Here is a 72,089-nt window from a genome sequence, read left to right as displayed (position 1 = left end):
GGACAAGCCTGGCCTCGGCACGGGTGGACACTTTCAAAGGCTGTCCAGGCCGTGGAAGGCTAACAGTAGTTCCATAAGCCTTCCACTTCCGGATGATGCTCCCAACAGTGGAGACAGGTAGGCCCAACTCCTTGGAAAGGGTTTTGTACCCCTTGCCAGCCTTGTGACCCTCCACGATCTTGTCTCTGATGGCCTTGGAATGCTCCTTTGTCTTTCCCATGTTGACCAAGTATGAGTGCTGTTCACAAGATTGGGGAGGGTCTTAATAAGTCAGAAAAGGCTGGAAAAAGAGATAATTAATCCAAACATGTGAAGCTCATTGTTCTTTGTGCCTGAAATACTTCTTAATACTTTAGGGGAACCACACAGAATTCTTGTGGTTTGAGGGGTTGAATAATAAATGACCCTCTGAATAAACTTTTCACAATTTAAAAAAAAAAATAAAAAAAGAAATAACATTCTTTTTTGCTGCAGTGCATTTCACACTTCCAGGCTGATCTACAGTCCAAATGTCACAATGCCAAGTTAATTCCGAATGTGTAAACCTGCTAAATCTGCAGGGGGTTGAATACTACTTGTAGGCACTGTATGTATATATTTAGCTGAAAGTGTTTGCATCCTTGAAATTGTTCTCTAAAATGAAGTATTTCTCCCAGAAAATGTGTTTTGTCAAACACACATTTATTTACTTTGTGAGTATTGGAACAGCACAAAAAAACAGAGAAGGATTTCAAATTGGACATATTTTCACACAAAACACCAAAAAATAGGTTTGGCAAAATTGTCAGCATGTTTCCAAAATTGTGGGTAAACAACTATATTTAAAGCATTTGATGCTTCTTCAAACTCACTTATGGCAAGCAACAGGTGTGAGTAATATGAAAATCACATCTGAAACCAGATATGAAAGGAAATGTTGACTTAATGTTTGCATTGTGTGTCACACTAAGCAAGGAGAAAAGAAACAGGAGAGAACATCCCTTTGAGGACTTGAGAAGAAAAGTGTTTGAAATATACCCACAATCAAGGTTAAATGTCCATTACAAGAGAAATTTTTGTCCTTCGTCCATGGTGCACAACTCATTCAAGAAGTTTACAACCCATGACACTGTAGGTACTCTACCTGGATGTGGATAGCAGAGAAAAAATGATGAAAGGTTGCAATGCAGGATAACCTGGATTGTGGATAAGAAGCCCCAATGAAGTTCCAAAGAAATTCACATTGTCTTAAAGGCTTAGGGTGGATTTTTATCAGCCGCAAACTATCTGTCAACATTTGAATGAAATGAAATGCTATGGAAAAATATCCAGAAGATCCTCACTGCTGACATAGAGAGATAAAAAACTAGGCTGCATTTTTCCAAAATCTATATGAGTAAACCAAAATCCTTTTGTGAAACCATTTTGAGACAGAGGAGACCAAGATAGAGATTTTTGGTCAAGCACATGATTCTACTGATTACCAAAAATGGAATGGGGCCTACAAATAAAAGAACACAGTACATGCAGTCAAATATGGTGTAGGTATGAAGATGTTTTGGAGTTGTTTTGCTGCCTCTGGCACTTAGTGCCTTGACTCTGTGTAAGGTATTGTGAACTGTGAAGATTAGAAAATAATTTTGGGTTGAAATTTGTTGCCCAGTATCAGAAAGCTGGGTTTGAGTCATAAGTCATGGAACTTCAAGCAGGACAATGAACCCAAACACAGATTTGGACAGAAACAAAGGGTTGGAGATTTCTGAAGTGGCCAGCAATGAGCCCGGATCCAAATTCCAGAGAACACCTGTGGAAAGATCATAAAATTGCTGTTAGGAGAAGGCAGCCTTCAAATATGAGAGACCTGGAGCAGTTTGCAAAAGAAAAGTGATCCAAAATTTGAATTGAGAGGTTAAGAAGTTGATGATAGTAATAGAAAGCAATTGATTGCAGCTATTTATTAAAAAGGATGATCAACCAAACATTAAGTTTAGGGGGTTAATTTTGGCTGGGCTTTTGTTGGGCTCAAGTCTTTGTGGGAAATTATGTCCATTTTGGCTTTATTTATTCATTTTTTGTTGTTGCTGTTGTGTTGTTCCAATACACACACAGGAAAAAAATATGTGTATAATAAACCATGTGTGATTGCAATAATTTTCTGGGAGAAATATGTATTTCCTGGAACAATTTCATGGATGCCAACATAGTTGGTCATGAGTATATATATATACAGTATATATAAGCTGTCATGTCCGAAAGAGTTGGCATCTCGTAACATTATTTCAGAAAATGACGTATTTCACCCAGAAAATTATTGCAATTACACATTGTTTGTTATGCACGTGTATAAATCTAAGACATTTAGAAGCTTCACTGTCACATTCTAGGGATGGAAATCAAATTTAGACCTCAGCCATGTCAACAATAGAAAGAATCGCAAAATAGCAGCATTCCATCAATATGTGAAAAATATATGATGCCAAAGTTAGTGCTTATCCAATAGCAATGTTTCACAGTTTTTAAATTCATTTTTCTAAATTCACAGACATACACCTTTCAACATAACAAAGATTCAACACACATGTTGCATTTCTGCAGAACAGCAGGATGAAAGAATATCAGTGGCAAAATATGTTTTTTGAGCTGAACCCAACCAAATCGCCAATAGAAATTCGGAATAGACTAGTTGATCACCCCTATCAATCCAGCATCCAGGCTCTAGAATAGGTCGCTCTTGATAAATTAAAGAAAATTGATGTTGTAATATGTCACCAACTTGTTCATTTCATGCCTGGAAGAATTGGTGCTGTCCTTAAAAATCATGGAGGTCAACAAAATACTAGATGTAATAAGGACAGATTGCTTTGCCAGGTCACTGCAAGGAGAAAAGTTTTCCCCTTAGACCCCACTATAGCTTTTCATACAGCCAGATCAGACCTCATACTTTGCCCCTCGTCAGTGCAATCACCCCGTGAAAAACACTGTGAGGCAAATCCTGGGATATGAAGAGGAATTATGACTTCCAGTCATAATCGCTCTCATCACTCCATGGCCGTGCCCCCTCCCTTCTTGTTCTCAATGTCCAACATCTTGGAAGGTGTCACATCCTAGCAACACATCCCATGGCCATCTCCTGTGATATGGAGATTAGATGATGTGGGAACAATGGACACAGGATGACTCCCTGCCGTGACCCTGTGGTAGGGGCTGCTATCTAATTAGCAAGCTTGGAAGTATCCAGACAGAACGACTCCAGTAAAATATGGTTCATATCTCACAAGCCATATTTCCGATAAATATGGCAACCATAAAAATGGTGTCTCTGCATGCGGACGATGCTGGCACACCTTTTTTATGGGAGTAGGACATTGGGAAGTACCCCAGGCGTGATATCAGCCAATGGGGAACTAGTAGACAAGTCATGAGTCCTCTCGTTCTGTAGCTAAATTCATAACTGTCACAATGAGAGCGTTGGCGTCCGCCTACGACGCTCCCAGGCAAAGTTATGGCCCATATTCCATGTTGTGGATATTGTCCATAACTCCAGCCAGGGGTGGAGCAGTGCTCCCTCTGAGGTCACTAAGGTAGGAGGGGACCTGGATTTGCCCAGGTTGATAACCCTACTTCGGCCATTTTCCAGTGTTCTTTCGCTGGGGGTCACGTGTAGGAAACATCTGTGGGAAGGATCCTAGAAACCTGGTCTACAGCGCCCCCCTGTGGCCAGACGCACAAGGTAACTGCTGGAACTGTGTATGCCTGTTTGTAAACCATGCTTTATCTGTAACTGTACTCTGACATAACTGTATATTCTGTAGATCCCCTATTGTATATATTGTAGTTTCTACTGTGCTTTAGGCTGATTAAATTATATAATTAATCTTGGGCTGCTCTGTTATCTCGATCTTGAATCCCACGTCTGTGTGTTCGGCTAATAGTTACCGTGAAGCGGTTGGTGGCAGCGAGTTTGTGCCAAGGATTATTGTGGGGAGGCCAGTGAGATTCGGGGAGATTTTATATATTCCGCCCGCGGAGGTCGGGGGAATATATACCCTACTCTCACCGGGGACCCTTCAATAATCGGCATAAGTAGTATAGCGGCCTCCTTGCTTATTGTCGGGCAATTCCATAATTGGCCTGACTATAAGAGGGGCGCTAGAGAGCGCGTCACGTGCTCTGTCTGTCGGTCGGGAGGTATAAAGGAGGGGTGACCCCCACTTGTTACCCCCCGATTGTGACGTACTGGTAGCCAGCGCGGGGGATTTCTGAGTGACCCCCCCGGTGGTTCGTGACATATTGGTGGCATAGCGGTGGGATCGAGATAATAGTGTGTGTGAGTGTGAGACCCATACTCCCAGACACTAAAGACTGCCTGCAGCAGCTGTGGCTGCTGGGGTCTTCAGACCAGACCAACACTAGAGTGTCAGAGTGCAGATACTGTAAGGTGTGTGGGTGCATCAGGTGTCAGTTCTGTGTCAGTGACCAAAAGTCTGCAAGAATGGCTGATGGCACCAGGAGCAAAGCCAAAGGAATGGCCGATGCTCAGGCCAGAGACGATGAGGAGGTTGTCCACGAGCCCTCCAAGAGGAGGAGGAGCTCGCCCAAGGGTCCTCAACGAGCCAGATGCCAGTCCTCCGCTCTGAAATGGACAGTGAATCACCTGGCTCTGCAGCGTGCCGCAGATCACCACTTGCCAATCCCTCCGGCCTGAGAGGTGCAGAAGCCCTCCTTCAAGCTGCCTTGGCCAGGCTTATGGCTGGAGACCGGGATACCTACGAGATACTCATGGCCGAGCGTGAGCGACAGGCAGCGCGTGACGCTGAGGCTGCGGAGCGGCAAGCAGCACGTGAAGAGCGACAGCAACGGGCAGAGCGTGACCACCAGCTGCAGCTAGCTCAGCTCCGGCCCTCATCAGCCACACGTGACCTTCAAGACACCAAACTTCCAAAGGTCCGTGTTGAGGACTTCCCAGTGCTGGAGAAGGATGGGGACTTGGACTCTTTCCTGACTGCTTTTGAACGGACTTGCCTGCAGCACCATCTGGACAAGGATCAGTGGGCCAAATACCTGACCCCCCGTCTAAGGGGTAAGGCCCTAGATATCCTTGGGGACTTGCCTGCTGAGGCAGATCAGGGCTACGACACCATCAAGCGGGCCCTGATCCAACAGTACAACCTCACTCCGGAGTCCTACCGCAAGAAGTTCCGGACCCTGCAAAAGGGACCAAAGGACTCCTGGGCTGACCACCGGCGGGCACTTGCCCGAGCTGCCGACCACTGGACCCAAGGCCTGCAGCTTTCCACCGGACCGGAGATCCTGGACTTGTTCATCACGGAGCAACTCTTGTGGAACTGCCCTGAGGATCTCCGCCAGTTCATCCGAGACCAGAAGCCAAAGGGGTCCACGGCTACAGCTGCCCTGGCCGATGACTACACCAACAATCGGGCTCCTGAGGCCAGGAGAGCAGCCACCAGCAGCACCTGGAGAGGGGGTAAGATGAATTCTACGACTGCCCCACCTGCCCCTAGACTGCAGGGGGTGTCCCCCTCAACTCCCCTCTCCAGGCCCGTGGCAGAGCCAAGACGGTGCCACCAGTGCAACCTACCTGGACACTTCAAGGCCATGTGCCCTCAGCGTCCCAAGGCCCCGGCTCCGTCCCCGTCCCAAGGGCCGCCCAAGGTGTATTGTGTGGGTGGGGGTGGTGGTAGGTCCCTGGACAGCTTCCAACCTGTCACCGTCGGCCGGTCTGTGACCATAGGACTGCGAGACAGCGCCTCGGAGGTGACTCTGGTGCGGCCTGAGATGGTGTCCCCCCAAGACTTGATACCTGGAAAAACCCTCGCTGTCTCCGGGATTGGAGGCATTGACCCGGCGCTGCCTGTTGCTGGCATTTATGTGGACTGGGGCACAGGGCGAGGGGTGAGAGAGGTGGGGGTAACTGATCGGATCCCCGCAAACGTGTTACTTGGGACAGATTTGGGGCAGATAACCTCCCAGTTTGGGCCCCCCCCAAGGGCTGACCCTTCAGCCAGTACTGACATGCCTCCGGACAATGTTAATGTGTTATCTATGAATGATGTGAGAGAGGGGGGAGTGAACTCTGATATTTCTGCTTGCATAGACACCATAGACACACACACAGCTGCAGCTGTGACAGGGGAGGGGGTCAGAGAAAGGTGTGACAATGCCTCTACAAGTAATCAGCCTGTGAGCTGGGATCTGTTGCCCTCTGCAGGGATAAGCAGAGAGCAGGGTGCTGCAGGGGGAGGACCAGTGTGTGGGGTGGGGGCTACCACAGCAAATGTGGGGTCCCCAGAGATTTCACAGCGGGGTTCTGTTGCTGCAGGGGGGGAACAGGCAGGTGAGATTGGGGCCGGTCCCGGAGCGGAAGTGCTCCCAGGTAAGATCTCGGTGCAGGGTTCCCCCACAACCGGGGTGTCAGGAAGCCAGGTAGGTCTGCCTGAACCGGCGACTGGGTCAGGAACGGAGGAGGAGCAGGCACGACCCACGGTCGCAGCGGCTGTGGCCGCTGTCACCCGCAGTGGGAGTGCTGGAAGCCAAGGGGCCTCCCGGAGGTCCGATAGCTCTTCCCCTTCTGACCAAGTGGCAGCCGAGTCAGGTGGAGGCCAGGACACAGGTCCCGGGGTACTGACCGAAGATGTGACAGTCTCGTCGATTCTGGCCACATCTAGTCAGGGGTTTCAGGCAGCGTTAGAAGCTGACGACAGCCTGAAAGCTCTAAAGGTGCAGGCGGCACAGCCTCCCTCGGACTCGGACCCGGAGCGAGTGGTCTGGGACCAAGGACGGCTGTACCGGGTCACGGTCCAGCAGGGTTCACCGGAGGCGTGGCCCAGGGACCGACAGTTAGTGGTACCCTATCCGTTCCGGACGGAGTTGTTGCGGATCGCACATGAGATTCCGATGGCCGGACACCTAGGGATCGCTAAGACCAAGGTCAGGTTAAACCAGCATTTCTACTGGCCAAAAATGGGGGCCGATGTGGTTGCCTACTGCCGTTCGTGTGAAACCTGTCAGAGAGTGGGGAAGGCGGGGCCACACCCCAAAGCCCCACTGGTATCTCTGCCAATCATCGATGAGCCTTTCAGGAGGGTGGCTGTGGATCTGGTCGGCCCGCTGGCCATCCCCAGTAGCTCCGGGAAATGCTTCATACTGACGGTAGTGGACTATGCCACCTGGTACCCAGAAGCAGTGGCCTTGTCGTCCATTCGGGCTGACAAGGTGGCCACCGCCTTGCTGGAGATTTTCTCCCGAGTGGGTTTTCCCCAGGAAATGCTCACTGACCGGGGGACCCAATTCATGTCCCAGCTGATGGAGGCCCTCTGTAAGCAAGTCCAGGTGCGACATCTGGTGGCCAGCCCGTACCATCCACAGACTAATGGCCTGTGCGAGCGGTTCAATGGCACCTTAAAGCAGATGCTGAAGATGTTGGTCGACTCCCATGGGCGTGACTGGGAGCGGTATCTCCCACACCTGTTATTTGCTTACCGGGAGGTTCCACAGGCCTCAACAGGATTCTCACCGTTTGAGCTCCTGTACGGGCGACGTGTGCGGGGCCCCCTGGCTCTGGTGAAAGAGGCTTGGGAAGGGGATTTGGCCACCCCTGGAGTGTCGGTTATCGAGTATGTCATGCGCTTCCGGGACAAAATGCAGGCCTTGACGCAACTGGTGCACGACAATATGGCTCAAGCCCAGGCCGATCAGAAGCGTTGGTACGACCAGAACGCTTGTGAGAGGACCTACCAAGTGGGTCAAAAGGTGTGGGTACTGGTCCCCGTACCACAGGACAAGCTTCAGGCAGCCTGGGAAGGCCCATACCTCGTGTACCAGCAGCTCAACCCTGTAACGTACCTGGTCACCCTGGACCCTGCTCGTGGAAGGCGGAAGCCCTTCCATGTGAACATGATGAAGGCACATCATGAGCGGGAGGCATGTGCGCTCCCCGTGTGCAACCTGCCCGAGGAGGGAGAAGCGGAAACCCTCTTGGATATGCTAGCCCAGGTTAGGGCAGGCGGATCCATTGAGGATGTGGAGGTTGGCCACCAGCTCTTGGAGGACCAACGGTCCCAGCTGTGGGCCACCCTACACCCCTTCCGGGGGTTGTTTACCAACCAGCCCGGAAGGACTGACTTGGCTGTCCATCACGTGGACACTGGGGATCATCCCCCGATCCGGCGTTCAGCATATCGGGTTTCCCTGGAGGTGCAGCAACACATGCGCCAGGAGATTGACGAGATGCTGAAGCTGGGGGTGATCCAGGCATCCAACAGCGCTTGGGCCTCGCCTGTAGTCCTCGTCCCTAAGAAGGACCGAACCACTCGGTTCTGCATGGACTACAGGGGTCTCAATGCTGTCACAGTCGCCGATGCGTACCCAATGCCACGCATCGATGACCTGCTCGATCAGTTGGCCGGGGCTCAGTACCTGACCATCATGGATCTGAGCCGGGGATATTGGCAGATCCCCCTGACTCGCAAGGCCAGGGAACGCTCTGCCTTTATTACCCCATTTGGACTGTACGAGTCCACGGTGATGCCATTCGGGATGAGGAATGCCCCTGCCACCTTCCAGCGGATGGTCAACACCCTGCTCAAGGGACTTGAAGGGTACGCGGCCGCGTACCTGGATGACATTGCCGTCTTCAGTCCCACCTGGGAAGATCACCTAGAGCATCTAGCACAGGTGCTCAGGCGGATCCACCAGGCAGGTTTGACCATCAAGCCGGGAAAGTGTCAGCTGGCCATGAGCGAGGTCCAGTACCTCGGTCACCGGGTAGGCGGGAGAACACTGAAGCCCGAGCCTGAGAAAGTGGAGGCCATCGTGTCCTGGCCCACCCCCAGGACCAAGAAGCAGGTGATGTCCTTCTTGGGGACCGCTGGGTACTATAGGAGGTTTGTTCCATGCTATAGTAGCCTGGCAAAGCCCTTGAAAGACCTCACCAAGAAGAAGCTGCCCTCTGCAGTCGATTGGACAATGGACTGCGAGACAGCCTTCCGGGCCCTAAAGGACGCCCTGTCCAGCCCGCCCGTGCTACAGGCAGCCGACTTCACGCGGCCGTTTGTAGTACAGACCGACGCCAGTGACTTCGGCCTCGGTGCGGTGCTCAGCCAGGTGGACTCTGCGAGCCAAGAGCACCCAGTCTTGTACCTGAGCAGGAAGCTGTTACCAAGGGAAGTGGCCTATTCCACGATGGAAAAGGAGTGCCTGGCCATAGTGTGGGCCCTGCAGCGTCTGCAACCCTATCTATACGGGCGCCACTTCATCGTGGAGACGGACCACAATCCCCTCAGCTGGTTGCACACCGTCTCTGGGACGAATGGGCGATTGTTGCGATGGAGCCTTGCGCTCCAGCAATACAACTTCACCATTCGCCACAAAAGGGGCCGGGACCACGGTAACGCAGACGGGCTGTCCCGACAAGGAGAGGTCGCGGACGGGCGCACGGGGGAACACCGGAGTGTGCTGCCCCCTAGCGCCCTCAAAAGGGGGGAGGTGTGAGGCAAATCCTGGGATATGAAGAGGAATTATGACTTCCAGTCATAATCGCTCTCATCACTCCATGGCCGTGCCCCCTCCCTTCTTGTTCTCAATGTCCAACATCTTGGAAGGTGTCACATCCTAGCAACACATCCCATGGCCATCTCCTGTGATATGGAGATTAGATGATGTGGGAACAATGGACACAGGATGACTCCCTGCCGTGACCCTGTGGTAGGGGCTGCTATCTAATTAGCAAGCTTGGAAGTATCCAGACAGAACGACTCCAGTAAAATATGGTTCATATCTCGCAAGCCATATTTCCGATAAATATGGCAACCATAAAAATGGTGTCTCTGCATGCGGACGATGCTGGCACACCTTTTTTATGGGAGTAGGACATTGGGAAGTACCCCAGGCGTGATATCAGCCAATGGGGAACTAGTAGACAAGTCATGAGTCCTCTCGTTCTGTAGCTAAATTCATAACTGTCACAATGAGAGCGTTGGCGTCCGCCTACGACGCTCCCAGGCAAAGTTATGGCCCATATTCCATGTTGTGGATATTGTCCATAACTCCAGCCAGGGGTGGAGCAGTGCTCCCTCTGAGGTCACTAAGGTAGGAGGGGACCTGGATTTGCCCAGGTTGATAACCCTACTTCGGCCATTTTCCAGTGTTCTTTCGCTGGGGGTCACGTGTAGGAAACATCTGTGGGAAGGATCCTAGAAACCTGGTCTACAGCGCCCCCCTGTGGCCAGACGCACAAGGTAACTGCTGGAACTGTGTATGCCTGTTTGTAAACCATGCTTTATCTGTAACTGTACTCTGACATAACTGTATATTCTGTAGATCCCCTATTGTATATATTGTAGTTTCTAGTGTGCTTTAGGCTGATTAAATTATATAATTAATCTTGGGCTGCTCTGTTATCTCGATCTTGAATCCCACGTCTGTGTGTTCGGCTAATAGTTACCGTGAAGCGGTTGGTGGCAGCGAGTTTGTGCCAAGGATTATTGTGGGGAGGCCAGTGAGATTCGGGGAGATTTTATATATTCCGCCCGCGGAGGTCGGGGGAATATATACCCTACTCTCACCGGGGACCCTTCAATAATCGGCATAAGTAGTATAGCGGCCTCCTTGCTTATTGTCGGGCAATTCCATAATTGGCCTGACTATAAGAGGGGCGCTAGAGAGCGCGTCACGTGCTCTGTCTGTCGGTCGGGAGGTATAAAGGAGGGGTGACCCCCACTTGTTACCCCCCGATTGTGACGTACTGGTAGCCAGCGCGGGGGATTTCTGAGTGACCCCCCCGGTGGTTCGTGACAAACACCGTGTCTGCAAACTGAGGTTCTTTAATCTGGCATAAATCCTCAGTCGTATCAAAAGGCTCATTAAAGGGCCACTCTTGACTTTTAGGATTGCTACTTCCAGTAGGTGGCACTAGAGTTCATCTCCTTCCTCCCTGAAGAGACGATTTAGATGTAATAGTGTTTGATTTGATGTGTATTCACTTATGAATTAATTAATTTGACTAAAACTGAAGATTTTGTAATGAAAGCTATATTATTAAACTTACCTTCATGTTACAGGTTAAAAAAATATGTTCTATGAAACTCCGTCTTGTCAAAATTTTGGAAATTATTCCTTTATTCGGGGAGATATGTATTAAAATCTTACTTTTCAAAGGGGGTTTACAAGTGTACTTATTTATGGTGAATACTTTTTTACCCGGACAATTTTGTCTTTTCCATGGAAAATCATACTTTTATTTATCATATGAGCTGCATAATGAATAGAAAATATAATCCAGTCATTGACTAGGTTAGAAATAATGATTTTTACTTGAAATAGTGATTTTCTCCTTCAAACTTTGCATTTACAGCTTTGCAGACCTTTGGTATTCTAGCTATTAATTTGATGAGCAACTGTGGAAAGAAAAGCGCAATAGGGTCTTACCCCAAAAAGGGAGGAAGATATGTAATAAAAACACACTCACCTATAATGGTTGTGCCAGTCACAACCACTATACAGGCATATATAAGATCCAGGTCCAGGCAGCAGTCCCAAAGTTGGCTGATAACAGAGAGTGATAGAAGAAGGGTCTTAATTCCGCGCCAAGGACTCAATGGATCCAGGAAGAGATTAATGCTTCTTTAATAACATGCACAAGTCTACGCGTTTCTGGAGACACAGCTCCCTTCATCAGGACATTGGCAAGAGAACATCAAATCTGGTTTCAAGTGAGATGGTGGAGTATAAAAGCATGCAATGATGTCATAGGAAACACCCATCCTGAAAAAAAACCTTGAAAGCGGGCGGGATCCTGATCATTCTAGAAATCTGTATGTTCCAACAGTTCCCTGAATATTGAATTATGATCAAAAAAAATTGTATACACTTCTACTAACATACAGTAAATATGTACAATAATCCTGACAAAAGAAAAAATAAAATAGATATATAATATATAATAGATATACTGAACGACAAACACGGGGTTAGAACCTGGTGTAAAAGAAAGAAAAACAGCACGATGTCATGGAGGAGCAGAGACATCAACCACAGGACTACCGCCCCGAGTCGTAACTTATTATAGTCCTAAGGTGGTTTCCTATTAGGCAGGCAGCCTAAGGGTATAATGATGGAGCTCAAATTGCTGTCAAGGAATTGCTAGAAGAGAGCGGATGGCCGAGGGCTATGTGTGGAGTATATTGTGGAACCTTCAATGAAATGCAGTACGGAGCTAGTGTCAAAGAGGTGAACAAAGTTCAGAGGCGTGGGGAAAAAAACACAACCAAAGTACGCCTGTGCAGACTGGTGCTCAGAAAAAACAAGCAAAAATCAGAGAGACACAGTGTCTAACATATAGAAACTCGGGGGATATATATTCACTGGGGGAAAAACTTTATATTGGATGGACCACGGTCAAAAAACAGCTCATCTATAATAAAAAATGGAGCAAGTTTTTTTATATATATATATATATTTTTATATTTATTTGGAAGTGTGCTTCCGATGTAATAGTATATAGGAATACATCACAAATATAGATCTTATTACTATTTAAATTATGTGGTTGGGGGGGTGAAAAAATGACAAGGGGCAAACTAAGTTTGAACCTCGTTCAAACTATAATAAGTTTAATTACTGGAGGAAGGGGATGATCAAAATGTAAAAGACTGGATAAGGGAGGAAAAAAAAAAATCCTCATAGTGTAAGAAGGAAAAGTGGTTAAAAAAATATATATATTAATTTTTATTACGACATTAAAAAACTAGGAAGCATCTCTGTATTTAAAAGCAATTTACCCTAAAAAATTATTTGAAAAAAATATATATATATAAATATATAAAGAAACTGGTTTGAGACATATATAAAAAACTGGTTTAAGACATATATAAAAATATGTTGTGGAATCATTGTTAAATAATTATTATTACGGGTATATATACCTAAAATCAATAGAACAGATCAGTGACCTCATTGAGACCCGACGGTTTAAGTGTACGTAGCCTATAGATCCAATAGGTCTCCTTTTTGTTGAGCATTTCCATACGGTTAGGGATAAAAGGTGGGATCTGTTCAATAGGGGTGACCCTAAGCTTAGATTTCCTATTGTGTGCTATAGTGACATGCCTAGACAATCCGTGTAGGAGAAAGCCTTTTTTAATGTTGTGACGATGTGAATTCAATCTATTGTGTAGTGGTTGTATCGTTCTGCCCACATACTGCTTATTCTGAACCAGAATTGTGTCCTCTTATGTTGTATCGAGTAACAACAAAGGCAGTTCCTCATAAGGCATTTATAAGCACCACAGGGTTTGACAGAAGACTGGGAGATGGGAACCTCCCTAAGTCTACTGGGGGCTAGCATATTCTTTAAGCTAGAGGCTCTCCTGAAGGTCACCCCGGGTTGTGCCGGTAGGCAACCCCCTAGGACCGGGTCATTTAGGAGAACCTCCCAATGTTTGGAAAGAATCTTCCTGATCCTCTCACCATCATTACTGAAAGTGGTGAGGAAGTTTGAGGAAAAGTCACAGGGCTTTGTGCGTCCCTTTTTTAGCCATGGCCAAGAACACGGCCCTGAAAACGACGCAGGTGCAGATGACGGATTTTCTCACCCCCAGATCAGGGAAGAGAAAAGATTACGGAGAGGGCGACGGGCTGGCCGCAGGGTCCAGCAAGAAAGACAAAAAAAGTCTAAAGTAATTAATCAAAAATCCAGTATTTTTAATTTATCCAGCCATATTCTGACTAAAGGGGAAGACCAAGTACTGAGCAAAGGTCTCTCCTTTTGCCCCTCTGCTCATGCCAATGATTTTGACATCTATCTGGATTTCCAGAAGTTCATCAGGAAGTTGACGTTGACCAGACACTTCCAGTTGAATAAATATAACCCCATGGAATCCTCGGGAGATCCTGAGGGATTTTTACATACAGACCTAAGACCAAAGTCTAGGTTTTACCCCTTGCAGAGCAAAGGTCACCATCTGAAAACCTTCAGCGATCTCGTGCTGGAGGATTTCAAGAGATTGGCCTGTTCCAGTTACCCCCATAAACCCAATCTGAGTTCAGAAGAGAAAATAATAAGTAATAAGCAGTATGTGGGCAGAACGATACAACCACTACACAATAGATTGAATTCACATCGTCACAACATTAAAAAAGGCTTTCTCCTACACGGATTGTCTAGGCATGTCACTATAGCACACAATAGGAAATCTAAGCTTAGGGTCACCCCTATTGAACAGATCCCACCTTTTATCCCTAACCGTATGGAAATGCTCAACAAAAAGGAGACCTATTGGATCTATAGGCTACGTACACTTAAACCGTCGGGTCTCCATGAGGTCACTGATCTGTTCTATTGATTTTAGGTATATATACCCGTAATAATAATTATTTATCAATGATTCCACAACATATTTTTATATATGTCTTAAACCAGTTTTTTATATATGTCTTAAACCAGTTTCTTTATATATTTATATATATATATATTTTTTTCAAATAATTTTTTAGGGTAAATTGCTTTTAAATACAGAGATGCTTCCTAGTTTTTTAATATCGTAATAAAAATTAATATATATATATATTTTTTTAACCACTTTTCCTTCTTACACTATGAGGATTTTTTTTTTTTTTTTCCTCCCTTATCCAGTCTTTTACATTTTGATCATCCCCCTCCTGCAGTAATTAAACTTATTATAGTTTGAACGAGGTTCAAACTTAGTTTGCCCCTTGTCATTTTTTCACCCCCCCCTAACCACATAATTTAAATAGTAATAAGATCTATATTTGTGATGTATTCCTATATACCATTACATCGGAAGCACACTTCCAAATAAATATAAAAATATATATATATATATATATATATAAAAAAAACTTGCTCCATTTTTTATTATAGATGAGCTGTTTTTTGACCGTGGTCCATCCAATATAAAGTTTTTCCCCCAGTGAATATATATCCCCCGAGTTTCTATATGTTAGACACTGTGTCTCTCTGATTTTTGCCTGTTTTTTCTGAGCACCAGTCTGCACAGGCGTACTTTGGTTGTGTTTTTTCCCCACGCCTCTGAACTTTGTTCACCTCTTTGACACTAGCTCCGTACTGCATTTCATTGAAGGTTCCACAATATACTCCACACATAGCCCTCGGCCATCCGCTCTCTTCTAGCAATTCCTTGACAGCAATTTGAGCTCCATCATTATACCCTTAGGCTGCCTGCCTAATAGGAAACCACCTTAGGACTATAATAAGTTACGACTCGGGGCGGTAGTCCTGTGGTTGATGTCTCTGCTCCTCCATGACATCGTGCTGTTTTTCTTTCTTTTACACCAGGTTCTAACCCCGTGTTTGTCGTTCAGTATATCTATTATATATTATATATCTATTTTATTTTTTCTTTTGTCAGGATTATTGTACATATTTACTGTATGTTAGTAGAAGTGTATACAACTTTTTTTGATCATAATTCAATATTCAGGGAACTGTTGGAACATACAGATTTCTAGAATGATCAGGATCCCGCCCGCTTTCAAGGTTTTTTTTCAGGATGGGTGTTTCCTATGACATCATTGCATGCTTTTATACTCCACCATCTCACTTGAAACCAGATTTGATGTTCTCTTGCCAATGTCCTGATGAAGGGAGCTGTGTCTCCAGAAACGCGTAGACTTGTGCATGTTATTAAAGAAGCATTAATCTCTTCCTGGATCCATTGAGTCCTTGGCGCGGAATTAAGACCCTTCTTCTATCACTCTCTGTTATCAGCTATTAATTTGAGGAAGTAATCTGGAGATATTTCACCCCATGCTTCCAGAAGCCCCTCCTACAAGTTGGATTGGCTTAATGGGCACTTTTTGGAGTGATAGCCTTCCTTATTCAAAATCTCTTTTACATTGTACAAATCTCCCACTTTACCAGCCCCAAAGCAACCCCAGACCATCACATTACCTCCACCATGCTTGACTGATAGCATCAGGCACTCTTCCAGCATCTTTACAGTAGTTCTGCGTCTCACAAATGTTCTTCTGTGTGATCCAAACACCTCAAACTTTGATTCGTCTGTCCATAACACTTTTTTCCATTCTTCCTCTGTCTAATGTCTGTGTTCTTTTGCCCACATTAATCTTTTCCTTTTATTAACCAGTCTCAGATATGGCTTTTTCTTTGCCACTTTGCCCTGAAGGCCAGCATCCTGGAGTCGCCTCTTCACTGTAGATATTGACACTGGTGTTTTGCGGGTTCTATTTAAAGAAGCTGCCAGTTGAGGACCTGCGAGGTGTCGATTTCTCAAACTAGAGACTCTAATGTAGTTGTCTTGTTGCTCAGTTGTGCAGTGGGGCCTCCCACTTCTCTTTATACTTTAGTTAGAGCCTGTTTATGCTCTTCTCTGAAGGGAGTAGTACACAAAGTTGTAGGAAATCTTCAGTTTCTTGGCAATTTCTCGCATGTAATATCTTTCATTTCTAAGAACAAAAATAGAATGTCGAGTTTCGCATGAAAGTTCACTTTTTCTGGCCATTTTGAGAGTTTAATGGAATCAACAAATTTAATGCTCCAGATTCTGAACTAGCTCAAAGTAAGGTCAGTTTAATAACTTCCCTAATCAGCAAAGTTGTTTTCAGTTGTGCTAACATACTAGCACAATGGTTTTCAAGGGATTTCTAAACATCCATTAGGCTTCTAACACAGCAAACACAATGTACCATTAGAACACTGGAGTGGTGTTTGTTGGAAATTGGCCACTGTACACCTATGTAGATATTGCATTAAAATCCAGACATTTGCAGCTAGAATAGTCATTTGCCACATTAACAATGTATTTCTGTTTAATTTAATGTTAGCTTCATTGAAAAAAAAGTGCTTTTCTTTCAAAAATAAGGAAATATCTAAGTGACCCTAAACTTTTGAAGTGTAGTGTATATATATATATATATATATATATATATATGCCGTATATATGTACAGTATACAGTATATAAATACTTATACTAAATGCAGAGGGTTTTCTATGCCAAATGTTATAATTTATAAATGTACAGCTTTGAGCATATGTTTCAATACGAGAAAATGATATGCAAGGGAATGTGCAGCTTGCATTATATACATGATCACAAATTCATGCAGACATACTTGTAATTTATGACCAGTGTCTGTTGATTGTGAGATAATTAAATTTCACTGTACATTTAGCCCATCTATGTCTATTTGCTTTAATAGTCTCTGTCAAGAGATCTCATTATTCCCTGTTTGCATGCTGAGACCAATCAGTAGGATGTCAGAAGAAAAAAAAAAGATATAGTAAAGAAATATATGAACTGATTGGAACAGCTGTGGAAAGTCTGAGATGACAATACATGATGCTCCCTTTAAATTGTATTTAAATTTAATTTAGCAATTAGCAATACTCATTCCAGTGGTAAATGTTAAAATATATTTGTATATTATGAAAAAGTTCAAATTAACAAATCTCAGTTTGATTAATATACTGTAGTATAATAAAAACATAAGATAGCATACTTTTCAGGTTCAATACAATAATATTTAAATAAATCTATGAAAATGGGACAGTATATTTATGCAAAGTGTATTGTAAAGGCAACATAAACTAAAGAAGCAGCTATAAGAACAATCTGTCAAACAAAACACCCCCTAAAAAAAGGTATTTTCAGAGATAGCACTCTGTATGCATGAAGAATTTACATACGTATGGATTCAGCTCAATCTGGTGAACCTAAATGATCAGTGTTCAAATTGCAAAAAATGTAAAGCAATTGAGAATGACAATTTATATGGACACAAACAGAATAAATACCATGACATGAACATAACCCTAAAGACCCTTTCTAGATATACACCTTTCACATTGAATCCAATGAAGTCCAAATTCTAGCTAATTTTAAATAAGCAGTCCAGATAAAATATACACTGTGGTATCAAGTGGTGCATGATAATATAATTATTATAAAATTAGATCAATAGTTACGGATATGCGCCTGACAGTAAATGGTCATATGAACAAAGGGCCTAGGAAAGAGGGGTGTGTTTTTTATTTTTTGTTCTCCCCTCTCTCTCCTAAAAAGGGCACGGTTGTTAGTTTTATAGTTAAGGAAAAGTCTTGGAGTAGTAAATCTATGAAAGATTATAATTGATTACGCTTGAATTCCGGACTAAGAGTGGTCCAATGATAGTAGATTCTTTCTTTCCCCTTCCATTTCAAACTGCTTTTCATAATCATCCCTTCACCGTATATATGTAAGTTGATATGCAACATCCAAACAAAAATGATCTCATCATAAGACAAACTAAGGGGTCCGAGAATAGAATACAGATTTAATTTATCTGAAACGCATCCGAAAGTAAAATAACTTGGGACTAGAAGTATTATAGAATTAGCTATATAGGGAGCATTGTTAATGTAGAGTAAATGATAAGATTCTGATTTGAATTTAAGCCAATGTATGTAATTGCGTATATCTGATCGTTGGACCCGGAGAGGGACCATACTTGAGATCTTTCCCTCTAATCTTTTCTCATTCCCCACTACTACTTTCTTACTCTCCTTTATATTGTTGTTTATGTTTGATTTGTGAAAACTCAATAAAAACGGATTAATCATAATATTAGATCAATAACAACATAATAATCCCTCAGTCTTTGCATGGTGTGTTAGTTTTTACATTATGATGGAATTAAAACACTCATCTTTGAAAAAAGTATGTACACAGTCTCTTTACGATGTGTGAATAGAGATATTAGTTGACTTACCAAAAGTTGTTTACAAAAATTGTCCCCCATCCCTAATCTAGCTCTTCTTTGTAGAAAATAAGCATAATATCAACTATAACATTGAACTCAGTAGTAGCATAAAACAAAGCAACAATTAGTTGAATTTCGTTATTGTCTGTTAAGCAATGGTAATACATTGTATTGATATATACACTTGGTACAAATAAAAATGAATTATACAAAACATATTTGTATGTAATGTAGAAATAGAAATGTGACATGTTTTACAAAATTACAGCTAAGGCACAACCGACATTTCATGAAGTTTTCTGTGATTTGGCAATTGATGCTCTTGGTTAAAGTCTGAAAAAAAGAATATCAGGATATTTCCTTCTGAGATTTTAGAAAGCTTAAATAGTTCATGGCTTTTTAGGCTGTTGGGAGGAATACTTTTCATTTCACCACAATAATATCTTTTTAGGACATAATACTATACAAACACAAAACAAATAGTAGACATTACTAACTATTTTGAAAACTTTTTCATCAGTATCCCAAGATACTCGTGTACTCGGCCCGAGCACCGAGCCCAATGTTATCCTATGGGAGACCCGAGTATTTTTATGAAATGACCCCCCGGCAGAATGTAGAAACCCTAAAAATGTCACAAAAGTCTCAGAAGAGTGCTCAAATGACATGGCAACAGCATGGGGAAGACCCCTTGAAGCATTTATCACTCAAAAGTCACAGCTGTGAACAATTTTGTCTGAGTTTTACGCCATTTTTACGGACTCACCAGAAAACCTTCCAAAATGACACCAAAATGAATTTTCATGGTGGAAATGTTAAGGGCACATACACAATAGTGAGATAGAGCTGGTGTATGTTACTTTTTGAGATTACATGAAAGATTTTACGTGAAAACATTGTGTGGCACTCCGATGTCCCTGAGAAGAGACGTACATAAAGGCATCTTGAGTCTAACGTGCCCATTTTGAGGAAGTGAGTCTTTGTAGTATTTTCCTTTGCCAGGGCAGTCCAAAATTGTGAGGTTCACCAATGCCCCTGCATACAGACATGATGCATGATGTGATGATGCACAGAGTGCATGATGGCCTGTAAACCTGAAGTGCCCATTGTAAGGAAGTGGGTCTATTGTAGTATAGCCCTTTGGCAGGGCAGCCAAAAATTGGGAGGCTCCACATTGTCCCTGGATAGAGACGTGCATGAGGGCCTGTAAACCTGAAGTGCCCATTGTAAGGAAGAGGGTCCATTGTAGTATAGCCCTTTGGCAGGTAGCCAAAAATTGGGAGGCTCCACATTGTCCCTGGATAGAGACGTGCATGAGGGCCTGTAAACCTGAAGTGCCCATTGTAAGGAAGTGGGTCTATTGTAGTATAGCCCTTTAGCAGGGCAGCCAAAAATTGGAAGGCTCCACATTGTCCCTGGATAGAGACGTGCATGAGGGCCTCAAAACATTGTTCCCATTGCAAAGGAGCGGGTCTCCTGTCATTGTAATGCCCATTCTGAAAGAATGGGCGAAAAAATTTACCACTGGGGGTATACCTGAAACAACGGCCTAACTATTGTAACGGTCATCATGGTGGCACATGAGGAGAAGGAGGAGCAGTCCAGCGATTAGCCAAAGTCCAGAAGTGTGTACCCATGGGTAAGTGGAGGTACATGGCAAATTCCCGTTACAAAATTTAAATTCCGCTCTCATTTGCTGGTGGTGTGGTGAAGTCTGGCCCAATCCAACCCTTGTTCATCTTGATCAGAGTCAGCCTGTCAGCATTTTCAGTTGACAGGCGGGTGCGTTTATCTGTAATGATTCCACCTGTGGCACTAAAAACACGCTCTGACAAAACGCTAGCGGCAGGGCAGGCAAGGACTTCCAAGGCGTAGAGAGCCAATTCATGCCACGTGTCCAGCTTGAATAACCAATAATTGTAAGGCACAGAGGAATGTCGGAGTACAGTTGTTCGATCTGCAAGGTACTCCTTGAGCATCTGGGCAAACTTAGCATTTCTTGTGGCACTACCTCGCATCTCAGGGGCTGTGGTACGTGAGGGGCTGAGAAAACTGTCCCACATCTTAAAGACTGTTTAAAGACCCTACCTCTGGCGGATTGGACTTGTGCCCCTCTCGGCTGTACGCCTTGGTTGTCCACTGATTCCTGACCTATGCCGCTAGCGTTTTTTGAGGGGAATGCTTTGCCTACTTCCGTGACTATGGTCTTCTGAAACTGCTGCATTTTGGCTGACCTCTCCAACTCGGGAATAAGAGACATAAAGTTCTCCTTGTAGCGTGGGTCTAACAGTGTTACCAACCAGTAATGATTGTCGGCCAAGATGTTCTTAACGCGAGGGTCACGAGACAGGCAGCTTACTATAAAGTCAGCCATGTGAGCCAGACTCTTAACAGCCATCACTTCAGTATCCTGACCAACACGATGACTGAACATGCTGTCCTCCTCCTCCTCTTCCTCCTCCTCATCTAACCTGTCCTCTGGCCAGCCACGCTGAACCGAGGATATGACTGGTGTGCATGTCATATCCTCAATTTGGCCGGAGAGTTGCTCCATGTCTTCATCCTCCTCCTCGTCATAGTCCTCCACTGCACGTTGTGATGAGACGAGGCTGGGCTGTGTGTTATTACCCACACCCACTACTGTTTCTTGCTCCAACTCATCACGCTCCGCCTGCAATGCATCATGTTTCTTTTTGAGCAGAGACCATTTTAGAAGGCAGAGAAGCGGTATGATGATGCTAATAATGGCGTCATCGCCGCTCACCATCTTGGTGGAGTCCTCAAAGTTTTGGAGGATGGTACATAGGTCGGACATCCATCTCCACTCCTCAGGTGTTATGTGTGGAGTTTGACCCATTTCCCGACGGCTTAGGTGATGCCGGTACTCAACAACTGCCCTCTTCTGCTCACATATCCTGACCAACATGTGCAGAGTTGAATTCCAACGCGTGGGGACATCACACACCAGTCTGTGAGCCGGAAGATTCAAACGGCGCTGAAAGCCGGTAAAGGCCGGCTGAAGCAGTAGGTGACTTTCGAAAATGTGCAGACAGGCAGCGAACTTTTACCAGCAGATCAGACAGCTCTGGGTATGACTTTAGAAACCGCTGAACCACGAGGTTGAGCACATGGGCCACGCATGGAACATGTGTCAGCTGGCCTCGCCTCAAAGCCGCCACCAGGTTCCGGCCATTGTCACACACGACCTTTCCTGGCTTTAGGTTCAGAGGTGTAAGCAAGTGATCTGCCTGCTGTTTCAGAGCTGTCCACACCTCTTCTGCATTGTGGGGTTTGTCACCTATGCAGATTAGCTTCAGCACAGCCTGTTGCCGCTTCGCCGAGGCAGTGCTGCAGTGCTTCCAGCTTGGGACTGGTGTGGAGGGTAAAGTGGATGAGGATGCCCAGGAGGAGGAGGAGGCTGAGGAGCATGACATTCCGGAGCTGTAGAGTGTGGGTGAAACCCTGACTGAGGTAGGGCCTGCAATCCTTGGTGTGAGAAGGACGTGTTCCGTCCCTCGCTCAGACTGGGTCCCAGCTTCCACAATATTAACCCAGTGTGCCGTCAACGAGATGTAGCGGCCTTGCCCACAAGCACTTGTCCACGTGTGTGTGGTTAGGTGGACTTTGGCTGAAACAGCGTTGTTCAGGGCACATGTGATGTTTTGTGACACTTGGTTATGCAATGCGGGGACGGCACACCGGGAGAAATAGTGGTGGTTGGGGACCAAGTAACGTGGGACAGCTGCCGCCATTAGGTCGCGGAATTCTTCTGTCTCCAAAAAGGCAACATTTCCAGCGCAAGCAGTCGCGAAATGTTAGCATTTAGAACTGTGGCATGTAAGGCGTTGGCAGTGTATTTGCTCCTGCGTTCAAAGGTTTGCTGAATGGATAACTGAACGCTGCGCTGGGACAAGGACGTGCTTGATGATGGTGTTAATTCTGCGTGGGCAACTGCAGGTGCAGGGCCGGAGGAGGCTTGTTTGTGGGCAGCATGGACAGGGGATTGGCTCGCATGCACAACAAGCGAAGACGTAGCAGTGACATCAGCAAGCACTGCTCCTCGACTCTGTTGTACATCCCACAAAGTCGGGTGCTTGACTGACATGTGCCTGATCATGCTGGTGGTGGTCAGGCTGCTAATTTTGCTACCCCTGCTGATGCTGGTATGGCAGGTGTTGCAATTGGCCTTTTAAGAATCATCTGGAGCCAACTTAAAAAACTGCCAGACTCGGGAAGACCTAACATTTGTACAGGCACCTTGTGTCGTGTTGTTGTTCGGGGGAACGGTTGCCTAACTTCTGCCTGGGGCCACCACCCTGCTTTTTACTGCCTGTTGGGATGCTACGCCTCCCTCCCCCTGTGCACTGCTGTCCTCGCTCTGCATATCCTCCTGCCAGGTTGGGTCAGTTACTGGATCATCCACCACGTCGTCTTCCTCTTCCGCACCCTGCTACTCCTCCTGACTTCCTGACAATTGTGTATCATCATCGTCCACCCCTTGTTGAGACACGTTGCCAACTTCGTAAGAACGTGGCTGCTCAAATATTTGGGCATCTGTACATACAATCTCGTCATGACCCACTTCAACAGGAGCTGGCGAGAGGCCAGAATGTGCAAATGGAAACGTGAACAGCTCTTCCGAGTGTCCAAGTGTGGGATCAGTAATGTCCGTGGACGTGCACTCGGCCTGGTGGTAGGAAGGAGGATCAGGTTCTGAAATGTGTGGTGCAGTATCACGGCTACTGACACTTGACCGTGTGGAAGACAGAGTGTTTGTGGTGGTGCCAATCTGACTGGAAGCATTATCCGCTATCCAACTAACAACCTGTTGACACTGGTCTTGGTTCAAGAGCGGTGTACTGCTGCGGTCCCCAAGTATTTGGGACAGGACGTGTGAGCGAGTAGATGTGGCCCTTTGTTGTGGCGAAGTTAGAGCTTGCACACGGCCTCTGCCTGCACCACCATCACGTCCACTTCCTTGTTCGTTGCCAACCCCCTTGCGCATTTTGCAATGCTGTGCAGATGTGTATTCACTAGACTTGTGCGTTATATCCTAGTTAGTGCAAAGCGCACACAAGTGCACCTGTACGCTGCCACCGACAGGCACACACGTGCAGTTTTTAAATGCACGCATGGACGCACTAAGAACCTAACAGCTTTTTAGGAGCGACAATTACTGAGAAGTTTGACACTATCAGACACTGCTGACGTGTATTATTCACTAGACTTGTGCGTTATATCCAAGTTTGTGCAAAACGCACACAAATGCACCTGTACGCTGCCACCGACAGGCACACACGTGTGGTTTTTAAATGCACGCACGGACACACTAAGAACCTAACAGCTTTTTAATTTTAAGTAATTTTTAATTACTGAGAAGTCTGACACTATCAGGACTGTTTTAGACTGTACACCAGCCCCAGATATGATGAAGGTTGGTATACGGTCACCACTAGGAATGGCTATATACCCTGCCTGCCTGCCTGTATACAGCAACAATAGTCCTGAGAAGGACTCTTCTCCTGTACTCCGACCTGGCTATTCCCTGCCTGCCTGCATACAGCTACAATAGTCCTGAGAAGGACTTCTGGTCACACTGTTTGCAGCCCTGCTCCGGAACTAACTATAAAGGGCCGCAAACCTTTCCCTGAAGCAGCAACACTCTCCCTGCACTGACTGTCTGGATGGCTGTGTGCAGAGCACAGCGCGCCCGCCGGTATAAAGGCTCGGTCACGCTGTGCGGGCCGGCCAATCACTGCAATTCCACAACTAACATGGCTGTGGCATTGCAGTGGTCTGCCAGCCAATCCCTGCATGAGGGCTGGCTCTCAAAAGAGCGCCAACATGCAGGGATGAAGACCACGAGTACAGCACGAGTATCGTGAGATTACTTGGTACCCGCCGAGTAGCCTGAGTACAGTGATACTCGTGCGAGTACCGAGCAGTGACAAGCGTACTCGCTCATCACTACTCAAGATCACTTATGAGATAATTAGGGCTTTTCTTCTGATGAAAAGGGTCAGAGGATATTCATTATGTGAAGAGGAAAGGCGATTCTAGAAGCTAAATAGAAAATATTAAATGGTTAATTATAGTGATGAGTGAATATACTCGGCACTACTCATTACTCACACAAATATTAAGGTATTCTAAATATCTGTTACTTGCCGAACATTCTGGTATTTGCCTAGCAAGTTTTGAGTCCCCTCCCCCACATCTTTGGCGCCTGATTTTCATAGACTAAATGGGATTGCTTGCCAATCACAGTAATGTTGTAGCCATCTTTGCTACTGACATTACTGTGATTGGGAAGGACAGTGAAAAAAACATGACTTGAGGTCATTAAAGCAGGAGAATACTTCATGAGTTTCCCGACAGCTGTCACATGGTAAGATAAAGCGGACAGCTGGGGGCTTGTATTCTCATAATGGGGAGGTCTATGGTTATTGGGCCCTGCCAGCCTAAAAATAGCAGCCTGCAACACCCCCAAAATTGTTGCATCTAATAGATGTGCCAATTACAAAACTTAACCTGACTCCTACTGCTTGTTCTGGTGTGCTAGCAATCAGGGTAATTTAAGGAGGTAATGACAGCTGTGAATTGTCAAAAAATCAGAGCTGTTATCAAGCCTGATGTTAGTAATCTGGAGGGGGTCTATGAGACCTCCCATTACTAACCCTGTAAGTCAAAAGAAATAAATAGAAAACACAGAGAAAAATCCTTTATTTAAAAAATACCCTCTTTCTCCAATTTATTAACCCCCAAAACATCCCTGACAGTCGGACGTAATCCACAGAGACAACATCATACAATTATCCCAGACCTTCTATATCTGAGGTCAGAGTGCATGGTCACATTAGAAAATGCAACCGAGCACTACAATGACAGGGACACACTGACAGAGAAGCACCTGTGAGCGGTGACGTCAGTGAATTTACCTGACCTATGCTGAACTTATTGAACTCGGTTACCTCACCTCATGGTAAGTCATTGAACTCAATGCCAGATTACCGGGTTATGCGATATGCGCACATTGAGAATTTAGTTGCAGACATTTCTGCACCAATCTGCAGCTCCTGGCAAAAAAAAAACAAACATCAAAACTGCACTAAAACGCATGCAGTATTGGTGCATTTTTTTGCCAAGAGATGCATATTTGGTCCAGAAATGCCTGCAACCAAATGCTGAATGTGTACACATAGCCAAATCTGGTAATCCAGCATTAAGATCAATGACTTCATGTGAGGTCACAGCAGGGGTTCCCATGGCACCCCAGCTGTAGCTTCTTGTTTACTGAACTGAGGTGAACTTATTGGACTCAATGACTTCACATTAGATGAAGCTATTGAACACAATGACGAATTGCCAGATTAGGCATTGTGCACACTTTGGGTATTTGATTACAGACAATCATGCATCAAACCTGTAGGTTCTGGCAAAAAATGCACCGAAAATACATCAAAATGCATGGTTCCTTTTTTTGCCAGGAGATGCAGATTTAGTGCAAAACTACCTGCAACCAAATAATAATTGTGTGCACATAGCCTAATCCGGTAATATGGTTGGAATTCAATGACTTCACTTAAGGTCAAAGCTGAGGTTTCCATGGTACCCCAGCTGTGACCTCACATGAACTGTGACCTGAGGTGAACTCATTGAACTTGGTGATCTCACACCAGGTGAAGTCATTGAGGTCAATGCCAGGTTAAATGATTAGGTAATGTGCACACATTGATTATGTGGTTGCAAACATTTCTGCACCATATCTGAAGCTTCTGCAAAAAATGCACCAAAACTACATAAAAATGCATGTGGTATCAGTGCATTCTTTACCAACAGATGCAGATTGTGTTTTCCTGACTAGAGATGAGCGAGCCTCTGAAGGCTCGAGTTTGGCTCGGTTCGTCGAACGGAGCCCCCGTTCAAGAACCGTTCAACGAACCTCTCAAACCCCATTGAAAACAATGGGAGGCAAACACATAAAAACACATTATTCATATACACAAACAGTTAATAATCATTGCCATAACACGTCCAGGTCCCCGCGACGCGTCCTGCACTCTGTCTCCCGCCGCTTTTCCTTCCGATAATCGCTGCATCCTCCCGGTAACCAGCACTGATGATAGGACCTATTGCGATGTCAAAATAGCATTTGACCAGTCATGTGTCTATTATCTCATTGGCTACAGACTGGTCACATGGCTAGACGTCATTGCTAGGTCCTGTCAGAGCATTTCTCTGGTATGCGGTGATCGTTCCTGCATGTCCGTGTACCGGCGAAATGCTCTGGCACATGGTCGACTCCCCGTTCCTGCATGTGTGCACTCTTTACAGAGTCAGCTTACATACAGGGACTAGCTGTCACAGCCGGTAAATAGCAGCACCGGGAATCACGTGATCGGAGCACCATTGCTATGGTAACCCGTCTGTCAGCGGTGACATCACCGCTTACAGCACGCAGCTGCTGCTCACTCACTGAGTGAATAGACTGCACGGGAAGCAGCAGCGTCTTCCTCCCATGCAGTGCTGTGTGATGTAGCAGAGCTGCATGGGTTGAAGGAGAAAGAATACAGAAGAGCAGCATCGTGGATGGCTGACAGGGAGTAATAAACATGGAGCCTCTAAGTGTGTCTGTCTATTTATTTCTATTAAAGTATTTTTTCTCTCTCTGGTGTCTTTTTTTTAACCCTTTATTCTTAATGGCCGGGTCAAACTTGCCTGACATTAAGAATCTCTGGTTTAATACTAGCTAGTAAAACAAAGCTAGTATTAACTCATTATTACCCAGCAAACCACCCAGCTTCAGGGCTGTTGGAAGAGTTGGATACAGCGCCAGATAATGGCGCTTCTTTGAGGTGCCATTTTCTGGGGTGGCTACGGACTGCAATTCACAGCAGAGGCGCCCAGAAAGCTCGGGCCAACCTGTGCTGAGGATTCCAATCCACAGCTGCCTAGTTGTACCTGGCTGGACACAAAAATTGGGCGAAGCCTATGTCGATTTTTTTTTAATTATTTCATGAAATTCATGAAATAATTAAAAAAAGGGCTTTCCTATTTTTTTTAAGTTCCCAAACAGGTACAAATAGGCAGCTGGGGGTTGGGGGCAGCTGTACCTGCCTGCTGTATCTGGCTAGCATACAAAAATATGGCGAAGCCAACGTCATTTTTTGGGGGGGGGCAAAAAACTCTTGCATACAGTATGCTGAGCCTTGTAGTTCTGCAGCTGTTGTCTGCTCTCCTCCATACAGACAGCAGCTGCAGAACTACAAGGCTCAGCATACTCCATCCAGGACTGTATGCAAAAAAATTATGTGAGCTTCGCCATATTTCTGTATGCTAGCCAGGTACAGCAGGCAGGTACAGCTGCCTATTTGTACCCGGCTGGGAACTAAAAATATAGGGAAGCCCTTTTTTTAATTATTTCATGAATTTCATGAAATAATTAAAAAAAAAAATGTCGTGGGCTTCGCCTAATTATTGTGTCCAGCTAGGTACAACTAGGCAGCTGGGGATTGGAATCCGCAGCTCAGGGTGCCCAAGCTTTCTTGGCACCCCTGCTGCAAATGCAGTCTGCAGCCGCCCCAGAAAATGGTGCTTTCATAGAAGTGCCATCTTCTGGCGCTTAATCTAACTCTTCCAGCTGCCCTGGTGATGGGGTGGCTCGCTGGATAATAATGGGGTTAGGGCTAGCTGTATATTATCAACTCTCCCTAAGCCCGAAATTCATGGTGTCACCCCAATATTACACATGGCCACCATGAATTTCTAGTACAGATAAAAAAAAACACAAGACACAGAAAAATATTTTTATTAGAAATAAAACACAACACAATTAGTGATTCCATATTTATTGAAATAAAGAACCCCCTAATCGCAGTAATCCTGGGTCAAGGATCCCGCACCGTCCAATCCAGATCCAATATCATCTGATCGGTTTGCTGGAAGGCAAAGCGATCAGATGATGTGTCAGGTTCAAGGGCCTGAATCACATGACACAGCAGCTGATTGTATAAACGGCTTTTATACAATCAGCTGATGCATCAGTGCAAAAAAAAAACCAAAAAGCTACACACTTCTGTGCAGACTCCTGTCTAACAGCATCAGCTGATAGCTTAGCTGGCTGGGCGGTAAAAAGCCGGCCTCACCGCTCGACTTATAGTGTCAGCTGATTCCGTCAGGTGACCGCATCAGCTGATCATCGCCAGGTCTGAGAGAGAGAGAGAGAGAGAGAAAAAAGAGAGAGAGAAGAGAGAAAAGAGAGAGAAAAGAGAGAGCAGAGAGAGAAGAGAGAGAAAGAAGAGAGAGAAAGAAAGAGAGAGAAAATGCAGCCTCATCGTGAAGCGGCTCATAGATGATGTCCGGCTAATCCCCTCTGTGCATAATTAAAATAATATTTTATAATAATTATAAATACAGAATAATAATTAATTAATTTAAAATTTAGAATAAAAAAAAGAGAGAGATAAATAATATAGAGAGAAGATAGAGAAAAGAGAGATAAAAGAGAGAGCAGAGAGAAAAGAGAGAGAAGAGAGAAAAGAGAGAGAGAAGAGAGAAAAGAGAGAGAGAAGAGAGAAAAGAGAGAGTAAAGTGAGAGAAAGAGAAAGAGAGAGAGAGAGAAAATACAGCCTCATCGTGAAGCAGCTCATAGATGATGTCCGGCTACTCCCCTCTGTGCCTAATTAAAATAATAATATTTTATAATTAATTATAATTATAATTCTATAATTCTATAATTATCCTTATAATTAATTTTAATTTAACATAAAAGAACTCTTTACCGACAAAGCCAGGACTTGAACTCGTGAAGTTATGCTTCTTAGGCGAGCGCTCTAGCCATTCAGCCACTGGCTCCAATGAGGAACATAGGCAGATTTCATTATCTTGAGGTCTGCAAAGCAGACTGAATTCTGAGGTGACAGCGTGATTCTCTTCATGTGCTACGTGGAGAGGACACATAGCACTCGTGTTCTGTAGCGGAGCTGACAGTGTTGTGTGGATTACTTCGAACCTGGAGGGGTATTTGGGGATTTTAATAAAATGTTGAAAAAGGATTTTTTTTTTTTCCAAATAAAGGATTTTTCGCTGTGTGTGTTTCTTTACTTTCACTTACAGTTTAGGAGACGCCTGGCATGATTAACCACGTTATTACCTTGATTGCCACGGCACCAGGGCAATTCGGGATGAGCTGGGTGGAGTCCCGGGACTGTCGCATCTAATGGATGCCGCAATTCCGGGCGGCTGCTGGGTGATATTGTTAGGGTGGTGGGCTCCCGATAACGTGGTGCTCTCCATCCTGACAATACCAGCCTCCAGCTTTGTGGCTTTATCCTAGCTGGTATCAAATATGGGGGGAGCTGCATTTTTGTTTTTTATTATTATTTATTTATTTATTTTACTGCACGATATAGACCCGCCTGCCGGCGGCTGTGATTGGTTGCAGTGAAACAGCTGTCACTCATCGTGGGGGCGTGTCTGACTGCAACCAATAATGGGCGCCGGTGTGCGGGAAAAGCACGGAATAACTGATTGAATAATGAAGCAGCAGCCATTTTCAAAAGAGGAAAAGACGCCGCAGATTTGTGATAGGGTGCAGCGAGGCGCCCGTGATCGGTGAGTAGGAAGGAGAGAGGGATTGTGCTGGGGACACAGGACGCATGCAGACAGCAATGTGTGTACATAGCCTTACTGTGAAAAGCCACGTTTTTGGTGCTCGAACCGTTCTTGAACGTAACTCGAACTGTCGAGCTTTTAGCAAAAAGCACGAGTTTGTCGTATGTCTCGAACACCCCCCAAAATCACTCAAACATGAAATTGGCGAATCTCGCTCATCTCTATTCTTGACGCCATAGTGATCGGTCACTTTTTTTAATGCACTGCGACTTCAGGATGTAGCAAATCCGGAATTGTCGTGAGACATCCTTTACATTACATTGGACCTGAACTGGTGTTTTGGGGGTTTATACATTGGAGAAAGAGATTGTGCTTTTTTGTTTTTTAAATAAAGGATTTAAAGATTTTTCTGTGTGATTTGTATTTCTTATTTCTTACACTTGATTACAGCTGTCATTTAATGACAAATCACAGCTATCCTTAACCCCTTATATTACCCAATTTTCACCACATCAAGGCCATCAGGTTGAGCTGGGTAAGCATCGGAATTGGCACATCTAATAGATGTTAGTGCAAAGAAACAAATATCCAGCTCACCCCAAGATGTCCGCACTCCTGGCAGTGTTGAAGCACGAGATCCTGCTGCTGTTCAGCGTCTGAGGCAAAGGTGAACAAAGGAATGATCTAGCTTCACATTTCCATAAAAACACAGCTTTAATGAATAACTTTTTTAAAATCCAAAGAATTTTTTTCTTGTAATGAAGATAAGCCACAAAAGTATACCATCTCTGAGTCAGTAAAAATGCAAAGGTTCTTTAAACCACACACCAGACGCATTTCGAGCACATGGCTCTTAGACCTTGGTGAAAGACACATGTGCTCGAAACGCGTCTGGTGTGTGGTTTACAGAACCATTGGATTTTTCCTGACTAAGACATGGTATACTTTTGTGGCTTATCTATATTACAAGAAAAATATTCTTTCTATTTTAAAAAAGTTTTTCATTAAAGCTGTGTTTTTATGGAAATGTGAAGCTCGATCATTCCTTTGTTCGCCTACATCTAATAAATCTGTCAATTCTGGGCAGGCTGCTATTTTTAGGCTGCAAAAGGCCTGATAACCATGGGCCTCACATCCTGAGAATACCAGCCCCCAGCTGTTTTCTTTATCTTGGCTGGGTATCAATAATAGCGGGAACACATATTGTTTTTTGAATTATTTCTTTAAATTTTTAATGTTATGCCCTCCCTCGTATTTTGATACACAGCTTACAACTGGGAGCTGTAGCCTGTAGCTGTTTTGCTTTATCTGAATATCAAAATGTTAGGGACCCTATGCCATTTCATCTAATTATTTTTTTATTTTTGCACTCCACTTCTTGACCCAGACAGCTAGCGTGAGGACAACCAGTCACAGACACTGGCACTGTGGGTGGCTAGAGGAAGCAGTGAAAATTCATAAGGGTTAATGATAATAATTGTAGGTTGAAAAGGAAAACCAGCTCACATGTATAGGAACAGCTCCCCACTCAGAAGCACGGATAGCAATGTTGCTAATGCAGGAACTAGGAAAAGAAATCTCCAGCTTCCACGTGCATAAAATTTTCCTTTTTATTCCAAAACTTTAAAATCCAAGTATACAGGACATAGATCCAGAGGATAAGAGCATTTAATTGAAATGCAACGCGTTTCAGATGAGGTGTCCTTTGTCAGAGCATATAGCTTATGTTTCACCAAAAGCTCATTTTTAACCATTAAGGACTGACCGGCACAGGTGGTATGATCGTATGTTCCCGAATAAAAGGGAAATTGAGGCTAAACTGTGTCAATACAGTACCCATAATGGTCAAAAGTATGTACATAGAATTTGTAATATAACATATTAAACAAAATAAAGTACATATTTATCACACTTGCAGAGTGCAGGTTGACCTATCATGAACATTGATAAAGTGTTATTGAAGATAAATTAGTAGAAGGGGTTAAAGAAACAATGTTTTTGACATGTTCAGAAAACCGCCTCTTAAGACGACATATACTGCAACTCACATATTTCAAATTGCATTGTGTGCATTTCAAAAGATAGAATATATTTTTGGTATTACAATTGATATATTGTTTAATATTATGGGTCATACTCAAATCATAATTAGAGAACATTTTTAGAGGGTGGTTTGAGACTAGAATCAAATTTAGTAATCAACATCTCTTCCCTTGTTTTTGTTGAAACAATTCGGTTAGCCCTTTCAAGAGTCCATTGAGGGTAATCACTAACTAAGAGTTTATTTTTAGAGCTGTTTATTTCCTGACTTAAACTCTGAGGTTTGCCACAATTTCTTTTAATACGTGTGTATTCACCTACAGAAATGGATTTCATAGTGTGTTTCGGGTGACTGCTAGCTGCGTAAATATGGTATTACCAGCGCAGGGTTTGGTATATGTAGATGTAATAATCACTTCTCCCGGTACATCTGCAAGAGACAGGTCAAGAAAGGAAATTGTATTAGGATCATGAGTATGGGTGACCCTGAGATTAAATGGCTTACTGTTCATATAGATAAGAAAGTACGGTACGACAGACACATCTCCTCCCCAGATGAAGAGTAAATCATCAATGTATCTGCCATACCAGATAATGCATGATGTGAATGGGTTGCTAGTTGAAAAAATGAATTCATGCTCCCAATATGACATTGCAAGGTTAGCAAGTGAGGCGGAGTATTTAGCCCCCATTGATACGCCCCGAGATTGCAAATAATAATTAGCGCATGCATTAAAGATAAAAAAATTGACATAAGGAAATGTAACACCTGCCTGGATAAACAGACTCAGGTAGGATGTAATGGACATACTAGAGGGAAGCCCCTCACCAAGCAGGACCCCAGAACCCTGAAACCCTTTAACCCCTATACAGGGATTTGGAATTACACAGGGAACTGGAGATCTCTACCCGTGGAAGGCTGCAGTCCGATGAGAGTAGTCGTCAGACAGGGTCAAACCAGGAACAGCAGAACAGGGACAGAATCGGCAGGCAAAGGTGTAAATAGAAAACGTAGCAGTGGTCATATTCGGGGCGGGCAGCGAGGTACAAAACAGCAGGCAGAAGGGTAGTCAACAACAAGCAAGTCAGCGCACAGGAATCACAAAACAAACAGCACATGAGCCAGAATCAGAACTATCTCTGGCAGAGGCCAGCAGACAAGAGGGGAAATAAGAAGGGTGTGGTGTCTTCCCATTAGCTGTATCTGAATGATGGTACTTCAGCTGGGAGACACCCGCCACCTACAGTCAGCCAGCGGTACTGCAGATCCCAGGATAATCCAGCCCAGTGGATGATCGGAGCCTGCGCCCACCGGTGCTGCTGGCATCGACTCCTCTCCCATCACCAGCACCATCCATGACACGAACACTGCGTCGCCTGGCAATCGGAGCAGAAGTCGCTGGAGCAGACCCCAGCGGTGACGTAACAGGAAATGTGTGAAATTCAGGATATAATCGCACAAATCACTGGTGTATTCACTCCTTTCTAGATGAAACTGCAGTGCCAATATTGCAATCTCGGGGGGTATCGATGTATAGAGAGAAACAACATCGCAACCCAGCCATGAAAATTGTTTTTCCCAAACCTTATATTGAAAACTCTCCAATACGTCACGTGAATCTTTGAGAAACCCGAGAGTATTCTGAGCAAGGGGCTGGAGGAAGAAATCCAGGCACTCACTCAGATGCTCGGTGACAAAATCAATTCCTAAAATAATTGGACGCATAGTTGGAGGATGAATATTTTTGTATATTTTAGGTAACCCATGCATAAATGGTGCACTGGGATGCTCCACTTTCAAATAGTCATGTTGTTTTTGACTCAGAACACCCAATGATAGTCCCTCTTCGATAATTTTATATGTATCAAGATTTAGTTGAGGAAAAGGATTAATTCTAATGGGCAGATAGGTAGAGGTGGCCTGTAGCAATTTTTCCATTTGTTGGATATACATGTCCGTATTCATTACTGTAACTAAACCACCCTTATCAGACATTTTGACTATAATTTCTTTCATGTTTTTCAATTTATACAGTGCCGATAATTGCTTAGAAGAAAAATTATTATTGCAAGATCTCACACCTGACTGATTAATATCATACAATTTTTTTTAGCTCATTTTCCATAAATGTTTGGAACTTCTCCATACCTTCCGTGTGTGAACCGATGGGATAAACAAAAGGATTTTTAGTTTTTAAACTTGCTTGATTCAACTTTTTATCAACGGTATTAGATTCATAAGATAAATCATTCAAGGAACAAATAGCCATCTGTTCATTGAAATTAAATGCACGCACGGAGGTATGGGATACATTAGAAGAGACTATATCAGTATCAATATCAGGAAAAAAATGATATTTAACAGTTAGGTCGTGAATAAATTTGTTGATATCCATTAAGGTACTGAATAAATTTAACTTTTGGTCAGGAGCAAAATTTAGGCCGTAAGATAGGAATTTTAAATGTTCATGAGACAATTCAAAGGAAAAAAGGTTCAACACATTATTAAAGTCTCTTAATTCTTTTTCATTTGTCGCATTGTCATACCTGTGTTTCTTGTGTTTACATCCACCCCTCCTTCTGCATTTTTTGAGTGTCGAGATTTTTTTGATTTCTTATAATAGGAGGAAGTATTACAAGGCAGATCTGAGTTGTCTGTGTTGGTATCCGACGTGTCAATCTCTAAAGAATCAAAGAATACCCGAAGAAAAGAATTTGAGTTAGTCCTACGATTTTTAAAATAGATGTAGGTGCAAATTTATTCTCCTCCCCCATTCATAGTCTTCAGATGTACTGTAATCATGAAGATCTATCTGAAATTTCATCTGTTTATGAGACATGATCTCATTTTCCAGCGATGAGATCTGCTCCTGTATTTTTTTCAGAGTTTGATCAAATTCAGGATCCAACTTATGTTTTCCCACATTTAATTTTGAAGTGTAAATATCCTCCTGAATTTGCTTCAATTTTTCTTCCTCATATTTGATGAGTAACTGCATAAGTTTCATAGAGCAATCAGATAATAATACATTCCATTCCACAACAAAATTGTCCAAGAATATTGTAGTTGGTATTTTTTTGAGCCTGAGGCCTCTGGGAATCATGTCCTTTGCCAAGTAGTTTTGCAGAGTAGTGCAGTCCCACCATACTTTCATTTCTTGTGTTTGTAGTTTTTCTAGATGCTTTATGTCATTGAGAAAATCCATATGTTCTTTGGAATTGGATGATGGACCCGAAAAAACTTCGGCAGGATTTAATAACCGGGTTTCCATTATTTCAGTCATAATAAAGGTTAATATGCACAGACGAGGATATAATCCAAAGCATATGCAGCTTGTAGGTTCCACAGGGTGCATGGTTCAGCAACAGTAGCAATTGTAGGTTGAGAAAGAAAACCAGCTCACCTGTATAGGAACAGCTCCCCACTCAGAAGCACGGATAGCAACGTTGCTAATGCAAGAACTAGGAAAAGAACTCTTCAGCTTCCATGTGCATAAAATTTTTCTGTTTAATTCCAAAACTTTAAAATCCAAAGCGAGGACCATTGATAACATCATTTCACTGAGATTTTTATCCACAAACTCCCATGCTAGATTGTGGCTTGATACTGTGGGTTTCTACAGATGCAGTAGTTCAGATTGCAGAATCTGTTCTCATGCAAGAGTTTCTAAAAATTTCTCTAATTATTATTCGAGTATAACCCATAATATTAAACAATATATCAATTGTAATACCAAAAATATAGTCTATCTTTTGGAATGCACACAATGCAATTTGAAATATGTGGTTTCAGTATACGTCCTCTTAAGATACGTCCTCACAGACATTGTTTCTTTAACCCCTTCTACTAATTTATCCTCAATAGCACGGCACTTTATCAATGTTCATGACAGGTCCATCTCCACTCTGAAAGTTTCTGGTATTGAAAGGGTGTTTATTTCTAACCGCGGCAGCAACCATAGGAAAAAAATTACTAAACCGCAAAGCGTTTTGGATATTTTATTTGGGCACATGCTCACCGCATGGATTTAATTCACGCAGGGAGATCATATCACTATTGAGTTGATACAGGTAAAATATATCTTTGTACCGTGTTAGCCAGTAGAGATAAAAAAAGTTTGTTTAAAAGAACTGAGAGTCCTCAGTAGTTGATAGCCATTAAAAGGTATCAACTACTGAGGACTCTCAGTACTATTGAGTTGCACATTTATCAAACACTTCATTTTGTTAACTTGTTATATTACAATTCTATGTACATACTTTTGACCATTATGGGTACCGTATTGACACAGTTTAACATCTATTTCCCTTTTATTTCGTAACATACGATCATACCACCTGTGCCGGTCAGTCCTTAATGGTTAAAAATGAGCTTTTGGTGAAACATAAGCTATATGCTCTGACAAAGGACACCACGTCAAAACGCGTTGCATTTCAATTATTGCTCTTATCCTCTGGATCTATGTCCTGTATACTTGGATTTTAACGTTTTGGAATAAAAAATGCACATGGAAGCTGGAGATTTCTTTTCTTAATGATGATAGAGATAGGCAGATTCGCAGATACCCGGGATCGGCGGGTCTAGCTGGGTTTTAAAGAAAAAACTGGTTTGTGCTCGGAATTGATTGCAGTTATCTGGCTGATCCCCATGTAAGCCTATTGGGACCAGAATCTAGCTCTTTAAAATGGTGGTAGAAGGGATAGGGGGATTGGAACAATGATGTAATACTTACTGAGTCTCCCGCATGGCTCTAATGCTACTTCCGGGGTTGCTCATTATTCCTCAGACATATGCACTGCTTCCCCTGCCCACCATCTGTGATAGTGTCTGTGATGTGTGCAGTCAGACTGTTGGTGTCTCTGATTAGTTGCCCTCACAGCAGCTGTCTGTCTGCCCAAATGAAGTCTGTCTGCAGTCAGATGGGCCCTTACCCTCTTTGACAGCGTGTCTGACTGTTTTCTATCAGAGGTGCTGTGTGTGCATCTGTATTGCTGTAAAAATAAATAAATAAATGACTGGATAAATAAAAATATTTATCCAGCCATGATAAAGCATATGGTTACAGGCTGCAGATCCCAGCCATGTGCTTAGCTTGTCTGTGTATCAAAATAAATTTAACCGCATGTGTCTTTTTTATTATTTAAATAAATAATTTAACAAAACAGTGTGCGGTCCACTCCAATTTTGATACCCAGACATGATAAAGCTCGACATTTGGGTGCTGGTATTCTCAGGATGGGGAGACCCATACTTATTGGTTCCCTGCAGTCTAAAAATATCAGCCTACAGTGAACTTAACCTGGCTCTTCCCGATTGCCCACAGCTGCCACTAAGCCCTAGATTAGTAATGGGAGGCATCTATGAGACCCCCCCCATTACTAATATTTAAGTGAAAATAAATAAACACAAACACCAAAAAAATCCTTTATTTGAAATAAAATACAAAAAACAGAACCTTATTAACCCCTTTATTAACCCCCAAAACACCCAGGTCTGACGTAAGCACACGAGGTCCCACGATTATTCCAGCTCTGCTACATTTGAAGTCATAGTGCGTGTGCATAGAACATGATCTCTTGCTGTGAGCTTCAGGCAGAGACTGATTGAGCCTCAGGAATGAGCGTTTATATCACTTAAGTTATTTGTGGTCACAGATGGAGGTTCCCAGTGTACTTCATCTGTGATTGCAGGTAACCTGACCTCAAGTGATCTCATTGAACTGAGTAACCTCCCCTCTGGATTACATCAGACCTGGGTATTTTGGGGGTTAATAAAGGGGTGAAAAAGGGTGTTTTTTTAATTTTACTTTTGAAATAAAGGATTTTTTTGATGTTTGTATTTGTTTTTTTTTCATTTACAGATTCACTTACCTCCCCAGCCTGAGAATACCAGCTCTCAGCTGTCAGCTTTATCATGACTGGGTATCAAAACTGGGAGGACCGCACACCATTTTTTAAAAATTACCTATTTAAATTATTAGAAAAAAAGCTGCATGCGCTTATTCGTATTTTGATAAACAGCCAAGATAAGCACATGGCTGTGGGCTGCAACTTTAAAGCATATGTTTTATCATGGTTGGGTATCATAATATGGGGGCTCAAAGCCAATTTTCTATTTTTTTATTTTTAAGTCAATCTAGAGGCAGACACAGCTTCTCTGATTGGTTGCAGTCAGACACGCTGTCTCACAGGCCGGGGGCGCTGTCTGACTGCAACAAAGCCGACACACCAGGATTCAAAGTGGGTGAGGAAAGTAGTGTTTATGCATGAAGATAATGATGTGACCTCAGAATATAATGAGCAGCCTGGAAGCAGATTTACAGAGACCAGTAAGTAAAAAGTGCTTACTTATTCTTTTTTCTTTCATTTTTTTTTATTGTCTGGGTGCCCAGACCAGGTTCTTTTGAGCCCGTGCGGATCCACACTTTTACAGTTCGGGTCCGCCTATCAATAATCATAAGTATAATTCTTCTGCTTTAATGACTGCATGTCATTTTTTTAACATTGATTATTTGGTTGCAGACTTTTCTGCACAAAATCTGCAGCTTCTGGCAAAAAAACTGCACCAAAACAGCATCAAAAAGCATACGGCATGGGAGTTTGTTTTTTTGCCAGGAAATGCAGATTTGGGCAGAATTATTTGCAACCAATTACTAAACATGGGCACAAAGCCTAATTTGGTAATCAAGCATTGAGTTCAATTACTTCACCTGAGGTGAGGTCACTGAGTTCAATGAGTTCACTTTAAGTCAGTTCATCTGAGGCTACAGCTTGGCTCCATCACTGTGTCCCTGATGCCACAGTACGAGGTCACATCTTCTAATGCAGTGTTTCTCAACTCCAGTCCTCAAGACCCACAAACAGATCATGTTTTCAGGTTTTCCTCGATATTAGAAAGGGAATAATTCCATCATCTGTGCAACCTTAAGGAAATCCTGAAAACCTGATTGAGGAAAACCTGAAAACATGATCTGTTGGTGGGTCTTGAGGACTGGAGTTGAGAAACACTGTTCTAATGAGTCTGTGCAATGCGACCTCAGATGTAGCAGAGCCGAGACTGTAGTGGGATGTCATGTCTGTGGCTTACCTCGGACCTGCGTGGGTGTTTTAGGGGTAAAAAAATTGGAGCTAGAGGGTTTTTTTTGTTTTGTTAAAGACTTTTTTTTTGTTTTTTTTTATTTCTTTTGACTTACAGGCTTAGTAATGGGGGCCACCAAACCAAGTCAATTGGTATGAGCCATGGAAAGTGTCGTAATAGATGCAACAATTTTGGGGCTGATGCGGGCTGCTATTTTTAAGCTGGGAGGGGCCAATAATCATGGGCCTACCTGGCCTGACAATACCAGCTCCAATTGGAGGACCTAACAATATATTTTTAAATTCTTTATTTAAATTACTTAAAAAACCCACATTGGATCCTTCATAATTTTTATACACAGCCAAGATAACTCACACATGGGTTGCAGCCTGTAGCTATCTGCTTTACCTGTATTGGGTATCAAAATATGAGGACCCTGTGACTATTTTTTTATTTATTGATTTTAAAACTCCACTCCGGGGACCCAGTCAGCTAGTGTTAAGGCTAAAAATCACAGATGCCAGCACAAAGGGTGAGTGGGGGAAGCAGAACTGCAATTAATCACAGACACTGTTACAAAGGGTGGGTGGGGGAAGCAGTGCATATTCATGAACTTTAATGATTGGACGAGGAAGCAGTGTGACAGCCGTGGGTAAACTCTGAATGAAACTTCTCTCCTTTATTACCCATAATACTCTGACGTTGTTCTCAGAAACCAACAGTGAGTCAGAAATGCATCAAGGCATCTTCCTCATGGATTTCCATTATAGCACTTTTCCATTCATTGCAGCATCTTTACAGCCCTCCCAGACATACTTCCAAAGTCCTCCAGAAAAGTATTTGAGTTTTCCATTGACTTGCATTAGGTTTATTACTCAGTACATATCAGCATGTTGGTGGTGCAGGAGTTGGCCTGACTGACTGGTTGTCATAGCGACTGAACTGAAATTTATATTTGTTGCCCTATGCTTGAGTAGCGCTAGACATACATGGACTCTGCCTCAAGGTAGCAAATTAATAATTTAGCCTGCAAGCGTGGAACTCTTTTTATAATTTTTGGAACTTTAACTTTTTGTTTTGATGCTTGAATTTGTTACCTTCTTTTGTTCTCTTTGGTGTGATCTTTAACTGCAATTTATGATACTGGATACACTTCATCAAAATATGTTGTCTATCAATAGTTTCCTGGTTTTGACCCACAGCATCCATCTAACTACCCTGTTGTTCCTACTCCTTGAAATCTACATTGCATCAATAAATTTTTTTAGGAGAAACTCATAGGAGGAAAATATCTTTATCAGACCATAGAAAAGTACATTGCTTCATGCCCACCCTAATAAAGAAAATGGGAAAATATTTGAACTGCAAGGCAACTGTTTCTACCAAAATATATTGGACTTTGAATGTCCATACCAAGGGCAATATAAATGGATAATGATGACAATTTAAATTTGAGAAACTATTCATGAAAAATAATCAAAACTATGAAAAAATTACTTTTAACCCCTTCATTACCTGTAGTGTACCCATACATCATGGTTGTGAAGGGCTTCCCAACCTTTGATATATAGGTAGGTCATGACAATCATGTGGGGCACTTGAGCTGTGCCCACACGATCACCACCAGGAGCTCTGCTTACATGAAAGCTGAGACCTTACTGTTACAGCCGAGTGCAGTGCCTGCCCTGCCATTGCCGCTTAACCCCTAAATACTGCAATCCATATTTAGTGCAATATTTTGAAGATTGAGAGAGAAAGGTAGTTCTCTCTCCTTTCTAATCGGTGCCACCTCAATATCATCGCAGGGGAACATGACTCATTGTTGCCTTGGCAATCCAAGGTCATCATGATGACCTCCAAGTCAGCCAGCCATGGGAAGCTTGTTAGACAATGCAGGACCATGGTCTAAGAGAATTCTGTCCTAGCATCACTGACATGTGTAATGCATTGTTATGCTGTTACATGGCAATGCATTAGTTAAAGTGTCATAGAGAAAATAAGTAAAAAGTAAAACAAATTTTTAAAATAAATATAAAAAACTATTTAAAAAAAACTACAAAATTAAGAATAAAGTTCTACAAATTAATGTATGTTTATGTATAAACAAAAATAAACAAAAAAAATAATAAAACTGTCACACTAATTAACCCCCTTTAGTGAATATCGTAAAAAAAAAAAAAGGGGGGGGATAAAACTATAAGTTTTAATAAAACCACCTAACCAAAAGTGGAATAAAGTGGAATAAAAAAGACATATGCAAAAAAAAATCTCACTAGAAACCTCATCTTGACTCACAAAAAAACATGCCACAAAACAATCGTACAGACCCATAGACCGAAGAATAAATCTGTCTTATCACTTTTTTCACATGCATAATGGCAAAAAAAAAATCCTGACTTGCTGGTTTTTGTTCATTCTACCTACTAAATATTGAAATAGAAAATAATCAAAAAATATTATGTGTCCAAAAATTATACCAATAAAAACATCAACTTGTCCCACAAAAAACAACCGCTCACTTGACTTTTTTAGGAGAAGTGCAGAAAATGTATATCTCTCAAAATATGGCAATGCAAGAACCATGCAAAAAATATATATAGCGTTTCCTAGGGTGTGTGATAGCAGACACACATAAAAAATTATATAAATATGGTATCTCTGTAATCACACCTACCCGAAGAAAAAAGATGTCTTTTGTCTTCAGGATAAATTCCAGTTGCTGACCATCAGTTACTTATGCAGCCTCATACTGAGAAAGCACTTAAAACGCACTCCAGAGAAATCAATTGTTAATTGTGTGGCATTATTCCATTGAATTTTAGTTAATAAAATGGTAGTCAAGGGGATTTGGGGGAGTATTTATTGAAATTATTTTTTTTTCCAGTGTCTGGGGTTTTATTACTCTACGTTTAGTAATTGGGGTGTCTAATAGATGTCTATCCTTTACTCCCCCTTGGGCTTGATTCGAGCTGTCAATTCACAGCTGATATCAATTTTAAAAGTATTACACCGATTGCCAGCACACCAAGGCAGTCGGCAAGAGCTGGGCAAATCAAAGGAATTGGCGCATCTAATGGTTGCCCCACTTTTGCGGAGGCTGTGGGCTTGTATTTTTCAGGCTGGCAGGCCCAAATAATGATGGCCCTTTCCATCCTTATAATACCATCCTCCATCTGTCTGCTTTACCTTGGCTGGTTATCAAAAAATGGGTGGTGCCCAACAGTTTTTCAAACTATGTATTTAAATAATTTTAAAAAACATTGTGGGATCCCCTCTATGTTTGATAACCATCTGAGGTAACGCTGACAGCAGAGGGTTTCAGCCCGTAATTGTCTGCTTTACCTGTGCTGGTAATCAGAAATAAGCAGGAGCCCACATAATATTTTTTATTTATTCGCCATCCAGATTTGTTTTCAGGGCAATTTTTGCTTCCTTTTGTAGCTCCCAAGCTTTTACTATGACCATTTTATAGCCACAAGTTTGGGTCTCCAGTAACTTATATGGTGTTCTGTTTCCACAGTCAACTTCAGGTCGTCCGGATGCCGAAATGAAATGAAATTTAAAATTCCTGCCAAACGTGGCTAACCCGAACATCCACTGTTAGAACTGAGGAGAGCTAAACTTTAAAGTTCGGTGTTCGTACCGAACACAAACTTTGCAAGTAAATTATTGTTCCAATTCAGAGTTCAGGTGCTTTACGTGTGCAAACCACTTGAGCGAGCATTGTTGTGCTCAGGTTCGCTCAATGCTTGGCCCAGTATGAGCCACTTGCAGTGTTTTAATTGCTTGCACTGGAGGTAAAATGAGCATTATCGGATGTAGTGTGTACAAAGCCAAACTGCTAAATCAGTGACGTCTAATGAGTTTCAGAGCAAGTTTAGTTCCAGAACAGAATTCTATCTAAAGTCATGCTGAACCAGCGAATCCGAGATTTCACGGGACCTCTCATCTCTAGTTATAGATGTGCAAAATATTTTGCTGGTCCAACAACTATGTCAATACAGTTGTTGGACTATTCGGCATAATGTTTGGCATAATGTTATTGCTGCAGTGTGACACATATGACATTATAACTAGACTACCATCCAATGATTATGTAATACTGACTTGGTAATTGGACCAGCATTCTGAAAATTGTTTCGCTTAACTCTAGTTAGCGTTACCACAGTTTTTGCAATTGAGCCTTCTTCACAAATATAATGAAGATTTTCCTGACATGTATACTGTTTCAATATACAGTTTTCTCCTGAATCTTTCTAAATCTCTTCTAGTCATTTTAACAAGTAAGGTTCTCTGCCATTTTTATAAACATGATTTATAGTGTGTCTAGTTTAATCACCTGACCTCGTTTCTTCTGTGTTATCAGTAGTTTTCGAATTGTCAAATGAACTGCTTGTATTAACAAGTTGACTGGATCTCTACATGTTTTGACATCTAATTATAATCTAACCTTTTATCTACATAATGAACTTTTACAAAAAACTAATTATATGTGGGCATTTAATATACCACAGATGTGAGAAGGAAAAAAAGAAACAGAAAAAAACAAAATCAGCAATGAATAGGCGCTGTCAGGATGTGAATCAAAGAGATTTTTTTATTTTAAAAAACATGCCAATGTGACTAGGCATATTAGATAATAATTAGTGATGAGCGAATGTATTCACCAGTATTTGGTATGCGATGGATAACAGGCTTTTCGCATCATTTGGTAACCGACGAATAAAACAGCATCTGCTCCGATACTTTCATTTTTATTTCTGACATTTCTGACATCCTGGTGCCTTTTTTCCAGCCAATGAACACATCTCATGTTGCTTGCCCTCACAGTAACGCCGCAGCCATCTTTGTTGTGGTGTTACTGTGAATGTCTTGGCCGCACAGGAAGCTGGCGGTGTAGATAGACTGTGTGCGGGAGAGCGTTAGTACATTCAACTAATAAATAGTCTTTCTAAGGGCTGATGACAGTGTCCAGTAGCTACTAGCAGCTCCATAAATCGCCAGGCCGAAAATCTGTGACTACGGACCCAGCTATAAGGCCAATGTGCAGCAAACTCCTAAATAGTCCTTCTAAAGGCTGAAGCCAGTAGTCAGTAGCTACTCTCCCCCCTCTCTCATACTCACCGATCACTGACCAATCACCAGCGCAGCAATGCACAGCTATCACAAAGCCCCGGCGGTTTCTCCTGCTTTTGAAAATGCCGGCTGCTCATTATTCCATCTCGTATTCCCTGCTTCCCCCACCCACCGGCGCCTATGATTGGTTGGTTTTAGATGGGCCACCACACTGAGTGACAGCTGTCTCACTGTAACTAATCACAGCCACCGGTGGGTGGGTCTATGTAGTGCAGTAAAAAAAAAAATAATTTTAAAAAAATGGCCTGTGGTCTCCCCCAATTTTGATATCAGCCAAAGTAAAGCCACACGGCTGAAAGTTTGAATTCTCAGGATGGGGAGCCCAATGTTATGAGGAGCCCCCCAGCCTAAAAATATCAACCAGCAGCTGCCTGCAATTGCTGCATCCATTAGATGTGAATGTCCCGGGACTTTACCCGGCTCCTCCCGAATTGCCCTGGTGCAGTGGCAATAGGGGTAATAAGGAGTTAATGGCAGCCCATAGCAGCCACTAAGTCCTAGGTTAATCATGGCAGGCATCTATGAAACAACCCCCATGATTAACCTTTAAGTGAAAGTAAATAAACACACACACCCGAAAAAATCCTTTATTTGGAATAAAAGACAAAAAAAATCCCCAAATACCCCTTCAGGTCCGGCGTAATCCACACGAGGTCCCACGACGCTTCCAGCTCTGCTACATGAAGCTGACAGGAGCGGCCGTAGAACACTGCTGTTTGCTGTGAGCTTCACGCAGCAACTGAAGTGAGTCGCGCTTTGGATCCTTTTTGAAACGCACATGCAGTGACAAAACGCTGCTTTTTATTTGTCACGCCAGAACACAACGTGTGCACATACCCTTAAAGTATTGCCAAATATGTCCCAAAAAAGGAGGTATGAGACAGACACCAATATAATGTATAAGTTAGAGCCCTTTCTAATCGAAAAAGAGAGAAAAATGTTAAAAACGAAATGTGTAAACATTTGCTAAAGTGTTTTTTTTAGGTTGGGGCTTGATTTTACATTTTATAAAAGTGATTAGGCACTAGAAACTGTTTCTTATCAATTTCCCCTCTTTTACTTTGGTTTGAGACCTGTTCTGGCGACTACGTAAAAGCCGCGTGCTGCTCTGAGCACGTTATTCAAAGACACCAGAAATGCAGTCACGCACTTCCTATAGGCTGTGCCTATACTGTTTCTGCCTTTTCTCATCCATTTCAGCCTTTTCCTCAGTTACCACAGCTTGCTGTTAGGTCCCATGTGAAATAATTCGGGATTCCCATAGACTTACATTGCGTATCGAATATTCGCAAAGTCAAATATTTTAGTATTCGATCATCCCTAATAGTAATGGTAATAACGCACAGGCAGTAGATAATATTGATAAGAAATCCTATAAAGACATGTTATATTGAAATAAACAATTCAGAGTAATTCATTCTACACTTCAACTTACTATGCTCTCCAGAAGGTCAAAAATAACAGGGATGACAGCCCATACTTTAATAATGGTTTTAAGAGAAACTTTTATTATTAATCAAATTTTTAAACTCTAGTGAAACATCTTAAATATCCAAATCAGCTTTGGACCCCACCAGTTGTTAAGGAAAGAAGGACCTCTAGGAAATTAAATTAGCACACTTTATCATTTAATTTCCAAATTCAATGTGTTAACATGGGAGTAATTTGTAGACAGTGCTTTGTTATTAATTATTAATAGCAGTAAGAATTGATAGGTATGGCTTTTTTATTTCAGAAACAGAACACATAGATTCTCTGATAATAACATTAAATGTCTATTTCAGGATTTGAGTGTATATTATTACATCTGTGCATAGCAAAGGGTAAACTAGATGGTAAAACTTAATTTCTTAGGCCAATAGCTAGGCAAAGTTTAATGTAAGAACATGTATTTGACCTTAGGAGTTACTGTTTCTTACATTGTGAAGGGAGAAGAATCTATGTCGAGAGAAAAAAAAAGAGAGCATAATCAATTTGTTAATATATATATATATATATATATATATATATATATATATATATATATATATATATTAGATATACAGTATATGAAATACACCAAAATATTGATAAATAAGTAAAACCATCAAAATATATATATCAAAATATGTGTTTTTTGGGGGGGTTACACTGGTAAGATGTATTTTCTTTTGCACATTGCACTGTAATATTACATATATACAGTACAGACCAAAAGTTTGGACACACCTTCTCATTCAAAGAGTTTTCTTTATTTTCATGACTCAGAAAATTGTAGATTCACATTGAAGGCTTCCAAACTATGAATTAACACATATGGAATGAAATACTTAAGAAACAATTGTGAAACCACTGAAAATATATGTCTTATATTCTAGGTTCTTCAAAGTAGCCACATTTTGCTTTGATTACTGCTTTGCACACTCTTGGCATTCTCTTGATGAGCTTCAAGAGGTAGTCACCGGAAATGGTCTTCCAACAGTCTTGAATGAGTTCCCAGAGATGCTTAGCACTTGTTGGCTCTTTTGCCTTCACTCTGCGGTCCAACTCACCCCAAACCATCTCGATTGGGTTCAGATCTGCTGACTGTGGAGGCCAGGTCATCTGGCATAGCACCCCATCACTCTCCTTCTTACTCAAATAGCCCTTACACAGCCTGGAGGTGTGTTTGGGGGTCAATGTCCTGTTGAAAAATAAATGATGGTCCAACTAAACGCAAAGCGGATGGAATAGCATGCCGCTGCAAGATGCTCTGTTAGCCATGCTGGTTCTGTATGCCTTCAATTTTGAATAAATCCCCAACAATGTCACCAGCAAAGCACCCCCACATCATCACACCTCATCCTCCATGCTTCACGGTGGGAAACAGGCATGTAGAGTCCATTTGTTCACTTTTTCTGCATCGCAGATCTCAAATTTCGACTCATCAGTAGAGATGAGCGATGTTCTAGTCGAATGGTTTGCAAATTTCGAGTTGTTCAACGAATTCGAATGATTTGCTTAAAGTTCGGCAGTTCGAGTTACGTTCGAGAATGATTAGATCACCAAAAACGTGGCTTTTCACAGTAAGTATGTGCGCACGTTGCGTAGCTGCATGCGTCCTGCGTCCCCAGCACAATCCCTCTCTCTTTCCTACTCACCAATCACGGGCACCTCGCTGCACAGCTGTAACAAAGCTCCGGCAGCTTTTCCTCTTTTGAAAATGGCTGCCGCTTCATTATTCAATCAGGTATTCCATGCCTTCCCTGCCCCCTGGCACCCTTGATTGGTTGCAAGATAATAAATAAATTCACTGCACTCATAGATTGTGATGCAAAAAATGTTCCAAATTTATTGAGGCGACTGTGAAGTCATTCCGACGTTTCGACCCCGCCTGGGTCTTAGTCAAGAGTCGCTTCAAGATGGGTGCCTGGGATATGGAAATTTGAGTGGGTTAATAGTGTTTGGTAGAGAATACCTTGAGGATAAAGGTCGTGGGTTTAGCCAGCGCAGCAGCGCTGTGGCTGGTGATATGGTGTATTCTAGGATACAATAGGATTCTAAGATTCTAGGCCGGTCTCCCATGCCGGTATTTGTCTGACTTCAAACTGGACTGGCAGCACCTCCCAATGTGAATAGGTGCGTATCTGTTCATGATACAATATATGAAAAAAAATAGAATTTAAAAAATTAAATAAAAAAAACCCAAACAGTCACACTCTGCAATAGCACAGTAATACCTAATAAATAAATTGAAGGTATTTAGAACACTATAATGCATTACTTGCATTTTAATGTTCTAAATACCTCCATTTAATTTATTAGGTAGTGTATTACTGTGTTTTTGCAGAGTGCGACTTTTTTTTTTTTTCATATATTGTATCATGAACAGATACGTACATTATGATTCAGTGACCGAGGAGGATCAAAAAAGGCAAAAACTAGGAAATCCAGAGTGTCACCAGAGTGGTTGGAAACTCAGCTGACTGCAGACTTCACACTGACAACACAAGTAGAAGTAGCCATGGGACGAACCTACGATGACCTAGTCACCTCGACACAGACTGAGAACTAATTCTTCCTAAACGGAGAAAAACACGAAAAGCTAATGTGCCTCAGAGCAGTTCCCCAAAGATATATATAGCCCCCAAACATATAAAACCGTGGAGACGAGATGAAACACAGTACACATGTAGAAAACAGATTCAGCAAAGATGAAGCCCAAACTATCTATCTAGAAAAGGACAGAAATTAACACTGTCTGCAGCCATGCAATACCCTAGAAAAAATCAACACACCTGATAGAAAAAAAAAAAAAAAGCTGAGACCACACGGCTTCTCCCCCTATATATCTGTACTCTGGTATTACTGGGATCCAAGCAAAACACTAATATAGAAGGACTAAAATGAAAACCAAGCATGACAAAAAACAAAAAAGTCAACACTGCCTCTGGAGACAAATTCACAACATCAGCTCCCTTTTTGGTCAAATCAGTCAATGGCTTGACAATACCAGAAAAATTACCTATGAATTTACGATAGAAATTAGCAAAAGCCAAAAACTTCTGAAATGCTTTCATAGAAGTAGGCTGAACCCAATTATGCATGGCCTGGATCTTGACCGGATCCATTTCAATAGAAGACGGGTACAAAATGACATTTCGATCCCTTAACATACAGCACATTATCCCTGAGAACCTGAAACACTGTCAGAACCTGTTCAACATGAGAATCCCAGTCGTCAGAAAAATTCAAAATGTTGTCCAAATAGACAATCAAAAACTTGTCCACAAAGTCCCGGAAATTAACATTCATGAAAGACTGGAAGATGGAAGGGGCATTAGTGAGCCCAAAGGATATCACCAGGTACTCAAAATTCCCCTCAGGGGTATTAAATGCCGTCTTCCATTCATCACCCTGCTTAATGCGAATGAGATTATATGCCCCCCGAAGATCGAGCCTAAAAAAACAACTAGCACCCTTTCCTCTAGAAAACAGGTCAGAAATCAGAGGCAATGGATACTGATATTTAACTGTAATTTTATTAAGGAGACTATACAGGGTCGCAAAGAGCCATCCTTCTTGGCCACACAAAGAAAAAACTGGCACCCCGAGGTGAAGATGACGGTCTGATGTGAAACTTCTCCAATGACTCTTTAATATAAGTCCGCATAGCAACATGTTCAGGTACAGATAAATTGAAAAGCCGTCCCTTGGGAAATTTACATCCAGGCACCTATTCAATAGCGCAATCATAGTCCCTATGCAGAGGCAAGGACGCAGCTTCAGTCTCATTAAACACATTCGTGAAATCCGACAAGTAGTCAGGGACCTTCTGTGTCTGAGACGACATAGACAAAACAAGAGTATCCCTATGCACACATTGACAGCCCCAACTAGTCACAGACAAAGATGTCCAATCCAGAAATGGAATATGGGTTTGCAACCAAGGGAATCCCAGTACAAAAGTGTCATGCATATTATGCAACACCATAAACTTACAATCCTCCTGGTGGTCTGGTTCGACCCGCATCATCACCTGGGTCCAAAACTGGGGCTTATTTTCAGTTAAAGGGGTAGTATCATTACTCCTCAAAGGAATAGGAGTTTGCAAAGGTACCATAGGGAAACCACAATGCTTAGCAAACCCAAAATCCATTAAGTTCAGGGAAGCTCCTGAATCAATAAAATCCATAGCCGAAAATGACAACAGAGAACAGAGCAATGAAACTGAGAAAAGAAACTTAGGCTGGATATTGCACAAAATAAATAAACGGGCAAATCATTTTTTGCACTTAGGGCAGACGGAAATAGTATGAGAGGCATCTCCACAGAAAAAACATAGCTTATTACGCCATCTAAAACCCTGCCGGTCAGCCCTTGAAAGGACCCTATCACACTGCATATGCTCCGGAGACTGCTTTGGGAGCAACACCTCTGCTCGCATTTTTTTACGTTCACGTAAACGTCTGTCAATCTGAATGGCCAATGACATAGAGGTATCGAGACCAGAGGGGATAGGAAAGCCCACCATAACATCCTTAACAGGCTCTGTCAACCCCTTCCGAAAGAGAGCCACTTCATTCCACCCAGTAAGGACCGCCCACTTACGAAACTTCTGACAATATACCTCTGCAGGTTCCTGACCCTGGATCAAAGCCAATACAATTTTCTGGGCTTGATTAACAGCATTAGGTTCATCATGCAAAAACCCCAGAGGCTGAAAAAAAAAATCCACATCAGCAAGAATAGGATCTCCAGGCGCCAGGGAAAAGGCCCAATCCTGGGGCTCACCACGCAACAGGGAGATAACAATCTGAATTCGCTGCATGGAAGACCCTGAGGACTTTGGTTTCAAGGAAAAAATTACTTAAAATTGTTCTTAATATTCAAAAATTTAGATCAATCCCCAAAAAACAAATCAGGGACAAGAATCTTAGGTTCTACAGTAGGTGTCTGAGCAAGATAATCGGATATATCCTTAACCTGAGAAGCAAGATGATCAACTCGATCAGCTAATTATGTAACATTCATTGCAGCACAAGATCCTCCATGACACCCAGAGAAAAAGAGCAAAAATACGAAAAAAAAATAATTCTGACGCACTTTTTTTTTCCTTCTATTGAGTACCCTTGTATCTTAAATTTGGCTGGTGATACTGTTATGATTCAGTGACCGAGGAGGATCAAAAAAGGGCAAAAACTAGGAAATCATCCAGAGTGTCACCAGAGTGGTTGGAAACTCAGCTGACTGTAGACTTCACACTGACAACACAACTAGAAGTAGCCGTGGGACGAGCCTATGATGACCTAGTCGCCTCGACACAGTCTGAGAACTGATTCTTCCTAAAGGGAGAAAAACACGAAAAGCTAATGTGCCTCAGAGCAGCTCCCCAAAGATATAGATAACCCTCAAACATATAAAACCGGGGAGGCAAGATGAAACACAGTACACAGGTAGAAAACAGATTCAGCAAAGATGAGGACCAAACTATCTATATAGGAAAAGACAGAAAAGAGCACTGTCTGCAGCCACGCAATACCCTAGAAAAAAACCAACACACCTGATAGGAAAAAAGCCGAGACCACACAGCCTCCCCCCCAATATATCAGTACTCTAGTGTTACTGGGATCCAAGTAAAACACTAATATAGAGGAAGGACTAAAATTAATACCAAGCATGAAAAAACACAAATACATTGCAGAATATGGAGCAAGGTACACAGGCATTCCCAGCAGAGAATGATCCAACTGCACCCAGAACTCCACAAGCAAAATCAGGGAACAAACCTTAGTACCTCCAAATTAAACAGAAAAATGTAAACCAAACCAGCAGAGGTACAAGACCAAACTTATCTCTTAGGAGTGGATTTAAGGTAAAAGCAGAAGATAGGGTAGGCTTCAGAATGTCCACAGCAACACAGGAAGCAACATTGATCACCGGCATAGACCAAGAGAAAACTACTCAGTTATATAGGCCCAGTCTGAAGAACCTGATTTCCAATCATCATCAGCTGTCTGGCTTCTGTTAAGCAGACCAACTCCACTATCAGCACTGGCCACAAGAGTGAGTCCCAAACCAGAACCAAGTCCAAATGTGTTCACAACACCCACCTATTCACATTGGGATGTGCTGCCACTGCAGTTTGAAGTCAGGCAAGTATTGGCATGGGAGACCGGCTGAGAATCCCTGATTTCATTCTTTTTCCTTATATTTAATGTGGAGTGATGCCCTTTCTGACTGGCTCTGCACTCCAACCCCCGCCATGTTCATTAGCCTCTTGTGTAGAGATGAGCGAACCGGTCCCGGTTCGGCTCGAGGCCGGTTCGCCGAACGGGGGTCCCGTTCGAGTTCGGCTCGTCGAACGTTCGACGAACCGAACTCGAACGTATAGGCTATAATGGGAGGCAATCACAAACACATAAAAATGCATGATAAATGTACACAAACAGTTAATAAACATTGCCATAACACTTACCGGTCCTCGCGATCCCTTCTGCACTCTGTCTCCTGCCGCTATTCCATCCGATGATCGCTGAATCCTCCCGGTGACCTGCACTGCCAGCAGAGATGCAGGACCTATCGTGACGTCAAAATAGCTATGTGACCAGTCACGTGGCTATTATCTCATTGGCTAAAGACTGGTCACATGACTATGACACGTCATGTAGGACCTGCGAGTGCATCTCTCTGGTACACGGTGCACATATGTGTATCGCCGTGTACCGGCGACATGCTCTAGCACACGGTCGACTCCCCGTTCCGTTAGGGACCGGCTGACACAGCCGGTCATTAACGGAGATCACCGTTGCCATGGCAACACAGTTAGCGGTGACGTCACCGCTAACCGCGGCTCCGAGAGCACCGTTGCTATGGTAACGCGTCTGTCAGCGTTACCGCTAGCAGCCAGCAGTGATCACTCACGGAGTGAAGGCTGCACGCTGCTTCCCGATTGTAGTGATGATTGTAGTGAGGATGGAGGTTCCCCAGCCCCAAGTGATGAGCTGGTGAATCTCATCCTTCCTCACTACAATCGTCACTACTACTACACTAGTGATGATTGTAGTGAGGATGGAGGTTCCCCAGCCCCAAGTGATGAGCTGGTGAATCTCATCCTCACTACAATCGTCACTACTACTACACTAGAAAGAAAGAAGACAGAAGAGCAGGATCGTGGAGGGCTGACAGGGGGTAATAAAGATGGAGTCTCTAATGTGTCTGTGTATTTATTTCTATTAAAGTATTTTTTCTCTGTGTGGTGTCTTTTTTCTAACCCTTTATTGGAGATTCTTAATGGCCGGGTCAAACGTGCCTGACATTAAGAATCTCTGGCTTAATACTGGCTGGTAAAACAAAGCCAGTATTAACTCATGATTACCCAACAAGCCACCCGGCTCCAGGGCTGTTGGAAGAGTTGGATACAGCGCCAGATGATGGCGCTTCTATGAGAGCGCCATTTTCTGGGACGGCTGCGGACTGAAATCCGCAGCAGAGGCGTCCACAAACCTCGGGCTAACCTGTGCTGCGGATTCCAATCCCCAGCTGCCTAGTTGTACCCGGCTGGACACAAAAATAGGGCGAAGCCCACGTCATTTGTTTTTTAATTATTTCATGAAATAAGTGAAATAATTAAAAAAACGGGCTTCCCTATATTTTTGGTTCCCAGCCGGGTACAAATAGGCAACTGGGGGTTGGAGGCAGCCCGTGGCTGCCAGCTGTACCTGGCTAGCATACAAAAATATGGCGAAGCCCACGTCATTTTTTTGGTGGGCAAAAAACTTCTGCATACAGTCCTGGATGGAGTATGCTGAGCCTTGTAGTTCTGCAGCTGCTGTCTGCTCTTCTCCATACAGACAGACAGCAGCTGCAGAACTACAAGGCTCAGCATACTCCATCCAGGACTGTATGCAGAAGTTTTTTGCCCCCTGAAAAAATTATGTGGGCTTCGCCATATTTTTGTATGCTAGCCAGGTACAGCAGGCAGGTACGGCTGCCCCCAACCCCCAGTTGCCTATTTGTACCCGGCTGGGAACCAAAAATAAAGGGAAGCCCTTTTTTTATTATTTCATGAATTTCATGAAATAATTAGAAAACAAATGACGTAGGCTTTGCCCCATTTTTGTGTCCAGCCAGGTACAACTGGGCAGCTGGGGATTGGAATCCGCACCACAGGTTGGCCTGAGCTTTCTGGGCCCCACTGTTGCGAATTGCAGTCTGCAGCCACCTCAGAAAATGGCATTTTCATAGAAGCGCCATCTTCTGGCACTGTATCCAACTCTTCCAGCACCTGCCTGCTATACCTGGCTAGCATACAAAAATATGGCGAAGCTCACGTCCTTTTTTTGTAGTTTTTTGGCAAAAAAAATAAAAAATGCTTCCCTGGATTTTCCATTGCCAGTGAAGGTAACACCAAGCAGTGGGGGTTAGCAGCCAGTAGCTGCTTGGATTACCCTTAGCTAGCAATACAAAAAATGCAGCGGGAGCCCATATATATATTTTTTTAATTATTTATTTAAATAACTAAAAATAAAATGGGCTTCCCTGTATTTTGATTGCTGGACATCACAGTGCTGTAAAAATAAATCTTTAAAAAAATGACGTAGCGCTCCGCTGTATTTTTGATTCTCAGCGCAGATAAAGCAGACAGCTATGGGTTGCCACCCCCATCTGCCTGCCGTTACCTTGGTTGGCAATCAAAATACAGGGAAGCCCATTAATTTTTTCTATTTAAAAAATAGTTAAAAAAAAAAAATGACGTTGGGTCCCCCCATTTTTGATAGCCAGCTAGGGTAAAGCAGACGGCTGTAGCCTGAAAACCACAGCTGGCAGCTTTACCGTGGTTGGGGATCCAATGTGGAGGTCCCCTCAGGCTCTTTTTTATAATTATTTTATAAATATTAATAATTACACAATAAAAGTAGGGTCCCCCCCAAATTGGATCACCAGCCAAGGTAAAGCGGACAGCTGTGGTCTGGTATTCTCAGGGTGGGAAGGTCCATAGTTATTGGGCCTTCACAGCCTAAAAATAGCAGGCCGCAGGCACCCCAGACGTGGCGCATCCACTAGATGCGCCAATCCTGGCTCTTCAACCCAGCTCATCCCGTGCCCTGGTGCAGTGGCAAACGGGGTAATAAATCGGGTTGATACTAGCTGTAAAGTCACCTGAGATCAAGCCCAGCAGTTTGTGATGTCATGGCGTCTATTAGATACCCAACATCATAAACTGTCAGTAATAACAAAAACAAAAAATCGACAAAAGAAATTTATTTGAAAAAACAGTCCCCAAAACATTTCCTCTTTTACCAATTTATTGTAAGAAAAAAAAAAAAAAAGGGGTCCCACGACGACTCTGGACCGTCTAGAATATGGGGGGGAGACACTCAGGGAACGTATCCCCCATTTTCTCGGAGTGCGGACCCTTCATGTGAGGAGTGTGGGTGCAATGAATCTGCACTCACTCTCCCCAGGTCCACAGCAGCAGAGTCCATGTCGTAATGGTTGCTACCAAAGCTGCAATGCCCTGCTCATGAGGTAAGGGCATGCCTAATCAGGAGAACTACTGTAGAGGAAACTCTGCTCACTGGTATATAGGTGCTCAGAGGTAATAATAGATAAAATTAGTGAGTAACCTCGGCACTCTAAATCTCCCAGACTAAGTCAGTAAGTCACAATGGATAGTAATGCAAAATCACTCTTTATTGGTCCGTATTAAGAAACATTTTTTTTTCATAAGCATATATATTTTTGTCCAAAACAAGTTACAAATGACGTTTCGGCCTGAGCCTTTGTCAGATTGGACTTATCTGCATGTAATCATGAAAAATGACAATAATCAGTATCACATAAGAGTGAGAGAACAATAACATAAACTCGAACAATGTAGAGGTACAATTGGGATGCAGCAAAAAAATTGCAACACAGCAAGAAATGAAACACATGATACAAATGTCATAATACAGTACAAGGACAATATAGTAATGACAAATATGGGGTCAGAGTAGACTTAGACAGCTCTGGTACGAAAGAGATGTCAATCATAAAGTAACATGTGCAGTAGGTGTAGAGCTACAGTATGCATGGCAGAGCTAATGGGTAGACCGACCATAGAAAAAGAATGGAGAAAAAGCAGAGAAAAAGAGGAGAAAAAGTGGAGCATAAGAGGAGAAAAAGTGGAGAAAAAGTGGAGAAAATGTGGAGAAAAAAGTGGAGAAAAAGTGGAGAAAAAGTGGAGAAAAAGTGGAGAAAAAGTGGAGCATAAGAGGAGAAAAAGTGGAGAAAAAGTGGAGCATAAGAGGAGAAAAAGTGGAGAAAAAGTGGAGCATAAGAGGAGAAAAAGTGGAGATTAAGAGGAGAAAAAGTGGAGAAAAAGTGGAGAAAAAGTGGAGCATAAGAGGAGAAAAAGTGGAGAAAAAAGTGGAGAAAAAAGTGGAGAAAAAGTGGAGAAAAAGTGGAAAAAAAGTGGAAAAAAAGTGGAGAAAAAGTGGAGAAAAAGTGGAGAAAAAGTGGAGCATAAGAGGAGAAAAAGTGGAGATTAAGAGGAGAAAAAGTGGAGAAAAAGTGGAGAAAAAGTGGAGCATAAGAGGAGAAAAAGTGGAGAAAAAAGTGGAGAAAAAGTGGAGAAAAAGTGGAGAAAAAGTGGAGCAAAAAGTGGAGAAAAAGTGGAGAAAAAGTGGAGCATAAGAGGAGAAAAAGTGGAGAAAAAAGTGGAGAAAAAGTGGAGAAAAAGTGGAGAAAAAGTGGAGAAAAAGTGGAGAAAAAGTGGAGCATAAGAGGAGAAAAAGTGGAGAAAAAGTGGAGCATAAGAGGAGAAAAAGTGGAGAAAAAGTGGAGCATAAGAGGAGAAAAAGTGGAGATTAAGAGGAGAAAAAGTGGAGAAAAAGTGGAGAAAAAGTGGAGCATAAGAGGAGAAAAAGTGGAGAAAAAAGTGGAGAAAAAGTGGAGAAAAAAGTGGAGAAAAAGTGGAGAAAAAGTGGAGAAAAAGTGGAGAAAAAGTGGAGAAAAAGTGGAGCATAAGAGGAGAAAAAGTGGAGATTAAGTGGAGAAAAAGTGGAGAGAAACGTGGAGCATAAGAGGAGAAAAAGTGGAGAAAAAAGTGGAGAAAAAGTGGAGAAAAAGTGGAGAAAAAGTGGAGCATAAGAGGAGAAAAAGTGGAGAAAAAGTGGAGCATAAGAGGAGAAAAAGTGGAGCATAAGAGGAGAAAAAGTGAAGATTAAGAGGAGAAAAAGTGGAGAAAAAGTGGAGAAAAAGTGGAGAAAAAGTGGAGCATAAGAGGAGAAAAAGTGGAGATTAAGAGGAGAAAAAGTGGAGAAAAAGTGGAGAAAAAGTGGAGCATAAGAGGAGAAAAAGTGGACAAAAAGTGGAGAAAAAAGTGGAGAAAAAGTGGAGAAAAAGTGGAGAAAAAGTGGAGATTAAGAGGAGAAAAAGTGGAGAAAAAGTGGAGCATAAGAGGAGAAAAAGTGGAGAAAAAGTGGAGAAAAAGTGGAGCATAAGAGGAGAAAAAGTGGAGAAAAAGTGGAGAAAAAGTGGAGAAAAAGTGGAGCATAAGAGGAGAAAAAGTGGAGAAAAAAGTGGAGAAAAAGTGGAGAAAAAAGTGGAGAAAAAGTGGAGAAAAAGTGGGGAAAAAGTGGAGATTAAGAGGAGAAAAAGTGGAGAAAAAGTGGAGCATAAGAGGAGAAAAAGTGGAGAAAAAGTGGAGAAAAAGTGGAGAAAAAGTGGAGCATAAGAGGAGAAAAAGTGGAGAAAAAGTGGAGAAAAAGTGGAGCATAAGAGGAGAAAAAGTGGAGAAAAAGTGGAGAAAAAGTGGAGAAAAAGTGGAGCATAAGAGGAGAAAAAGTGGAGAAAAAAGTGGAGAAAAAGTGGAGAAAAAGTGGAGAAAAAGTGGAGCATAAGAGGAGAAAAAGTGGAGAAAAAGTGGAGAAAAAGTGGAGCATAAGAGGAGAAAAAGTGGAGAAAAAAGTGGACAAAAGTGGAGAAAAAGTGGAGATTAAGAGGAGAAAAAGTGGAGAAAAAGTGGAGCATAAGAGGGGAAAAAGTGGAGAAAAAGTGGAGAAAAAGTGGAGCATAAGAGGAGAAAAAGTGGAGATTAAGAGGAGAAAAAGTGGAGAAAAAGTGGAGAAAAAGTGGAGAAAAAGTGGAGCATAAGAGGAGAAAAAGTGGAGAAAAAAGTGGAGAAAAAGTGGAGAAAAAGTGGAGAAAAAGTGGAGCATAAGAGGAGAAAAAGTGGAGAAAAAGTGGAGAAAAAGTGGAGAAAAAGTGGAGCATAAGAGGAGAAAAAGTGGAGAAAAAAGTGGACAAAAGTGGAGAAAAAGTGGAGCATAAGAGGAGAAAAAGTGGAGAAAAAAGTGGAGAAAAAGTGGAGAAAAAAGTGGAGAAAAAGTGGAGAAAAAGTGGAGAAAAAGTGGAGAAAAAAATGGAGAAAAAGTGGAGCACCCTTTGGTACCTTTCATGTGGCACTAAGGGGTGCTTAGCTTTGTATTTAGCCAAAAAAATGAAAAAAAAATGACGTAGGGTTCCCCCTAGTTTTGTAGCCAGCTAGGGTAAAGCAGACGGCTGCAGCCTGCAGACCACAGCTGGCAACCTCACCTTGGCTGGTAATCCAAAACTGAGGGCACCCCACGCTGTTATTTTAAATTAAATAAATAATTTAAAAAAAAAAACACGTAGGGGTCCCCCAAAATTGGATCACCAGCCAAGGTAAAGCAGACAGCTGGGGCCTGATATTCTCAGACTAGGGAGGTCCATGGTTATTGGACTCTCCCAAGCCTAAAAATAGCAGGCCGCAGCCGCCCCATAAGTGGCGCATCCATTAGATGCGCCAATCCTGGTGCTTCGCCCCAGCTCATCCCGTGCCCTGGTGCGGTGGCAAACGGGGTAATATATGGGGTTAATACCAGATGTGTAATGTCACCTGGCATCAAGCCCTGGGGTTGGTGAGGTCAGGCGTCTATCAGATACCCGACATCAGCAACCCAGTCAGTAATAAAAAAGAATAGACGACAAACACATTTTTATTTGAAAAAACACTCCCCAAAACATTCCCTCTTTAACCAATTTATTAGAAAGAAAAACAAATCCAGGTCTGGTGTAATCCAAGGGGTTGCCATGACGATGCACACTGTCCCAGTCAATGAGGAGCAGGATGTTCCCCATTGGCTGGGAGAGCAATGCAGTGACCTGAGCTAACATCAATGGGTCAGCCCAGGTCACTGCAGGGGATGACAAGTGCTGCTGTCAGCGAGGTACATTACCTGCGCTGATCTCCAGCACACTGACAGCCCCTGTCACTGAGGTCAATGACCGGCGCCTTCACATCAAGTATCGCGAGAGGTCCGTGATGTCACCGCCAGTGTCAGTCTCGGGTCGGAAGCGATAGGTGATGTGACAAGCGGCGGCCATGGAGGACAGTGACAGCGCTGAGGTCGGGATGGCGGGACTTCATCACCGCAGGTAAGCCGAGCGGGGGGGGGGGGTGAGAGTGTGTGTGTATATGTATGTATACATGCCGCGGGCAGGAGGGGGCGGAGCGAGCTGAGCGGGGAAGTGTGGGCTTCCTGCACGTAACTAAGATAAACATCGGGTTACTAACCAAAGCGCTTTGCTTGGATACCCGATGTTTATCTTGGTTACCAGCTTGTGGCAGGCTGCCAGCGATGGCTCCTGCACACTGTAGCTGGGAGGGGGGGGGGGTGCGTGAGTGAGAGTGTGTGTGTGTGTGTATATGTATGTATACATGCCGCGGGCAGGAGGGGGCGGAGCGAGCTGAGCGGGGAAGTGTGGGCTTCCTGCACGTAACTAAGATAAACATCGGGTTACTAACCAAAGCGCTTTGCTTGGATACTCGATGTTTATCTTGGTTACCAGCTTGTGGCAGGCTGCCAGCGATGGCTCCTGCTCACTGTAGCTGTAAAAAGCCCTGCTTTTTGCTGCTAGAACCGTTCTCGAACGTATCTAGAACTATCGAGCTTTTGCAAAAAGCTCGAGTTCTAGTTCAATCTCGAACAGCCCCAAAAATCACTCGAGCTTAGAACTGGAGAACCTCGAACCGCGAACCGCGCTCAACTCTACTCTTGTGGTCAGCTGCTGATCTTGTGTAGTTTTTTAAGAACCCCCAAAAAAGATGCAGTGTAGAGTAGGACCCAGCAAAGGAGGGTGCCGCAAAGTGGCGCTGGGCTAATAATATAATGAATTTTAATGTTCTAAATACCTCCAATTTATTTATTAGGTAAGGTATTACTGTGTTATTGCAGAGTGCATCTGTTTTTTTATCTTTTTATTTTTTCATATATATATATATATATATATATATATATATATATAAAAAAAAGATAAAAAAAAATATATATATATACTGTATATATAAATATATATATTTAGTTGGACTATTGTTTATTTTTAAACAGGACAATGACCCTAAACATACCTCCATGCTGTGTAAGGGCTGTTTGACTAAAGGGGGCTTTACACGCTACGACATCGCTACTGCGAACTCGTTGGAGTCACGGAATTGGTGATGCACATCCGGCCGCATTAGCGATGCCGTTGCGTGTTACACCTATGAGCGATTTTGCATCATATTGCAGCAGTAACGAGGTTGTTCCTCGTTCCTGCAGCAGCACACATCGCTCCGTGTGACGCCGCAGGAACGAGGAAGCTCTCCTTACCTGCCTCCCGGCCGCTATGCGGAGGGAAGGAGGTGGGCGGGATGTTCGTCCTGCTCATCTCCGCCCCTCCGCTTCTATTGGGCGGCGGTTCAGTGACACAGCTGTGACGTCGCTGTGACGCTGAACGAACCGCCCCCTTAGAAAGGAGGCGGTTCGCCGGTCACAGCGACGTCGCTGGGGAGGTAAGTATGTGTGACATGTCTGGGCGATATTGTGCGGCACGGGCAGAGATTTGCCCGTGTCGCACAACAGATGGGGGCAGGTACCCATGCTAGCGATATCGGTACCGATATCGCAGCATGTAAAGTAGCCTTTAGAAGGAGAGTTATGGGGTGCTACGCCAGATGACCTGGCTTCTACAGTCACCAGACCTGAACCCAATTGAGGTGGTTTGGGGTGAGCTGGATCGCAGAGTTCAGGCAAAAGGGCCAACAAGTGCTAAGCATCTCTATGAACTCCTTCAAGACTGTTGGATGACCATTTCCGGTGACTACCTCTTGAAGTTCATCAAGAGAATGCCAAGAGTGTGCAAAGCAGTAATCAAAGCAAAAGGTGGCTACTTTGAAGAACCCGGAATATAAGACATATTTTCAGTTGTTTCACAATTTTATGTTAAGTATTTCATTCCACATGTGTTAATTCATAGTTTTGATGCCTTCAATGTAAATCTACAATCTTCATAGTCATAGTTACATAGTTACTTAGATTATAAAAAGACCTAGGTCCATCTAGTTCAACCTTCCGTCATGAAAATAAAGAAAACTCTTTGAATGAGAAGGTGTGTCCAAACGTTTGGTCTATACTGTATATATATATATATACATATATATATATATATACATATATATATATATATATATATATATATATTAGTTGTATGGAGGCACTTTAATTGGTATGACTCCTGCTCTTATACGAAGTTATTTTTTATCATGTAGGGACTCTTCATTTTATTGGAATCTGGAGTCAAGAATTTGTTTTTGTGTTGTGGTAACTAGTTTTATTCACATTATTGTATATGTTTGTGATTCCTTTTTATTTTTGCAATACACATATTTTTTTTAGAAATTCTAGAGGTACAGTCTAGTTTCAATGTGTTCTTTACTTCACAGATGATATGAAAGCTTACAAGCACCCCAAACTGCAACCATGTATTTATTTACAATTAAATCTGCATAAAAAGGTTCTGCCATAGTCCTTAACAACAGAACAGACAACATTAAAGAAGCACACTGACAATTGACAGAAATATCAAACTGGATGATGACTCAACTCCAAAGTACCGTATTTTTCGCTTTATAAGACGCACCGGATTATAAGACGCACCCCCAAATTTTGTGAAGGAATAGAGAATTTTTTTTAATAAATGGGGTCCATCTTATAATGCCAGTATCCGTCTAACAAATCATATAGAGTATATGTCCCTCATAGCCCCCATCCTAAAATTAGCCCCCTTAATCTGGATATGGCCACCTTATATTGAATATAACCCCCCGTGGCTGGCACACACGGCCCCCTGTGGATGGCACACACGGCCCCCTGTAGATGGCACACACGGCCCCCTGTGGATGGCACACATGGCCCCCTGTGGATGGCAAACACGGCCCAATGGGGATGGCACACACGGCCCCCCTGCGGATGGCACACACGGCCCCCTTGCGGATGGCACACATGGCCCCCTGTGGATGGCACACTTGGCCCCATGCTGTGCTTTTAGTAAAATAAGCTCTTTCCTTACCTTCTCCAGCACTGTCCTGTCTCGTGTCTCTCTCCTCGGGGTTGAGCTCCTCCTGTCTTCTGCACCTCCTCATCAGGACAGCAGAGAGATATCTCTGCGTGCATGATCACAGCGGCAGGAGGGAGACCGGGCAGACACGCAGGAGGAGGTGAGTAAAGAGTTTATTATTTTACTATGGGCAGCAGCATGGGAGCTATAGCTAACACAGGGGGAGGGGGCATGTGCGATCAAAAGGTAAGCACAGGCAGATAATATGCACAGCTTCCCCAGCCCATCGCCGCGGTGCATTTTCAGCACCCTGGTGATGGACAGCGGCTGTGCATATTATATGAGCGGGTGCAGGAGATCAAAGACTGCCGCCAACAGCTTCACAAGCCTCTACCAGCCCCACCAGCAGCCCCCACCACTGCTCCAGAGTGGCCCCCACCTCTCCTGGACCCTGCAGTATATAATCCGTATATTCGGTTTATAAGACGCACTTCCTACTTTCCCCCAAAATTTGTGTGAACCAAAGTGCGTCTTATAAAGCGAAAAATACGGTATATGAGAAAGTTGAAAATAGTCATCAGAGACCTGTGTGCAAGTTTTATAAACATTTTGCCCTTTATACCTGAGAAGCCTAGGATAGAAATGTTACTATATTCTTCCAAAAATTAAAAAAAAAAATGGCAACTTAGGGAAGTCAATCAAGTCAATCATCTCAGTGGGGGACAATGATCACTGAAAAAAATCTCAGAATGGTAAAAAATGTCAGTAAGCTATTTACAGGACACCACAAACCTTTTGAGAAAGCTATGTATAATAGGTCCTATCTCACAGAATGTATGAGGTATATATATATATATATGGGTGCTTTACACGCTGCGATATTGGTTATGATATATCGTTGGGGTCACGTCGTTAGTGACGCACATCCGGCGCCGTTAGCGACATCGCAGCGTGTGACACCAATGAGCAACGACCAACGAGCGCAAAAACGTGAAAAATCATTGCTCATTGACACGACGTTCATTTCCTTAATATCGTTGCTGCTGCAGGTACGATGTTGTTCGTCGTTCCTGCACAATGAAACACAGGGGCGGGTGCATCACCTTAATGATTATAAATAGTTGGTTGCTCACCCATGTAGCAAAGAGAACCTAACAATACATGGAGATAAAGAACTACATATGAACAGAGAGCACACCCACAATAGTATATGTAAAAGGCAAACCTTTGTTGTGAACGCAAGAATAAAAACACTAAAAACATGACACACAAGATGACACGGCCTGATACCCCTTGTAACACCCGTCATATGCAAAACACGAACAGTAATAATGTGTAAATACAAAAGTCATACATGAAAAATATCTAAGCATGCAATGATAGACAATAGCTAATGACAGGTACCATACAGGTACATAATACCAGCCGGCTCACTGTTATCCAAGGAATAACGCCTATAAAATGGATATATATATATATAGTTAGGTCCAGAAATATTTGGACAGTGACACAATTTTCGCGAGTTGGGCTCTGCATGCCACCACATTGGATTTGAAATGAAACCTCTACAACAGAATTCAAGTGCAGATTGTAACGTTTAATTTGAAGGTTTGAACAAAAATATCTGATAGAAATTGTAGGAATTGTACACATTTCTTTACAAACACTCCACATTTTAGGAGGTCAAAAGTAATTGGACAAATAAACCAAACCCAAACAAAATATTTTTATTTTCAATATTTTGTTGCGAATCCTTTGGAGGCAATCACTGCCTTAAGTCTGGAACCCATGGACATCACCAAACGCTGGGTTTCCTCCTTTTTAATGCTTTGCCAGGCCTTTACAGCCGCAGCCTTCAGGTCTTGCTTGTTTGTGGGTCTTTCCGTCTTAAGTCTGGATTTGAGCAAGTGAAATGCATGCTCAATTGGGTTAAGACCTGGTGATTGACTTGGCCATTGCAGAATGTTCCACTTTTTTGCACTCATGAACTCCTGGGTAGCTTTGGCTATATGCTTGAGGTCATTGTCCATCTGTACTATGAAGCGCCGTCCGATCAACTTTGCGGCATTTGGCTGAATCTGGGCTGAAAGTATATCCCGGTACACTTCAGAATTCATCTGGCTACTCTTGTCTGCTGTTATGTCATCAATAAACACAAGTGACCCAGTGCCATTGAAAGCCATGCATGCCCATGCCATCACGTTGCCTCCACCATATTTTACAGAGGATGTGGTGTGCCTTGGATCATGTGCCGTTCCCTTTCTTCTCCAAACTTTTTTCTTCCCATCATTCTGGTACAGGTTGATCTTTGTCTCATCTGTCCATAGAATACTTTTCCAGAACTGAGCTGGCTTCATGAGGTGTTTTTCAGCAAATTTAATTCTGGCCTGTCTATTTTTGGAATTGATGAATGGTTTGCATCTAGATGTGAACCCTTTGTATTTACTTTCATGGAGTCTTCTCTTTACTGTTGACTTAGAGACAGATACACCTACTTCACTGAGAGTGTTCTGGACTTCAGTTGATGTTGTGAACGGGTTCTTCTTCACCAAAGAAAGTATGCGGCGATCATCCACCACTGTTGTCATCCGTGGACGCCCAGGCCTTTTTGAGTTCCCAAGCTCACCAGTCAATTCCTTTTTTCTCAGAATGTACCCGACTGTTGATTTTGCTACTCCAAGCATGTCTGCTATCTCTCTGATGGATTTTTTCTTTTTTTTCAGCCTCAGGATGTTCTGCTTCACCTCAATTGAGAGTTCCTTAGACCGCATGTTGTCTGGTCACAGCAACAGCTTCCAAATGCAAAACCACACACCTGTAATCAACCCCAGACCTTTTAACTACTTCATTGATTACAGGTTAACGAGGGAGACGCCTTCAGAGTTAATTGCAGCCCTTAGAGTCCCTTGTCCAATTACTTTTGGTCCCTTGAAAAAGAGGAGGCTATGCATTACAGAGCTATGATTCCTAAACCCTTTCTCTGATTTGGATGTGAAAACTCTCATATTGCAGCTGGGAGTATGCACTTTCAGCCCATATTATATATATAATTGTATTTCTGAACATGTTTTTGTAAACAGATAAAATAACAAAACTTGTGTCACTGTCCAAATATTTCTGGCCCTGACTGTATATATATATATATATATATATATATATATATATATATATATGCAACGGCACTGGGTAAAATCGCCGTTAAAAGCAATGTCACCTCCAAGAAGATATCAACAGTAAACAATACTAATGTATATCAAGACAACAGCGTCACCTACTAAAATGCATCCTACAGTTTTATTTCATTACTTTAATGTTATTGTTTGGTTTCTATTCTTGTATAAACTCTCTGTGCTCCATTACCACCACAATACAGGTGCTGGTTACCATTATGATAATGCACAGGATTTTCCGTGCTTACTTCTGTTTTTCCGTGCATTAGCGATACTGCGCATGCGCGGTTCCCCTGGGATAACATGCGACCCATCTTTGACTCTCCGCGCAGACATTCCAAGATGGCGGCGCCCATCTCCCTGCATTACAGATGCTGTAATACACGCTCCCATACGTCCACCGCTCGGACCATCTGCCACCTTCCATACAGGTGATTTTTATGTATTCATTATTAATTGGCTTATATACCTCCTTTGTTGTGGGCTGCTATGTACACACTTGCCCTGAGGAAGCCGCTGATGCGGCGATACGCGTGGGTCTCCCCACGGTATTCTTGTCCCCCGTTTACCTCCCCTGGCTTTGCCTTATCCACATGTTATTGCTACTTTGCCCTTATAGGCTGCCACCTCCATGAAGCCTCCTTGCCTATGGCTATATACATTGCTTGTGACCTATGCATTTTAGTAGGTTACGCTGTTCTCTTCATATACATTAGTATTGTTTATTGTTGATATCTTCTGGGAGGTGACATTGCTTTTTACGGCGATTTTTCCCAGTGCCGTTGCATATATATATCCTTTTTATAGGCGTTATTCCTTGGATAACAGTGAGCCGGCTGGTATTATGTACCTGTATGGTACCTGTCATTAGCTATTGTCTATCATTGCATGCTTAGATATTTTTCATGTATGACTTTTGTATTTACACATTATTACTGTTCGTGTTTTGCATATGACGGGTGTTACAAGGGGTATCAGGCCATGTCATCTTGTGTGTCATGTTTTTAGTGTTTTTATTCTTGCTTTCACAATAAAGGTTTGCCTTTTACAAATACTATTGTGGGTGTGCTCCCTGTTCATATGTAGTTCTTTTTCTCCATGTATTGTTCGTCGAACATCTCCTTACCTGTGTCCACCGGCAATGAGGAAAGAAGGAGGTGGGCATCATGTTCCGGCCGTTCATCTCCGCCCCTCCTCTGCTATTGGACTGCTGCCGTGTGACGTCGCAGTGACGCTGCACGAACCGCCCCCTTAGAAAGGAAGCGGATCGCCGGCCAGAAGGATGTCACAGGGAAGGTAAGTCCGTGTGACAGGTGCAGGCGATGTTGTGCACCACGGGCAGCGATTTGCACGTGTCGCACAACCAACGGGGGCGGGTACGCTCGCTAGCGATATCGATATCGCACCGTGTAAAGTACCTTTAACTCCTCAAATGAAATTGATTCACCAACCTAAAAGGATATGAGCTATGCCGTGAAATATAACTTTTATTAGAAATATTTAAACAGGACCACAGTTGCCACCATACATTAGTCCCTTGGCCTATGCACTATTCCGGATGTACTTTTCCCAGTTAAGGGTGTTTTTCGAAATCAGTGATGTCCTGTTGGGCACTTAAAGTTCATTTTTTAAATATCCCTAATAAAAGTTGTATTATAGGTCTTCTTCACAAGTCTACCACCATGAATATGGAATGCCTATATTCAAACATTTCACATGAAGAAGCACCAACTGCTTTCCACATGTTTCTTAAGGCCAATGGGATGGCATCAAAGTCTGTATTAAAACTTACCATATTTATCCTCACAGATAGTTTTTTTCTCTTTTGGTGAGGAGCTATAGTTATAAGGCCCTGGAAAAAAAATGACACCCCAGTGTGCTAAACATTTCATGGCGAAATTTGAAAATGACTATTTAGTATCTTGCACCATCAAACCTTTGGCCTCCTCCCGTTACATCAATTAAATCTTAAAAAAAACTGGACTGAGTCTGATCTTTCCAATTTCCTTGATAGATTCAATACATTTCATCCCACAATAAATTCGACATTGGACCATTCACATACAGTAATCAACATTTTAGATAACATTATAAAAATTCTGAATTGTTAAATCTTGAGAGTTGTGCATTAATCGGCCTACATACCTCAGATTAAACAACTTCCACCTGAAATACATTAAAAAGTCCATTGTCCACAGCCAGGTTTTTATGAGAAGGGGGGCGGGCGGGTTGCCAGTTATATAAACAATATATATCTATCAAACAATAAATGTGTGCGTGTGTGTGCGTGTGCGCGCGTGTCAAATATATATAAGTAGGTACTTGTAAATTAAAATATAGTGTACGAGTATGTGCTTGACCATATGACTGCACCATCGGCACATATCAACCACAAAAATAAAGGGAAAGAAGTAACAGAGATAAGTATCAAAATATGTTTAATTGTATTTATCAAAAAAAAAAAGGAAAGGATATGGCAATACATGTATGGCAGCAAGGTTGAAACTTCGCCTAAAAAAGGAAGAGGGCGTATGTGACACAAAAAAAAAAATCAATATAAAAATCCTATTGTGCTATAGACATACTGTTGAAAAGCAAAAAAGAAAGATTATCATTACTTACAGCAAGATGGAATTGCAGCTGTATATTGCTCAGGCCAAAAAACTACTACTACTCCAGCAGGATACAGCTAAACCCACAGTAGGTGGAGGCATCACAGGTGCAGGGGGAGCCATTCACACTCACTTCCAAACATGGAGGAGGTAATGGCTGGATGGTAAAACTGCACACTAGTGGCTTGCATAGAGCACTGTTCACACTAGCAGACGCACAGTCACAAACCCGCAGCCTATTAGATGACGCCCATACTATTAGATCAGGTGGGCTACCAAGCTGTACCCCCACTGCGCGCTACATAGGGACAGAAACTCTAATGGCAAGGCCGAACAAGGTAAGTTCAATTAGTTGCTGCACAATATATACAATAAACGGGATGTCTAGTCCCACTGGGTGCTCGTGCATTACAAATAGTTACCTACAGAAGTTTTGCAATAGAATTCTATGCACATGTGCACATTGGGAATAGATTCTAAGGTAAGCATAACTAAATATAATTAATTGCTATACAATGTGCATAAAAGGAAGGATTTCTGGTCCCAATAGGTGTATGTGCGCACAAAACATTTGCCCATATAAATACTGCAGAAGTTTTATGGATGAATAAGAGCTAGTGCAATATCAAAGTAAAAAAAAATCCGCAGCCAACTTAAAGTAGTAGAGTTAATTGACAAGGTGTATTTTCTGCTAGGTAAATGGGACAGTATATGTGCAAGTGCTGATGCAGGGTCATCATTAGAGATGAGCGATGTTCGAGGTTCGCCAATTTCATGTTCGAGTGATTTTGGAGGGTGTTTGAGTCGTTCGACGAACTCGAACGATTTGGTAAAAGTTCGGCAGTTCGAGATACATTCGAGAACGGTTCGAGCACCAAAAGCGTGGCTTTTTACAGCTACGTGTGCAGAGAGCCATCGCTGGCAGCCTGCGGTAAGCTGGTAACCAGGGTAAATATCGGGTATCCAAGTAAAGCGCTTGCTTAGTAACCCGATGTTTACCCTGGCAACGTGTGCAAAAATCCTCGAAAGCCACACAGAAGCACTTCACTAAAAATGTGTTTGTCGTCTATTTTTTTTTTATTACTGACTGGGTTGGTAATGTCGGGTATCTGATAGACGCCTAACATCACGAACCCCAGGGATTGATGCCAGGTGACATTACACATCTGGTATTAACCCCATATATTACCCCGTTTGCCACCGCACCAGGGCAACGGGATGAGCTGGAGCGAAGCACCAGGATTGGCGCATCTAATGGATGTGCCACTTCTGGGGCGGCTGCATCCTGCTATTTTTAGGCTGGGGAGAGTCCAATAACCATGGATCTCCCTAGTCTGAGAATATCAGACCCCAGCTGTCCGCTTTACCTTGGCTGGTGATCCAATTTTGGGGGGACCCCCAAGTGTTTTTTTTTTTAATTATTTATTTAATTTAAAATAACAATGTGGGGTGCCCTCAGTTTTGGATTACCAGCCAATGTGAAGCTGCCAGCAGTGGTCTGCAGGCTGCAGCCATCTGCTTTACCCTAGCTGGCTATCAAAAATAGGGGGAACCACACGTCATTTTTTTTTAAAATTTATTTATTTTTTTGGCTAAATACAAGGCTAAGCACCCCTTAGGGCCACATGAAAGGCACCAAAGGGTGCAATATTACAAAATTCAGGAGAGTGGGACATTATGTGTCTTTCTGCCATTATAATGACAGAAAAGACTGATATGAAGTGTACAAGCACAGGAAAATCACCAGAGCGCTCTACGCTGTGAAAAGCAGTAGAAAATGGCACTGAAGTGAACATGTGACCGCCTCATGTAGGTGGAAGCTATGGATCCTGGGTAAATATATGTATTTTCCCTCCTTCAGTTTTTTTGCAGTACACAAAAAAACGGAAGGCACACGGATGACAAACAGATGACATACGGACCGTATATGGAACGGAAATAGATGCCACACGGATGCATCCGTGAAAAAAAAGGACCGTTTTTTGCTGACCGCAAAAACGGATCGGTCGTGTGAATGTAGCCTTATTCTGATCTGCCGTTTATAAACAGCAGGCAGAAATAAGTGAATAGCGCCCCCCAGCGTCAGAAAATCTCCGAGGTTTCAGGGGGTAGCTGAGACCCTGGAGATCATGATTCAGGCTGATTTTTCCGGTCCCCGCTCTTGTGATCACCGGTATACACCGTATACCGATGATCATGTTACAGTAAATGACAGCGCCGGTAAAAAATTATTTATCTCCCATCTGGCATGAACAAACATGTCAGATGGGAGATAAATCTCCTCCCCGGTATTCTCCGGTCCCCCGGTGTCGCCAAAGTGCCCCCCCCCGACCCCCTCCCAGAAATCCAAAATGGCCACGCGCACAGCAGTGCGCGGCCGCATTTACCCTACTCCTCCCCAGGCCCTGCCAGGTCACCCCCTATAACCCCACCTGTATTCCCCAGTGTCCCACGGTACCTGTGCAGCGTTGAGAGGAATGGATCAGAGATCCACTGAAGCCTGTTAGCTAGTTAGATCACGCTGTCAAACTCTGACAACAAGATCTAATGGGCTGCAGCAGGATCACGCTTATCTCCGCCGCCATCGGTAGAGTGATCTTGGGGCGCCAATAGGTTGTCAGCATTGCATAAGCTGATGACCCCTGACTCTGTCATGACTCACTTCCTGGTATTCACAGGAGAACAGCATTTCTGCTATTCAGACCAATGCTGAAGCATTGCTCTGAACAGCAGAAGCGTTTAGAGTGCAGGCTTCAAGTTTCCTAAAGCTGCTAGTGAAATCAATTAAACGTTAAGAAAAAGAGTTTTAAAAAATATGGAAACACAAGAAAAAAATAAAAGGACAAATCACCCCCATTTTGCCGCATTGAAAATAAAACAATAAAAACAAAACAAATGTTTAGCACTAGGGATGATCGAATACCTCAAAAATTCGGCTTTGCGAATATTTGCCGAATAGGTCGCCGCTATTCAACTATTCGCGAATACTCGATGCGCAATGTAAGTCTATGGGAAACCCGAATAACAACTATTCGGAACTATTCGGGCTTCCCATAGACTTACATTTTGCATCGAATATTCGATTAGCGGCAACCTATTCGTCGGATATTCACGAAGCCGAATATTTGAGGTATTCGATCATCCCTATTTAGCACCTCTGCATTCAGAAATATCCGATCTACCAAAAAAGAAAATCAATTAATCTGATCAGTAAAGGGCATTACAAGAAAAAAAATCAAACCGTAGCTTTTTTTTGTTGCCGCAATATTGCATTAAATGGCAAAACCAGGCAATCAAAACATTGCATATACCCAAAAATGGTATAATTAAAAATATCAGCTCAAGACGCAAAACAGAAGCCCTCACACAGCCCCAGGTCCCAAAAAATGAGAACACTACAATTTTCGGAAAATGGTGACAAAAATTATATTTATTTTTTTTTACAAACTTCTGATTTTTTTTTACACCAGTTAGATACAAGTAAAAGTATTTACATATTTAGTATCTACGAATTCGAACCGACCGGGGAATCAAATTGCTTGATCAGTTTTACCATATGTTGAACATGGTAAATTGAAAACCCCAAAAACTATCATGCAAATGCACTTTTTTTTGCAATTTACAGCACTGGGAATTTTTTTTCCTGTTTTCCAATAAAATATGTGGCAGAATGAATGGTGTTATTTAAATGTACAACTCATCTCGCAGAAAATAAGCCTTTATATGGCTACATTGACTGAAAAATAAAAAAGTTATGGCTCTTGGAAGAAGGGGAGGAAAAAACAAAAGGGAAAAATTAAAAATCACTGGGAGGTAAAGGATTAAGGAGACTCACGTAGAAACACAAAATGATATTCTTC

This window comes from Anomaloglossus baeobatrachus, chromosome 1, assembly GCF_048569485.1.
Source record: "Anomaloglossus baeobatrachus isolate aAnoBae1 chromosome 1, aAnoBae1.hap1, whole genome shotgun sequence".
NCBI lineage: Eukaryota > Metazoa > Chordata > Amphibia > Anura > Aromobatidae > Anomaloglossus > Anomaloglossus baeobatrachus.
The sequence above is the reverse complement of the archived record's forward strand: the minus strand, read 5'-3'. Positions refer to the sequence as shown.